This window comes from Lolium rigidum, chromosome 7 (assembly GCF_022539505.1).
Source record: "Lolium rigidum isolate FL_2022 chromosome 7, APGP_CSIRO_Lrig_0.1, whole genome shotgun sequence".
Classification (NCBI taxonomy): Eukaryota; Viridiplantae; Streptophyta; class Magnoliopsida; order Poales; family Poaceae; genus Lolium; species Lolium rigidum.
The window spans coordinates 176,391,402-176,462,304 of NC_061514.1; the positions used below are offsets into that span (position 1 = coordinate 176,391,402).

At 42.8% G+C, this 70,903-nt stretch overlaps 3 protein-coding genes across 4 annotated transcripts; 1 reads left to right on the forward strand and 2 right to left on the reverse strand.

Moving 5' to 3' along the window:
- The first annotated feature begins 26,919 nt into the window (after nt 1-26,919).
- LOC124674976 (sister chromatid cohesion protein SCC2) lies at nt 26,920-42,319 on the forward strand. Of its 2 annotated transcripts, none has more exons than XM_047211030.1 (28): nt 26,920-27,275; nt 27,369-27,493; nt 31,331-31,467; nt 31,556-31,661; nt 31,751-32,001; nt 32,081-32,191; nt 32,272-32,383; nt 32,631-32,730; nt 32,817-33,003; nt 33,090-33,521; nt 33,689-34,215; nt 34,282-34,489; nt 34,558-34,608; nt 34,702-34,860; nt 34,949-35,113; nt 35,604-35,903; nt 35,981-36,133; nt 37,735-37,904; nt 38,937-39,042; nt 39,496-39,657; nt 39,849-39,953; nt 40,028-40,261; nt 40,339-40,472; nt 40,549-40,803; nt 40,882-41,230; nt 41,345-41,437; nt 41,516-41,641; nt 41,738-42,319. In XM_047211030.1, exons 1-28 carry the CDS (start codon nt 27,043-27,045, stop codon nt 42,011-42,013), a joined length of 5,367 nt encoding a protein of 1,788 aa, XP_047066986.1. In that variant the 5' UTR covers nt 26,920-27,042; the 3' UTR covers nt 42,014-42,319. The 2 variants fall into 2 exon arrangements, with proteins under 2 accessions (XP_047066986.1, XP_047066987.1); XM_047211031.1 differs by having other exon boundaries at nt 26,921-27,275; nt 32,637-32,730.
- Nucleotides 42,320-42,870: 551 nt separating this feature from the next.
- Nucleotides 42,871-56,414, reverse strand: LOC124672310 (protein STRICTOSIDINE SYNTHASE-LIKE 10-like). Its single transcript, XM_047208560.1, has 5 exons — nt 55,887-56,414; nt 55,373-55,760; nt 43,199-43,353; nt 43,074-43,115; nt 42,871-42,996 (listed from the first exon to the last, which is right to left on the reverse strand). Exons 1-5 carry the CDS (start codon nt 56,412-56,414, stop codon nt 42,871-42,873), a joined length of 1,239 nt encoding a protein of 412 aa, XP_047064516.1.
- A 1,221-nt stretch (nt 56,415-57,635) lies between these two features.
- Nucleotides 57,636-60,222, reverse strand: LOC124674122 (serine/arginine repetitive matrix protein 2). The gene is made up of 3 exons (XM_047210159.1): nt 60,056-60,222; nt 58,165-59,757; nt 57,636-58,061 (listed from the first exon to the last, which is right to left on the reverse strand). Exons 1-3 carry the CDS (start codon nt 60,089-60,091, stop codon nt 57,996-57,998), a joined length of 1,695 nt encoding a protein of 564 aa, XP_047066115.1. The 5' UTR covers nt 60,092-60,222; the 3' UTR covers nt 57,636-57,995.
- Nucleotides 60,223-70,903: the final 10,681 nt, after the last annotated feature.

The window sequence follows — 70,903 nt, forward strand, 5'->3', positions numbered from 1 at the left end:
TAATACTATGGCAATTATTATCATCATCATTTTCAGAATTAGTTTCCCAGAGATTTTCAATATCAAAAGTAGTGTGCTCTTCTAAATCATAATCACTAATTTAGGTAAAGGGCATAGGAAGATCATTGTACTCAGATTCATTATCATAATAATCATTAGGAGCAACATACTTATGGTTACCTATCGTTATCTCATACACGCGGGGATATGCCATTACCTCTTTCTTTTTATTCCACCTCTTCTTCTTCTTCGTTCCCTTCTTCTTCTTCTTCTTTTCCTTCTCCTCGTTCCCTTCTTTAGGAGGAAGAGGCTTGAGGGGAGGCTTCTCCACATAACCTGTTTTATTTCCAGAAATAATGGAAGAAACTTGGGAGGATTCCTCCTTTTCATTAATAAGTTCAAAACATACAGCGGTCCTATCATATTTTGGCAAAGTGTCATCTTCTAAAATATTTTGTATGTAAGTATTTGTGTAGCAATTATCAATGCAATAAGAAAGACACCCATGCAGGACACTATTAATATCAAGAGCACTCATATCCACCAAAGAAGTTTTTCTCAATAACTCTTCACACACCAAAAATAATGTAAGTTCATCATGCTGATTAGGAGTGATTTCATCATCACAATACAAATTTGCAGCACTCATGGGGTTCGAATTATCATTGGAGGAGCATTGAAAATTAAAATGACCCACTCTATGGCAAAGTTCACAAATAAAAGGATAGAGGGCACATACTTTTTCACCAAGATCATCTAGAGCCCTATACCACTTTCTAGTTTTTTCATTCCTGTGATGGATACAATATTCTTCTTCAGTTTTATTCTTTTCACAAGGTCTATGAACTCCACAAAAATTAACATGCTTATAGGAAATAGCATTTTCGAAGTTTGAACATGTTCATTGCAATCATTAATAACGGTTTCATCCTTCATGCAAGTGTCTTTAAAAGGTTCATGATACTTATCAAAATTCTTCCTAGGCAATTCAAAATGAGAGGCAAAAGCTTTATAAAGATTTGCAACAACTTGAGAGTCAAGACCATAAGTAGCACTCATATTTCGAAATTTATCAGTATCCATAGAAGTTTCAATGCATTCATAATCATAATTTATACACGACTCTATACCTTTGTCGTTCTCCCATCCTTCGAGTATTCTCCTGAATCCGATCAAGAAGGTCCCATTTAAACTCTTCTTTGTTGTGTGTGAATGATCTAGAACAAGCGAGTATCCGAGCAAGGTTTTATCTTGAAAAGAAAGTCTTGCATAGAAATTATCAATGATGATATTACCAGGAAGCTCATGAATGGGGCATTTGAGCATTAAAGACTTCAATCTCCCCCATGCTTGGGCAATACTTTCTCCATCATGAGGCCAGAAATTATATATGCGGTTTCGGTCTTTGTGAAATTCACTTGGAGGATAGAATTTAGAATAAAATAGAGGCACAATATCCTTCCAATCAAGAGAATGCCCATCCTTCAGTAGTTTATACCAATGCGCCGCTTTACCAGACAGCGACATAGAGAATAGTTTCTTCCTAACTTCATCCATTGAAATACCTGCACACTTGAATAACCCGCATAATTCATGTAAAAACAATAAATGATCTCCGGGATGGACAGTTCCATCCCCTTCATAGCGGTTATCCACAACACGTTCAATAATTTTCATAGGTATTTTATATGGAATACTTTCAACAGGTGGATTTAAAATATCGCATATGGGAGATAAAGTATTATCAGAGCAAATTTTCTCCCCTAAAGATGGGAAGCTAAAAAGATCATAAAAACTAGCTTCCCCAAGCTTAGACTTCTCCATAGCATTAGCAGTAATTGCGTTCATACTAATAACATTGCTACTAGCATGCAAATAAGGTTCCATAGGTTTTTTAATTTTCGCATCACATAATTCATGTCCTATTTCAGGAAATAGATTAAAAAGCTCACTGTTGTTTTTCATTATGCCTAACTAGTGAAAAATAAAAACAAGAAACAAAAAGATGCAATTGCAGGATCTAAAGGAAATAGCTTTGAGCACTCACACACCGGCAACAGGGCTAGGAAATAGCTTAGTAGTCGGAGGATGTGAATACCTTTTACCTTACCTCCCCGGCAACGGCGCCAGAAAATAGCTTGATGTCTAAGCACGCTTCTATTCACGTAGACGAGTGTTGAGCCTCCAAGAGCGAGAGGTTTGTAGAACATCAGCAAGTTTCCCTTAAGTGAATCACCCAAGGTTTATCGAACTCAGGGAGGTAGAGGTCAAAGATATCCCTCTCAAGCAACCCTGCAATTACGATACAAGAAGTCTCTTGTGTCCCCAACAAACCTAATACACTTGTCAGATGTATAGGTGCACTAGTTCGGCGAAGAGATAGTAAAATACAAGTAATATAGATGCTTATGAGTGGTAATAACAATCTGAAATAAAAATGGCAGCAAGCGAACATGTACAAGAACTTGTTGGAAACGGTGTTTCAATGCTTAGAAACAAGGCCTAGGGATCATACTTTCACTAGTGAACACTCTCAACAATGATCACATAAATAAATAACTTCTCTTCACTTGTGCTACTTCAAACACTCTCTTGTTGGATAACAAACACCATTCATTGTGTAGGGCTACAAGAGCACCCTCAAGCCGGAGTAAACAAGCTCGACAACTTCATAAAGGAATCACACACGATGCGCACACTGTCACCGTCACACCGTGGAGAGTAATTCCGGAGTTCATATTAAAGTAACTTCTAGAGTGCATAGTAATAGTTAACTTCATAATCTACAAGAGATTACAATCATAACCTACGCCAAGTACTACATGATGCACACACTTGTCAACATTACATCATGGAGGAGGAATAGACTACTTTAATAACATCACTAGAGTAGCACATAAATTAATAGTGATACAAAGCTCATGATCACATAAAGATCACACCATGGGAGAGAGACATGAACCACATAGCTACCGGTAGAGCCCTCAGCCTCGGGGAGAACTACTCCCTCCTCATCAGGGGAGACAGCGATGGCGATGAAGATGGCGGTGGTGTCGATGGAGATGACTCCGGGGCAATTCCCCGTCCTGGCGGCGTGCCGGAACAGAGACTTATGTCCCCCTGATGTCTACGGATGCTTCTACTCTTGTAGACAGTGTTGGGCCTCCAAGAGCAGAGGTTTGTAGAACAGCAGCAAGTTTCCCTTAAGTGGGTCACCCAAGGTTTATCGAACTCAGGGAGGAAGAGGTCAAAGATATCCCTCTCAAGCAACCCTGCGATCACAATGCAAGAAGTCTCTTGTGTCCCCAACACACCTAATGCACTTGTCAGATGTATAGGTGCACTAGTTCGGCGAAGAGATAGTGAGATGCAAGTAATACGGAGATTCGATGCAACATGCGAGTAAACATGCAACAAAACAGTAAACAAACGGAGATTCGATGCTTGGAAGCAAGGCCCAGGGATCCTGCTTTCACTAGTGGACACTCTCAACAATGATCACATAATAGAACCACTCTACACTCTGTTGTTGGATGATGAACACCACTAATTGTGTAGGATTACATGAACCCTCAATGCCGGAGTTAACAAGCTCCACAATATTCGATATTCATGTTTAAATAACCTTAGAGTGCAAGATAGATCAACACAATTACACCGAGAACTAACATAGCATGCACACTCGTCACCATCACACTATGAAGGAGGCATAGATCACATCAATACTATCATAGCAATAGTTAACTTCATAATCTACAAGAGATCACAATTATAACCTACGCCAAGTACTACACGATGCACACACTGTCACCTTTACACCGTGCAGGAGGAATAGAGTACTTTAATAACATCACTAGAGTATCACATAGATAATATTCAACTTGATCACAAAGAGAGAGAGATGAACCACATAGCTACAGCGGAGCCCTCAGCCCCGGGGGTGGATTACTCCCTCCTCATCATGGAGACAGCGATGGCGGTGAAGATGGCGGTGGAGACGGCAGGTGGAGATGACTCCGGGGCAATTCCCCGTCCCGGCGGCGTGCCGAACGGAGACTTCTGTCCCCCGAATTGGAGTTTCGCGATGGCGGCGGCTCTGGAAGGTTTTCTCTGGTTTCGTCGAACGGGGGCGAGGTTTTAGGTCAGGGACGACTAAATAGGCGAAGAGGCGGAGTCGGAGGGGCCACGGGGGACCCACACACTAGGGGCGCCCCCTTGGCCGCGCGCCGCCTGTGGGGTGGGGCCCTCCGGCTCCCCTACGGCCTTTCTCCGGTGCTCCGGAAGCTTCGGGAATTTTAAGATCTTCGGTGTTGATTTCGTCCGATTCCGAAAATATTTCCTTACTAGGATTTCTGAAACCAAAAACAGCAGAAAACAGCAACTGGCCCTTCGGCATCTCGTCAATAGGTTAGTTCCGGAAAACGCATAAAAACGATATAAAGTGTGAACAAAACATGTAGGTATTGTCATAAAACAAGCATGGAACATCAGAAATTATAGATACGTTGGAGACGTATCGGCATCCCCAAGCTTAGTTCCTACTCGTCCTCGAGTAGGTAAACGATAAAAGATAATTTCGAAGTGACATGCTACCAACATAATCTTGATCATACTATTGTAAAGCATATGAGATGAATGCAGCGATTCAAAGCAATGTTAATGCAATGAGTAAACAATTGAATCATATAGCAAAGAATTTTCATGAATAATACTTTCAAGACAAGCATCAATAAGTCTTGCATAAGAGTTAACTCATAAAGCAATAAATTCAAAGTAAAGAAATTGAAGCAACACAATGGAAGATTAAGTTTCAGCGGTTGCTTTCAACTTGTAACATGTATATCTCATGGATAGTTGTCAATGCAAAGCAATATAACAAGTGCAATAAGCAAGTATGTAAGAATCAATGCACAGTTAACACAAGTGTTTGCTTCCAAGATAGAGAGAAATGGGTAAACCGACTCAACATAAAAGTAGAAGAATGGCCCTTCGCGAGAGGGAAGCATTGATTGCTATATTTGTGCTAGAGCTTTGGTTTTGAAAGCAAGAAACAATTTTGTCAACGGTAGTAATAAAGCATATGTATCATGTAAATTATATCCTACAAGTTGCAAGCCTCATGCATTGTATACTAATAGTGCCCGCACCTTGTCCTAATTAGCTCGGATTACCGGGATTATCATCGCAATACATATGTTTTAACCAAGTGTCACAAAGGGGTACCTCTATGCCGCATGTACAAAAGTCTAAGGAGAAAGCTCGCATTGGATTTCTCGCTTTTGATTATTCTCAACTTAGACATCCATACCGGGACAACATAGACAACAGATAATGGACTCCTCTTTAATGCATAAGCATTTAGCAACAATTAATGTTCTCATATGAGATTGAGGATATTTGTCCAAAACTGAAACTTCCACCATGGATCATGGCTTTAGTTAGCGGCCCAATGTTCTTCTCTAACATTATGCATGCTCTAACGATTAAATGAGTGGTAAATCTCCCTTACTTCAGACAAGACGGACATGCATAGCAACTCACATGATATTCAACAAAGAGTAGTTGATGGCGTCCCCATGAACATGGTTATCGCACAACAAGCAACTTAATAAGAGATAAAGTGCATAAGTACATATTCAATACCACAATAGTTTTTAGGCTATTTGTCCCATGAGCTGTATATTGTAAAGGTAGAGGATAGAAATTTAAAGGTAGCACTCAAGCAATTTACTTTGGAATGGCGGAGAAATACCATGTAGTAGGTAGGTATGGTGGACACAAATGGCATAGTGGTTGGCTCAAGGATTTTGGATGCATGAGAAGTATTCCCTCTCGATACAAGGTTTAGGCTAGCAAGGTTGTTTAGAGAAAACACAGTATGAACCGGTACAGCAAAACTCACATAAAAAGACATATTGCAAGCATTATAAGACTCTACACCGTCTTCCTTGTTGTTCAAACCCTTACTAGAAAATATCTAGACCTTAGAGAGACCAATCATGCAAACCAAATTTTAGCAAGCTCTATGTATTTCTTCACTAATAGGTGCAAGGTATATGATGCAAGAGCTTAAACATGAGCACAACAATTGCCAAGTATCACATTATTTAAGACATCATACCAATTACTACATGTAGCATTTCCCGTTTCCAACCATATAACAATTAACGAAGCGGTTTCAACCTTCGCCATGAAAATTAAAAACTAAGAACATATATGTTCATATGAACCAGCGGAGCGTGTCTCTCTCCCACACAAGCATTTATTCAAACAAAAACAAAAAACAAAAACAAACAGACGCTCCAAGTAAAGTACATATGATGTGACCGAATAAAAATATAGTTTCAAGAGAAGGAACCTGATAATTTGTCGATGAAGAAGGGGATGCCTTGGGAATCCCCAAGCTTAGATGCTTGAGTCTTCTTGAAATATGCAGGGGTGAACCACCGGGGCATCCCCAAGCTTAGACTTTTCACTCTTCTTGATCATAGTATATCATCCTCCTCTCTTGACCCTTGAAAACTTCCTCCACACCAAACTCGAAACAAACTCATTAGAGGATTAGTGCATAATCAAAATTCACATGTTCATAGGTGACACAATCATTCTTAACACTTCTGGATATTGCCCAAAGCTACTGGAAGTCAATGGAGCAAAGAAATCCATCCAACATAGCAAAAGAAGCAATGCGAAATAAAAGGCAGAATCTGTCAAAACAGAACAGTCCGTAAAGACGAATTTTATTGAGGCACCGGCTTGCTCAAATGAAAATGCTCAAATTGAATGAAAGTTGCGTACATATCTGAGGATCACTCACGTAAATTGGCATAATTTTCTGAGTTACCTACAGAGAATTAGGCCCAGATTCGTGACAGCAAGAAATCTGTTTCTGCGCAGTAATCCAAATCTAGTATGAACCTTACTATCAAAGACTTTACTTGGCACAACAATGCAACAAAACTAAGATAAGGAGAGGTTCCTACAGTAGTAACAACTTCCAAGACACAAATATAAAACAAAGTACTGTAGTAAAATAAACACATGGGTTATCTCCCAAGAAGTTCTTTCTTTGTAGCCATTAAGATGGGCTCAACAGTTTTAATGATGCACTCGCAAGAAATAGTATTTGAAGCAAAAGAGAGCATCAAGAGGCAAATTCAAAACAAATTTAAGCCTAACATGCTTCCTATGAAAAGGAATCTTGTACACAAATGAATTCATGAAGAACAAAGTGACAAGCATAAGAGGATAAAACACGAGTAACTTCAAGATTCTCAACATAAAGAGGGGAAACTTAATGTTATTAAGATGCATATACCCATGTTTCCCTCTCTCATAATAACTTTCAGTAACATCATTGATGAAATCCACAATATACCCATCACTTAAAACATTCTTATCATGGTTCATATGCATAGAAGTATCATTAATTTTGGCATAAGAAGAATTATTCTCATTAATAGTAATTGGAGCAGGATTATTATCAAGAATTTGAACATGGTAAACAAGTTGCATATTAAGGGAATTGTTTTTGGCAATCCAATCATAACTATGACAAGTTTCATAAGGATAGTTATAACCTATATCATAGCATTCTTTATAATAATCATTAAAGGTCGGAGGCACAGGTGTCATCATAAGAAATAGAATAGTTATCTTTCACAGATCGGTTTATCTGTGACCATACCATCATTGTTATTAGAAGGAGATGTATCAAACACATAATGATCAGTAGAAAAAGGATTTTCAAACACCTCTTCCCCAAGCTTAGAGCTTTCTATATCATTACGGGAGGAAGCATGGATAGCACTGATACTATGGCAATTATTATCATCATCATTTTCAGAATTAGTTTCCCAGAGATTTGCAATATCAAAAGCAGTGTGCTCATTCAAATCATGATCACTAATCTTAACTATTAGATGCCGATCGGTGGTGGTCGTGCGTTAAAAAACCTTGGTACGTCAACAAAAAACGCACGGCCTCGCTTCATACGTACGAAAAAACCGCTCAGAAACTGCTCGGCCTCGACACAAATACGCTAATTACACAGCCTTGTTTGGTACGTAGGAAAAAAAACCGACCGGCCTTGCTTTATACATAAGAAAAAAAACCGGTAACTCAACTTCCGTGCTAAAAAATTGGAACAGATAGACGAGGTGGTACTAAAACATATATGTACGTGTAAACAGATCGCACCAGGCATTGTTGGGCCGATGTCTCGATGGTCGCTGGGGCATCCACTCCACTGGCCCGGCCCAACCAACACCTAACCAGCTCTCGTCCCAAATCGATCAGCACAAATCGGCGATCAACAAAACTGAACCGTGTTCCGCTCAGAGCTTTCAAAAAAAAAATCCCCTGCCACCGGCTCCTGCAGCCCAATCGACGACAGCTCTCACAAGTCACAACCCAACGCATTCTACTTCGCCTTGGCCTGCCTCGTTGCCGTATCCAGCCTCAACGCAGAGACACAACGCCACCTGATTCCACGCCCGTATTCACCATGTAAAGAAAGGCGGCGGCGACGCAGTGAGGATACTACAGGCACAGGAACACGGGCCACCACTTTGTTGAAAGCACATGGGGCGCAGTGAAGATACTGCGGGCACGGGAACACAGGACATGGCGCGGGCGTTGATGCCGTGGGATTTGGCTCTGACGAACTACACGTGGGGAACGACAAGGAACTTGGGGCATGATACCTCGTCGGCAGCCGGACCGTACAAAGTACATGCCCTTTATCCTGTGGTGCATACCTTACCGGAAGGACATAAGGTGGTGTTGCGCAAGGTCGGGCAGCCGACGCCATTTTGGATGAGGAAGCTGGGCGTCGCAACGGCTAAATTAGATGCGTAAAACATAAATTTGTCATTTTATGTGGGCCCAAGCTGTTAGACCGCAAAATATCAAAATCCAAAGTAAGATGTGGAAAAATATTGCAATGTAAAAAAGGCCAAATCATAGAAGAGGAAAGTAAATAGGGCGGGGGGAGGGGCTCGCAACGTGTGTGTAGACATACAATTCCTATGTTGTTTCACTATATATTAATTAGGTTAAGACATTATATTTTTCATATTTTTTCATATTTTTTTAGTCACACCCTATGTTCCTAAAACCTAGAAGTAACATGGGAATTTTTTTGCATCAAGTAACTTACATTGGGTCATTTAGAGTCACATTTAAATAAAAAAATGTGCTAAACTTATCATAATTAATAATTATAATATTCTACTTATTAAAAGGAAATTTTGTACATCTTGTCAGACCAAACCTATAGATGAGCTACGAAAGCGGAAAAACAAATTTGGTGACCCGTAGCAACGCACGGGTATTCAGCTATGTATGTAAAGGGCATAGGAAGATCATTGTATTCAGATTCATTATCATAATAATCATTAGGAGCAACATACTTACGGTTACCTAGCATTATCTCATTCACGCGGGGATATGCCGTTACCTCTTTCTCTTTGTTCTCCTTCTTCTTCTTCTTCTTCTTCTTCTTCTTCTTCTTCTTCGTTCCCTTCTTCTTCTTCTTCTTCTCTTCCTTCTCCTCGTTCCCTTCTTTAGGAGGAAGAGGCTTGAAAGGTGGCTTGTCCGCATAACTCTGATTTACTTTCGAAACAATAGAAGAAACTTGGGAGGATTCCTCCTTTTCATTAATTAGTTCAAAACACACAGCGGTCCTATCATATTTTGGCAAGGTGTCATCTTCTAAAATATTTTGTATGTAAGTATTTGTATGGCTATTATCAATGCAATAAGAAAAACACCCATGAAGGACATCATCAATATCAAGATCACTCATATGTAACAAAGAGATTTTTCTTGATAGCTCTTCACACCATAAAAATAAAGTAAGTTCATCATGCTGATTAGGAGTAATTTCATCATCACAGTACCAATTTGTAGCACTCATGGGGTTCAAATTATCATTGGAGGAGCATTGAAAATTAAAATGACCCACTCCATGGCAAAGTTCACAAATAAAAGGATAGAGGGCACACACTTTTTTACCAAGATCATCTAGAGCCCTAAACCACTTTCTAGTTTTTTCATTAATATGATGGATACAATATTCATCTTTGATTTGATTAATTCCACAAGGCCTATGCATTCGACAAAAATTAACATGCTTATAGGAAATAGCATTCTTAGGAGTTTGAGCATGCTTATTGCAATCATTAACAACAATTTCATTCTTCATGCAAGCCTCTTTAAAAGGTTCATGATACTTATCAAAATTCTTCTTAGGCAATTCAAAATGAGAGGCAAAGGCTTTATAAAGATTTGCAGCAACTTGAGAGTCAAGACCATAAGTAGCACTCATATCTCGAAATTTATCAGTATCCATAAAAGCTTAAATGCATTCATAATCATAATTTATACCTGACTCTTCACCTTTGTTGTTCTCCCATCCTTCAGAGTTCTCCTCAATCCGATCAAGAAGATCCCACCTAGCTTCAACCTCCTTGCTTGTGAAAGATCCCTCCGAATAGGCATCCAGATAGTCCTTGTGTTGTCCTGAAAGCCTCGCATAAAAATTGTTAACAATAACATTACGGGGGAGCTTATGAATGGGACATTTGAGCATTAGTGACTTCAATCTCCCCCACGCTTGAGAAATACTCTCTCCATCACGAGGATAAAAGTTATAAATATAATTCCTATCAATATGCACTTCATGAGGAGGATAAAATTTAGAATAAAAGAGAGGTACAATTTCCTCCCAACCAAGAGAATGACTATTCTTCAACAATTTATACCAATGCACCGCTTTACCAGACAGCGAAAAAGAGAATAGCTTCTTCCTCACTTCATCCATAGAGATACCTGCACACTTGAATAACCCGCATAATTCATGCAAAAAACAGTAAATGATCTCCAGGATGGACAGTTCCATCCCCTTCATAGCGGTTATCAATAACACGTTCAATAATTTTCATGTGTATCTTGAAAGCAGTACTTGCAGTTGGTGGACAAGCATCATTAGAGTTATCGCACATGGGAGATAAAGCATTATCAGAACAAATTTTCTCCCCTAAAGATGGGAAACTAAAAAGATCACAAAAACTAGCTTCCCCAAGCTTAGACTTATCCATAGCATTAGCAGTGATTGCGTTCATACTAATAACATTGCTACTAGCATGCAATTGAGGCTCCATAGGTTCTTTAATTTTCGCATCACACAATTCATGTCTTAACTTAGGAAATAAATTAAAAAGCTCATAGTTGTATTCCATTATGCCTAACTAGTGTAAAACAAGAAACAAAAAGATGCAATTGCAGGATCTAAAGGAAATAGCTTCGAGTACTTACAACGGCGAAAATAGCTTAGTAGCCGAGATCCGGAGTGTGAGTACCTTTTACCTTTCCTCCCCAGCAACGGCGCCGGAAAAGTGCTTGATGTCTACGGATGCTTCTATTCTTGTAGACGGTGTTGGGCCTCCAAGAGCAGAGGTTTGTAGAACAGCAGCAAGTTTCCCTTAAGTGGATCACCCAAGGTTTATCGAACTCGGGGAGGAAGAGGTCAAAGATATCCCTCTCAAGCAACCCCTGCGATCACAATGCAAGAAGTCTCTTGTGTCCCCAACACACCTAATACACTTGTCGGATGTATAGGTGCACTAGTTCGGCGAAGAGATAGTGAGATGCAAGTAATATGGATGAGTATGAGTGGTAATAGCAATCTGAATAAAATATGGCAGCGAGTAAACATGCAACAAAACAAGTAAACAAACGGAGATTCGATGCTTGGAAGCAAGGCCCGGGGATCCTGCTTTCACTAGTGGACACTCTCAACAATGATCACATAATAGAACCACTCTACACTCTGTTGTTGGATGATGAACACCACTAATTGTGTAGGATTACATGAACCCTCAATGCCGGAGTTAACAAGCTCCACAATATTCGATATTCATGTTTAAATAACCTTAGAGTGCAAGATAGATCAACACAATTACACCGAGAACTAACATAGCATGCACACTCGTCACCATCACACTATGAAGGAGGCATAGATCACATCAATACTATCATAGCAATAGTTAACTTCATAATCTACAAGAGATCACAATCATAACCTACGCCAAGTACTACACGATGCACACACTGTCACCTTTACACCGTGCAGGAGGAATAGAGTACTTTAATAACATCACTAGAGTAGCACATAGATAATATTCAACTTGATCACAAAGAGAGAGAGATGAACCACATAGCTACAGCGGAGCCCTCAGCCCCGGGGGTGGATTACTCCCTCCTCATCATGGAGACAGCGATGGCGGTGAAGATGGCGGTGGAGACGGTAGTGGAGATGACTCCGGGGGCAATTCCCCGTCCCGGCGGCGTGCCGGAACAGAGACTTCTGTCCCCCGAATTGGAGTTTCGCGATGGCGGCGGCTCTGGAAGGTTTTCTCTGGTTTCGTCGAACGGGGGCGAGGTTTTAGGTCAGGGACGACTAAATAGGCGAAGAGGCGGAGTCGGAGGGGCCACGAGGGACCCACACACTAGGGGGCCCCCCCTTGGCCGCTCCGCCCTGTGGGGTGGGGCCCCACGGCTCCCTCTCGGCCTTTCTCCGGTGCTCCGGAAGCTCCGGGAATTTTAAGATCTTCGGTGTTGATTTCGTCCGATTCCGAAAATATTTCCTTACTAGGATTTCTGAAACCAAAAACAGCAGAAAACAACAACTGGCCCTTCGACATCTCGTCAATAGGTTAGTTCCGGAAAACGCATAAAAACGATATAAAGTGTGAACAAAACATGTAGGTATTGTCATAAAACAAGCATGGAACATCAGAAATTATAGATACGTTGGAGACGTATCACCCCCGAAACGGAGTTTCGCGATGGCGGCGGCGTCCCTGGAGTCTTTCTGGAGTTTCGTCAATTTGTGTCGGGTTTTTAGGTCACGAGGGACTTTATAGGCGAAGAGGCGGAGTCAGAGGGGCAACAGGGCGCCCTCACCACATGGCAGCGCGGCCAGGGTGGGACCCGCGCCCCCCTATGGTGTGGGTCCCCCTTGGCCCCCCTCCGGCTCTCCTTCGGTGTTCTGGAACATTCCGGGGAAAATAAGGCCTTGAGCTTTTGTTTCGTCGAATTCCGAGAATATTGCCCGAACAACCTTTCTGGAACCAAAAACAGCAGAAAACAGGAACTGGCACTTCGGCATCTTGTTAATATGTTAGTTCCGGAAAATGCATCAAAACGATATAAAGTATGGATAAAACATGTAGATATTGTCATAAAACTAGCATGGAACATAAAAAATTATAGATACGTTTGAGACGTATCATGCACCAACCCAAGAACAAGAACAAGACCCTCCCTCTTGTGTGCAAGATCAAGGACAAGATCAACCAAGTATTCAAGTATTCATGATGGCTCCAATGAGGATCCAATCAATTCTTGTCATTCACCGAATAATGTTCAAGATCAAGCACATAGGGTTGAGCAATCTCAAGAAATTGAGGAAGCTCAAGTTGAAGGTCAAGACGGGGACCCAAATGATCAAGTTGATCAAGTGATACCTCCAAGGCCAAGAAGAACCAAGGAGGAGATCGAGGCCCGTCGTCTAGCAAGAAGAGAAAGTAACCTTGAACTTCGTGGACACACTCATGACAAGGTCCTTGGTGATGTAAGGGCAAAAGTTTCCACAAGAAGGCAATTGGATAACTTTAGCAACCATCATGCTTATATCTCCTTAGTGGAACCCAAGAAAGTATTTGAAGCCCTTGAAGATTCGGATTGGTTGGAAGCTATGCACTAAGAACTCAACAACTTCAAGCGCAACAAAGTATGGACCTTAGTAGAGAAGCCAAAGGGGTGCCGCAATGTTATAGGCACTAAATGGATTTTCAAGAACAAGCAAGATGAGTTTGGAAATGTTGTGAGGAACAAGGCAAGATTGGTGGCTCAAGGGTTCTCTCAAGTTGAGGGAATTGACTTTGGAGAAACCTATGCTCCCGTGGCTCGCCTTGAGTCCATCCGTATCCTTCTTTCTTACGCATCGCATCATAACTTTAAGTTACAACAAATGGATGTGAAAAGTGCATTTCTTAATGGTCTTTTGCATGAAGAGGTTTATGTTAAGCAACCCCCGGGGTTTGAGGATCTCAACTTTCCTAACCATGTCTATAAGCTTGACAAAGCACTTTATGGTCTCAAACAAGCTCCTAGAGCTTGGTACGAGCACCTTAAAGAATTATTGGTAGACCGTGGGTTTGATGTTGGGCTAATCCATCCCACTCTTTTTACTAAGAGGGTCAATGGGGAGCTTTTCGTTTGCCAATTATATGTTGATGATATTATCTTTGGCTCTACTAACAAAGCTTTCAATGATGAATTCTCAAAGCTTATGACCGATAGGTTTGAGATGTCTAAGATGGGAGAGATGAAGTTCTTCCTTGGTTTTGAGATCAAGCAATTGAGGGAAGGAACCTTCATCAACCAAGCAAAATATCTCCAAGACATGCTCAAGAGGTTCAAGATGACCGAGTTGAAGGGTGTAGCCACTCCCATGGTTACTAAATGTCATCTTGCACTTGATCCCAATGGTAAAGAGGTGGATCAAAAGGTATATCGCTCCGTGATTGGATCCTTACTTTACCTTTGTGCATCTAGATCGGACATAGTGTTGAGTGTTGGTGTGTGTGCAAGGTATCAAGCTTCTCCTAAGGAGAGCCACATGATGGCTCTCAAAAGAATCTTTCGGTATTTGGTTGATACCCCAAGATATGGTATTTGGTACCCCAAAGGCTCAAGTTTTATTCTCAATGGATACACCGATGCGGATTGGGCGGGAGACAAGGATGATAGGAAATCAACTTCCGGGGCTTGCCAATTCCTTGGTAGGTCCTTGGTGCGTGATGTCTACGGGTGCTTCTATTCTTGTAGACAGTGTTGGGCCTCCAAGAGCAGAGGTTTGTAGAACAGCAGCAAGTTTCCCTTAAGTGGGTCACCCAAGGTTTATCGAACTCAAGGAGGAAGAGGTCAAAGATATCCCTCTCATGCAACCCTGCAACCACAAAGCAAGAAGTCTCTTGTGTCCCCAACACACCTAATAGGTGCACTAGTTCGGCGAAGAGATAGTGAAATACAGGTGGTATGAATATATATGAGCAGTAGTAACGGCGCCGAGAAAAGTGCTTGTCGGCGTGTGGTTGATGGTGGTAATATTGCGTAGAAGTACAAATGCATAGTAAAACAATAAACAAGCAGCGGTAGCGATATTTAGGAACAAGGCCTAGGGATCATACTTTCACTAGTGGACACTCTCAACATTGATCACATAACAGAATAAATAGATAGATGCTAGACTCTACACTCTCTTGTTGGATGATGAACACCACTAACCGTGTAGGATTACACGAACCCTCAATGCCGGAGTTAACAAGCTCCACAATATTCAATGTTCATATTTAAATAACCTTAGAGTGCATGACAGATCAACATAACCAAACCAAGTACTAACATAGCATGCACACTGTCACCTTCACACTACTAAAGGAGGAATAGATCACATCAATACTATCATAGCAATAGTTAACTTCATAATCTACAAGAGATCACAATCATAGCCTACGCCAAGTACTACACGATGCACACACTGTCACCATTACACCGTGCAGGAGGAATAAACTACTTTAATAACATCACTAGAGTAGCACGCAGATAAATTGTGATACAAAACACCTTGCAATCATAAAGAGATATAAATAAGCACTTCACTATGCCATTCATAACAGTGAATAAGTATTCTTTGAAATATAGCCTAAGAGACCCACACGGTGCACACACTCGTCACCTTTACACACGTGGGACAAGGAGTCTCCGGAGATCACATAAGTAAAACCCACTTGACTAGCATAATGACATCTAGATTACAAGCATCATCATATGAATCTCAATCATGTAAGGCAGCTCATGAGATTATTGTATTGAAGTACATAGGAGAGAGATGAACCACATAGCTACCGGTACAGCCCTTAGCCTCGATGGAGAACTACTCCCTCCTCATGGGAGACAACAGCGTTGATGAAGATGGCGGTGGTGTTGATGGAGAAGCCTTCCGGGGGCACTTCCCCGTCCCGGCGGCGTGCTGGAACAGAGACTCCTGTCCCCCAGATCTTGGCTTCGCGATGGCGGCGGCTCTGGAAGGTTTTTGCGGGTTTCGTCGAACTGGTCAGGGTTTTCGCGACGGTGGCTTTAAATAGGCGGAAGGGCAAGGTCGGTGGGGTGCGGGGCCACCGGACACTAGGGCGGCGCGCCCCCTCCTGGGACGCGCCGCCACCATGTGTGGGCCCCCTGTGGCCCCTCTCCGGCGGTTCTCGGGTGTTCGGAAGCTCCCGGGGATTCTAAGATCTTCGGTGTTGATTTCGTCCGATTCCGAGAATATTTCCTTACTAGGATTTCTGAAACCAAAAACAGCAGAAAACAGGAACTGGCCCTTCGGCATCTCGTCAATAGGTTAGTTCCGAAAAACGCATAATAATGACATAAAGTATGCATAAAACATGTAGATATCATCAATAATGTGGCATGGAACATAAGAAATTATCGATACGTCGGAGACGTATCAGCATCCCCAAGCTTAGTTCCTGCTCGTCCCGAGCGAGTAACGATAACAAAGATAATTTATGGAGTGACATGCCATCATAACCTTGATCATACTATTGTAAGCATATGTAATGAATGCAGCGATCAAAACAATGGTAATGACATGAGTAAACAAATGAATCATAAAGCAAAGACTTTTCATGAATAGTACTTTCAAGACAAGCATCAATAAGTCTTGCATAAGAGTTAACTCATAAAGCAATAAATTCATAGTAAAGGTATTGAAGCAACACAAAGGAAGATTAAGTTTCAGCGGTTGCTCTCAACTTGTAACATGTATATCTCATGGATAATTGTCAACATAGAGTAATATAACAAGTGCAATATGCAAGTATGTAGGAATCAATGCACAATTCACACAAGTGTTTGCTTCTTTAGGTGGAGAGAGATAGGTGAACTGACTCAACATAAAAGTAAAAGAAAGGCCTTCAAAGAGGAAAGCATCGATTGCTATATTTGTGCTAGAGCTTTGGTTTTGAAAACATGAAACAATTTTGTCAACGGTAGTAATAAAGCATATGTATCATGTAAATTATATCTTACAAGTTGCAAGCCTCATGCATAGTGTACTAATAGTGCCCGCACCTTGTCCTAATTAGCTCGGATTCCGGGATCATCGCAATACACATGTTTTAACCAAGTGTCACAAAGGGGTACCTCTATGCCGCCTGTACAAAGGTCTAAGGAGAAATCTCGCATTTGGATTTCTCGCTTTTGATTATTCTCAACTTAGACATCCATACCGGGACAACATAGACAACAGATAATGGACTCCTCTTTAATGCATAAGCATGTAGCAACAATTAATGTTCTCATATGAGATTGAGGATATATGTCCAAAACTGAAACTTCCACCATGATTCATGGCTTTAGTTAGCGGCCCAATGTTCTTCTCTAACAATATGCATGCTCTAACCAATAAAGTGGTAAATCTCCCTTACTTCGGACAAGACGGACATGCATAGCAACTCACATGATATTCAACAAAGAGTAGTTGATGGCGTCCCCGGGAACATGGTTATCGCACAACAAGCAACTTAATAAGAGATAAAGTGCATAAGTACATATTCAATACCACAATAGTTTTTAGGCTATTTGTCCCATGAGCTATATATTGTAAAGGTAAAGAATGGAAATTTTAAAGGTAGCACTCAAGCAATTTACTTTGGAATGGCGGAGAAATGCCATGTAGTAGGTAGGTATGGTGGACACAAATGGCATAGTGGTTGGCTCAAGGATTTTGGATGCATGAGAAGTATTTCCTCTCGATACAAGGTTTAGGCTAGCAAGGTTATTTGAAACAAACACAAGGATGAACCGGTGCAACAAAACTCACATAAAAGATATATTGTAAACATTATAAGACTCTACACCGTCTTCCTTGTTGTTCAAACTCAATACTAGAAATTATCTAGACTTTAGAGAGACCAAATATGCAAACCAAATTTTAGCAAGCTCTATGTATTTCTTCATTAATAGGTGCAAAGTATATGATGCAAGAGCTTAAACATGAGCACAACAATTGCCAAGTATCACATTATCCAAGACATTTTACCAATTACTACATGTAGCATTTTCCGTTTCCAACCATATAACAGTTAACGAAGCAGTTTCAACCTTCGCCATGAAAAATAAAATCTAAGAACACATGTGTTCATATGAACCAGCGGAGCGTGTCTCTCTCCCACACAAGCATTTATTCAAACAAAAACAAAAACAAAAGCACACAGACGCTCCAAGTAAAGTACATAGGATGTGGCCGAATAAAAATATAGTTTCAAGAGAAGGAACTCGATAATTTGTCGATGAAGAAGGGGATGCCTTGGGCATCCCCAAGCTTAGATGCTTGAGTCTTCTTGAAATATGCAGGGGTGAACCACCGGGGCATCCCCAAGCTTAGACTTTTTACTCTTCTTGATCATAGTATATAATCCTCCTCTCTTGACCCTTGAAAACTTCCTCCACACCAAACTCGAAACAAACTCATTAGAGGGTTAGTGCATAATCAAAATTCATATGTTCAGAGGTGACACAATCATTCTTAACACTTCTGGACATTGCATAAAGCTACTGGACATTAATGGAACAAAGAAATTCATCCATCATAGCAAAAGAGGCAATGCGAAATAAAAGGCAGAATCTATCAAAACAGAACAGTCCGTAAAGACGAATTTTAAAATGGCACCAGACTTGCTCAGATGAAAATGCTCAAATTGAATGAAAGTTGCGTACATATCTGAGGATCACTCACGTAAATTTGCATAATTTTCTGAGTTACCTACAGAGAATTAGGCCCAGATTCGTGAGAACAAGAAATCTGTTTCTGCGCAGTAATCCAAATCTAGTATGAACCTTACTATCAAAGACTTTACTTGGCACAACAATGCAATAAAATAAGATAAGGAGAGGTTGCTACAGTAGTAACAACTTCCAAGACACAAATATAAAATAGAGGTACTGTAGCAAAATAAACACATGGGTTATCTCCCAGGAAGTGCTTTCTTTATAGCCATTAAGATGGGCTCAGCAGTTTTAATGATGCACTCGCAAGAAATAGTAGTTGAAGCAAAAGAGAGCATCAATAGGCAAATTCAAAACAAATTTAAGCCTAACATGCTTCCTATGAAAAGGAGTCTTGTAAGTAAACAAGTTCATGAAGAGCAAAGTAACAAGCATAGGAAGATAGAACAAGTGTAGCTTCAAAAATTTCAGCACATAGAGAGGCATTTTAGTAACATGAAAATTTCTACAACCATATTTTCCTCTCTCATAATAACTTTCAGTAGCAACATGAGCAAACTCAACAATATAACTATCACATAAAGCATTCTTATCATGAGTCTCATGCATAAAATTATTACTCTCCACATAAGCATAATCAATTTTATTAGTAATAGTGGGAGCAAATTCAACAAAGTAGCTATCATTATTATTCTCATCATCAAATATAGGAGGCATATTGTAATCATAATCAAATTTATCCTCCATAACTGGCGGTACTAAAAGACCAATATCATTATAATCATCATAAATAGGAGGCAAAGTATCATCAAAGTAAATTTTCTCCTCAATGCTTGGGGGACTAAAAATATCATGCTCATCAAAGCCAGATTCCCCAAGCTTAGAATTTTCCATATCATTAGCAACAATGGTGTTCAAAGCGTTCATACTAATATGTTCCATAGGTTTTTAAATTTTCGCATCAAACCATCCATGTCTTAAATCAGGAAATAGAATAAGAAGCTCATTGTTGTCCATTATGCCTAACTAGTGTAAACAAGAAACAAAAAGATGCAATTGCAGGATCTAAAGGAAATATCTTCGAGCACACACACAACGGCAACAGAAAAGTACTTTACCTGGGACCGGAGTATGAGTGCCTTTTACCTTTCCTCCCCGGCAATGGCGCCAGAAAAGTGCTTGATGTCTACGGGTGCTTCTATTCTTGTAGACAGTGTTGGGCCTCCAAGAGCAGAGGTTTGTAGAACAGCAGCAAGTTTCCCTTAAGTGGATCACCCAAGGTTTATCGAACTCGGGGAGGAAGAGGTCAAAGATATCCCTCTCATGCAACCCCGCAACCACAAAGCAAGAAGTCTCTTGTGTCCCAACACACCTAATAGGTGCACTAGTTCGGCGAAGAGATAGTGAAATACAGGTGGTATGAATATATATGAGCGAGTAGTAACGGCGCCGGAAAAGTGCTTGTCTGGCGTGTGGTTGATGGTGGTAATATTGCAGGAAGTACATATGCGATAAAACAATAAACAAGCAACGGTAGCGATATTTAGGAACAAGGCCTAGGGATCATACTTTCACTAGTGGACACTCTCAACATTGATCACATAACAGAATAAATAGATAGATGCTAGACTCTACACTCTCTTGTTGGATGATGAACACCACTAAGCGTGTAGGATTACACGAACCCTCAATGCCGGAGTTAACAAGCTCCACAATATTCAATGTTCATATTTAAATAACCTTAGAGTGCACGACGGATCAACATAACCAAACCAAGTACTAACATAGCATGCACACTCTGTCACCTTCACACTACGAAAGGAGGAATAGATCACATCAATACTATCATAGCAATAGTTAACTTCATAATCTACAAGAGATCACAATCATAGCCTACGCCAAGTACTACACGATGCACACACTTGTCACCATTACACCGTGCGGGAGGAATAAACTACTTTAATAACATCACTAGAGTAGCACGCAGATAAATTGTGATACAAAACACATTGCAATCATAAAGAGATATAAATAAGCACTTCACTATGCCATTCATAACGGTGAATAAGTATTCCGTGAAATATAGCCTAAGAGACCCACACGGTGCACACACTGTCACCTTTACACACGTGGGACAAGGAGTCTCCGGAGATCACATAAGTAAAACCCACTTGACTAGCATAATGACATCTAGATTACAAGCATCATCATATGAATCTCAATCATGTAAGGCGGCTCATGAGATTATTGTATTGAAGTACATAGGAGAGAGATGAACCACATAGCTACCAGTACAGCCCTTAGCCTCGATGGAGAACTACTCCCTCCTCATGGGAGACAACAGCGTTGATGAACATGGCGGTGGTGTTGATGGAGAAGCCTTCCGGGGGGCACTTCCCCGTCCCGGCGTGCCGGAACGGAGACTCCTGTCCCCCGGATCTTGGCTTCGCGATGGCGGCGGCTCCGGAAGGTTTTCTCCGGTTTCGTCGAACGTGTCGGGGTTTTCGCGACGGAGGCTTTAAATAGGCGGAAGGGCAAGGTCGGAGGGGTGCGGGGCCACCGGACACTAGGGCGGCGCGCCCCCTCCGGGCCGCGCCGCCACCATGTGTGGGCCCCCGTGGCCCCTCTCCGGCGGTTCTCGGGTGTTCGGAAGCTCCCGGGGATTCTAAGATCTTCGGTGTTGATTTCGTCCGATTCCGAGAATATTTCCTTACTAGGATTTCTGAAACCAAAAACAGCAGAAAACAGGAACTAGCCCTTCGGCATCTCGTCAATAGGTTAGTTCCGGAAAACGCATAATAATGACATAAAGTATGCATAAAACATGTAGATATCATCAATAATGTGGCATGGAACATAAGAAATTATCGATACGTCGGAGACGTATCAGTGTGTTGGTCTTCTAAGAAGCAAAATTGTATATCTCTATCCACCGCCGAAGCCGAATATGTTGCCGCCGCAAGTGGATGCACTCAATTGTTATGGATGAGGCAAACTTTAAAGGAATACGGTGTCATTTGTGACAAAGTGCCTCTATTATGTGACAATGAAAGTGCCATCAAGATTGCCTATAATCCGGTGCAACATTCAAGAACGAAGCATATTGAGATCCGGAATCATTTCATTAGGGATCATGTTGCCCGTGGTGATATTGAGCTTATCTATGTTCCTACCAAAGATCAACTTGCCGATATATTCACGAAGCCTCTTGATGAAGCAAGGTTCTCTTATTTGAGGAATGAGCTAAATATCATTGATTCAAGGAGTATAGCTTGACCATCTTGCAAACACACCTTTGTCTCAAAACTTTATTTGGTTTAGATGTGGGCATGGAAATAGGGGGAGTGCGGTTTAAATTATTGAGCTATCCCTCCCCCCATAATGCCAACATTAAGAAATCATTCTCTTTATATCATATGTTGATGGGATTTCTATTTTCGTGCCCTCGGGTCCTTAGTTGTGCTCAGTTTTTCCCAGCTCCTTAGTTTTTCCTCAGTTTTCCCCAAGACCTTGTCTGAAACCCGCAGAAGGAGCTCGGACGGAAGGAATCCGTTAAGTTGGCCGTTCCGTGGCCGACGAGTGGGGTCGTGTCGTTTGTGGGGCCGCGTCGTGTGGGGCTGGTAGGAAAGAACCGCGTGGGACAGGACGAGACCATGTTTGTGTGGCCGTAGCGTGTGGGGCCGTAGCGTGTGGAGCCGTAGCGTGTGGAGCCGTGTGGGTCCGGGACGTGGGCACGAGTGGTTTCGTCTCTTTCGCCCGGATTAGCGGTTTTCAATGTACCTTTTTCCTCTCTCTCGCTCGATCTCATTCATATTTGATAGCCCAAATTGGTAGCAAATCTAGAGCAGCTTCTCCTTCTGTTTTTTAACGACATTCATTTCTTTATGCCTTCATTTTTACCCAATCAGGTAGGAAATCTAGGGCACAAATCCAGAAAAAATATAGGATAAGCTGCATACAACAGCCAACATAGTACCGATAGAACCCTACAACATAAGCTACATTTTACATGAATTTAAGCTGCTCTACGGATAGAGCAGATCACATACGAGAGTGCGATAGGCATGTTCAACGCCTCCGGAGTTGCGCCCGTGACTCGCTCGGAGGTTGCGCGAGTGAATCCCAAGTGCTTTGTGTTTGGCCATGAATGCATGCACGTTCACCGTCGTTCCAACTCTAGCGCCGCATCCGCCAATGGATTTAGCATGGTTCACCGGGCGGTTGAAGTCGGTGGCGCGGAGCTTCTCGTTGCGTAAGGGGTACTTGTAAATGCCTCGAGCAAAGGGGCCATCGTAATGGCCGGACTGCAGCCTCCTGAGGACGTGACGAGTCTTGGTGTGGAAGGACTCGTCGTCGCTGTCGACGTCGCTGCTCTGCACCTGTCACGTAGCACCAAAGATCGTGCAAAAAACACGGAGTCATTGCAACGATGATGGAACAGAGAGTGAACAAAGATCATGCATCATAATATGGGCTCGAAAAAAAGAGGTAGCCTCAGTTACATTGGACACACTTATATCCAGGATTTGAGTGAGTAAACCAAAGATCATGCACAACAAATTTGAACACACCAATTGTTTACTGACCAAACCCTGAATCAATTTGTAACCAAATATTCATCATCATCGGCACAAATCTTAAACAAAAGCAAATCACAAGCACTAATAACGCAAGATCTAACACAAAAGGATTGAACTAGGAACAGACGCACCCTAATAACGCTAGATCTAACACAAATGGATTGAACTAGGAACAGAGGAACCCTAATAACGCTAGATCTAACACAAAAGGACTGAAATGGGATAAGAACAAGGGAGCAAAGGGTTACCTCCGGCTCGTCGTCGACGATGCTGGTGTCGTAGGGGTTCTCCGGCGCGACGTACGGCACTGGTTCGTACGGGCCCCAAGCGACGGGGGCCTGGACGGTGGCGGCGGTCGACGTTGTCTTGCGGATTGCTCCCTCATACTCCACTATGGATGAGCTTCTTCTTCGGTGCAACTTCACATATCCATGAACACATATCAATGGAAAGCTTCAAGCATGTTAGCTCTTCGAGTTGACTCATCTTGATCTTGCACCTCATTTCTTCGTATTGCAACCTTGAAGCCAACTTATGGTTCAAACATTGCCTATGGACAACTCCTACACATATAACTTGATGCAAACATTAGTCCATAGGAATTGTCATTAATTACCAAAACCACACATGGAGGCTCTATGCACTTTCACCTACCTGTGTTTGATAACGACACTAATGACTTTTGTGCACTATGTGTCGTAGGAAGAATTTGCTACTAGGCACAAGACCATGTGAGAACCCTCAAAAAGATGAAAACACAAAGACAATGCTCCGTGGTTCATGGCGGTGAAGTCGTAGGTGTGACTTGTAGTCTTAGGTTTTTAGGTGGTTGGAGAGAGATCTATGAAATCTACATGTTGTTGTTTTGTTGCTAAGGCTGGATTGTCCGGGGTGTCAGGCCGAAATCTCCGGCCCCGACACTCCTAGACATGTTGGTGCGTGGATGCGCTCTGTGTAGACGCTAGGCCGGATATTCGATCAGAGTATACGGACATGCCGGAATCTTTGGTCCCTTAGGCCAGAGTCTCCAGTCCCTCAGTCCAGAATCTCTGGTCCCTCTAGATGGAATCTCCTGTCATGAGGAATCCATCCTCGCGAAGCGCAATTGTGCTAGTTGCGTAGATGCCAGGTCGGAACCTGGCCAAAATCTCCATCCAGGCCAGAATCTATGACCCTTAGGTTTGAAATCTTTGGCCCAGGTATCTTCAAAAACTTGTGTTGTGCAACATCCAAATACCAGGCTAGGAGCTAGCTGGAGATTAGGCCGGAACCTCCAGGTGAGGCCGGAATCTCCGGTACAGTGGGCTAGAATGTCAGGCCTCTCAGGCCAGAATCTCTGGAGTAAGTGACTCCTTGATGACATTGGGACTCCAAGTGGATAGTGTTGTGTCAGCAAACTATTTCCCCCGCAAGGGTGACTCGAGGGTTTATATTGAACTCCCAGTGAATAGGTAAATAAGTATCTCTCCCTCTCTTCTTCTAGCAATCCTACAAAATAAAATAAAGCCTCGTGTCTCCAACTCCACCGTGTGGTTTTCATGCACAAGGTTTCGCATTAGTAATAGTAAAATAAAGTAGTAACAAAAGTAAAGTAAGCTAGACAAATAAAGTAGACTAAGTAAAAGCAGTAAAGGGTTGATTGTTTTGGGATTTTGTGTGCAAATAAGATAACTAAATATTTTTGTATTTTCGGAGTAAAATAGTGCAAGAAATAGAAAGTAAGATAAATGCAATGGAAATGTGTTCCTTATGATGAAAATTGGACCGAGGTTCATGGATTCACTTGACTATTCTCTCTTTTAAGTTGTAGTGGATAATAACAATTCATCAATGAGATATGAAGATTATAACTTCAATATGTGTAAGATACACATTCATATGGACATCACGTGCTAACATAGAGATGATGCAACACATCTCTCTTATACTTCACGAGAAAGGGAAAAATCCATGCAATCTTGTATTAAGAATTAACAGAGCATAGCCATAAGTACTTTGACATAATATTTGAATATCAAATATGCTACCTTGAACAAACACGATCATCACTTTTGTCACGTGACGAACATAGCACATGCATTCACTTTATCTCTAGTGGGATAGCAAAATAAAAGGTAAAGCCATAATAGATCATGAATTTGTTGTCACTATCCAATCACTAAAACCATGCCATTCCATGTAGCACACACATAACCCCACACACGTTCTTGCATACAAGTTGGATCAGAACCAATAATTAAGAATATGGTACATAATATGCATCTATCAATACATCTTACACAAAGTATAGTCAAATCTCATATCACAATATCATATAATAAAGATCCACCACATATGTATTACATATATGACCATAATCATGTTGGACGGCTAATATGGTACTAAGAACTATGTAGAACATGAGAGAAATAGATCAAGCTACTTCCACAAACCCGTATTTCAGAGGTGGACTACCCCCTTGATCATGGTGTTGATGATGAAGATGTTGGAGAAGGTGGAGATCCCTCCGGCGGCGGCTCCGATAGAGTTTCCGGCCCCCTCCAATCTTTTGCTGTCGCAACCTCTGTTTTCTTGTTTCTGTGATTCTGCGGCGCCCTCCTCCAGAGATCCCTCGAGGGTCATATATATAGTGAGTTTTAGGTCAAAATACCCCAGTTCGCGAAAGAATCAAGCGAATTGGATGATCGATGACCGGAAGAGAGGGGGTGGTGCACCCTAGCAGGGTGAGCACGCCACCTGCCCTATTTTGGGCTTCCAAGCCCTCTAGGTCTGGTCCAAAAGCTCGGTGAAAAAAATGACTCCCTAGTAATCCTAGCTCAATTTGAAAGGGAAATATACACAAAACAAAGTTTTCGTGTTCTACAGAGTTATACCAACATGGTTATGGACTTGTGTTTCAGGGAAAGAGGTACGCTGGTGATTTCGTCGGCTTATCAGACAAACAATATGGGGCGGATGTATTGATGGAAGAACACATAATCGCTTGAGTTGCTAGAACAAATCAAGTGTTACATCGATCGTGCTATGAGTTTTAGATACATCACCTGCATTCGCGCCGCCTCTTCTACCTCCAGCGCGGCGTGGAGGGTGGCCTCTGCAAATGGACATGGGCCGTTGGACTACCCGGAGCTCACGCAAACGGACGAAACCGAACATTTTTGGTGTCCATGAAAATGGCATGAACTACCGAAATGACACGTCAGCCCAGCCCATGAGCCCAAAACGAACGTTCTCCTAATAAACATCTCGACGGAAAAAGCATTTTGAATTTTGGGTGAGCCCACCCACCCAACAACCCAAATCCGACCCAAGCAAAGCATTTCTTTTACTGTGCCCATCAAGGCCACCCACTTGTGTTGCTCTAGTTGTGAATGGCTGCCTGCTGCTTCCGTTTCCGTCTCCCACAAGCTTGGTCGTCGGAGCTCTCTCCTCCCTCCGCCCACCACCACCACCTCAGCTTCCCTTCCTAATTCGCACCCCGCCCGCCCGCCCGACTACTAATGCTTAGCTAAGCAACTCCACAAATTCCCTTCCCGTCCTCCAGAGTCCTTGCTCGCCCACTGTCCCTCCACTTCCAAATCGATCTAGGGTTTCGCCCGCCATGGACCCTCCGCCCGGCGCCGGCGCCGGCGACGGGAGGGCCGGCTTCGAGCGCGCCTGCCGCCTGCCCAACACCGTCCATTCCGAGATCGCCGCCACGCTGCCGCTCCCCACCCTCCCCGCCGCGCCCTCCCACGACCGCGACGAGCCCCTCGCCGAGCCCGACCGCCCCGACATGATCATGCAGGCCGCCGCCATCGCACGCATACTCGCCAACACCGACATCTCACACCTGTAACTCGCCCTTCCCTTCCCTTCCATTCTACTACCTCGCTGCTCCCGCCCAGAATTTCGCAACCCCCGGCTGATTTCCATTTTCCAACGCAGGGGATTCACGGTGGCGGATCACGCCGAGGCGGATCCCAGAGACTGCTCCTTGCTCTGGACGGAGGTGCTCAAGCACAACCCCGACGCCTTCAAGTTCAAGCCCCGCGCACCTCCTCCTTCGCAAGGTAAACGCTCTGGAAATTGAGCCTTCCTTACTAGGCCGCTCAACCTAGCTTGCTACCACCATGTATGCCTGCTACGTTTCCGCCCATTGCATTGGACTGGCTACCTGTCTGTCTGGACTCTTCACTTACTACCTTCTATGCTTGACCTCATAGCGACCCTCGAGTGCCTGTATGAACAGTACTTCGCTATCAGTTCACTTGGACTAGTAGACCTATATGCTGCTGCTGTACCATATTTACCATGCTGCCCGTGTGTTGGTGTTACTTCTCATGGTAGCTTGCCTAGCATTTGCTTAATGTTGGAGTTGCTTCTCTGATAGAGGTCACAAATTGCTCTCAACACACGTACTCAGTTTCGTGCCATGTAATTTGGTTGGGAAAAAAAACCCTTCTATGCCCATGCCTTTCCATCATTTGGTAAACCCAGTGTGGTGTGTCATTTTGTTTTTGTTATGTAATACAGCCATACCGCACGCAAGTTAGTCTCGGCACATTCTATTGGTGTAACATTAGCAGTTTCAAATCGCTCCATCAAAGCAGTTTGCCTTCGGAATGGGATTTTCGGATGTCACTGTGCTTGTGTTTAACCTATCGAGGAAGGATGTATGGCTGTTAATTAGGTGATGCGTACTGGATTTGCTGCTTTCGCGCCTTTTGGTTTTGACGTGTATGCACCTCAAATACTTCCAGTGCCATCAACTGGTATGGTACACAGGGCTTTGACCAAATATCGCCCGAGTATATCAGGGATACTCGATTCAGACACGGACCCCGGTATCCAACTTGCAGAGCCCAAAGAAATACTATCTAATTTGCACTATGTTATAAATGAAACATAAATATCTAATTAATGGCTGGCGCATTTGGAATCGCTCCATCAAAGCAGTTTGCCTTCAGGATGGGATTTTCGGATGCAACTGTGCTTGTGCTTAACCTGCCGAGGATGTATGGCTGCTAATTAGGTGATGCGTACTGGATTTGCTGCTTTCGCGCCTTTTGGTTTTGACGTGTATGCACCTCAAATACTTCCAGTTCCATCAACTGGTATGGTACACAGGGCTTTGACCAAATACTGCCCGAGTTATGTCAGGGATACTCGATTCAGACATGGACCCCGGTATCCAACTTGCAGAGCTCAAAGAAATATTATCCAGTTGCCCATCTAGGACGTACCCAGTGCTGAGAGCTCCCGCACTGTGCGGGGTCTGGGGAAGGTGTTAGTGGCAAGCCTTACCCTCACGAACTGCAATGTGAGGAGACCGCGACTCGAACCTGGGACCTCTCGGTCACAGGCGGTGAGGCTCTACCGCTGCACCAGGCCCGCCCTTCATCCAGTTGCCCATCTAATATAAATATTTTCCTTGCTATAAACGCGTTATCTTTTCATGGCTTCAAGAGCCACTTCTAGCTAGCAGACCCTAGGGAGGAAGTAGGAGAAGATGTTTTCTATTAACCATTAACCGGCGGAGTCACGCATTACAAGATGTCTGAAGGTATCTGCCTGCCCCTTATTCATTCCACTTTTGTCTGGTGTGGCTGGAGTTTGACCACGAGACTCCGCGAGTGTAAGATCGGAAGAAGATTGAAAAACTAACAAACAAATTGTCTGCAACTTAAAGTCCCCAGATTAGGGCTCGGTAGACTAAGGTAGCACAAGTGGAAGGGTCAATTTCAGCCCAAGGTTTATGTCGGAAAGACATTCGCTGCCCAGTGCTCACTTCACTCTCGTCATCCTCAAAAATTTCTGCACAAGCATCACACTCATGGCTTCTGTCATCTCACCACGGCACCACCACTAAGTTCCATGCTCCATTTTCTGCTTGCTCCATTTCTGCTCCCCCTTTGCGCTGAAGTTCCGTCCATAACAATTTTCAGCTGTTTTATTGTTTCCTTTTTCATGACTCTTTCCAGTTATTGCTGGGGGATACACGCCCATCTTCACCGATACTATTGTTGTGCTACTCTTCTTATTTGGTCATGCTAACTTGTTTAAATTAAGGTTATAAATTTGGGCTGAAGAAATGCAGCTTTTGATGTATAGTAGGCTCATAAAGAACTGCCTTCTTTTCTAGATTAATTGGTAATGTTGCAATCCTTTTTATCTATTTGAGCATGTTTGTTTGTTGCTCAAACTGGGTATGCGTCATCAGCATTTTGACATGCCATGTTAACGTCCTGTCTACTGGATCCCAAATAGGCAATAATTTACAAATAGAGGGACCACAGCTCAACTACCATGAACCTTTAAGATTTGATGTGCCATATGGTTTATTTTTTTCTTAAAAAAATTAGTCCTATTACGGCACCAACATGTGTAAAGAGATACCATGCCAAGGAACATCTAGATTCTAAGTTCCTGCTTGCCTCTGGAGACTGAGCATTTGCTGCAACAGCACGGCAAACTCAACGTGTAGCAGCTATATGTCTATATGGAACCAACTAGTTATAGGTTAGTAGGTTGTCAGTGCAAATGTCTAGATTTATGCACTACTAAAAATACTTTATGCTCCAACTAAAAATGGCAATGGGTCAGGTTTTGCATGAATCAAACAATACCAAACCCATTCCTATACCCACGAGGATGCCTGTCGCCCGCCACGAATATATCCATGGCTAGGAAATCATGCCGATGCACGTACTGGATTGGTATCCATGGTCGTCGGGTCCACTCATCATGTACAAATTATACCCCCATGAAATAGCAATTAAACTCAACAACTTATTTATACAACAACTGCAACGTATGGCATTAGTTAAGAGTTTATAATTATGTTTCGTCTCAGACAGTCCACGTGTCATATGCAATACATTATTATGTTTCGGGCATGAAATTAACCATACCCGCCATGAACTTATCGGGTTACCGTGCGAAAAATCATACCCATACCCTACCCATGTGGTTCGGTATCCAAATCCTTGTGTAAAATTGCCATTACTAGCTCCAGCTACTTGCCTTTTATTTCAGCAATTCTCCGGGGTGATCCTTTCTTAGGGAATGTGTGAAACACAGACATACAATCTAATTAATTCAGATCCTCAGTTATGTAGGAAAGAATCAAACGTAAGCTAATCATTACCCAGAGTTGAACCCAAGGATTGCGGTGGTTGGAGTGCAGTAGGTGTAGCTCCAAAAACGGTTTCCATCCTGACTGAGCAGTTGGACTCTTTAAAGTACATGGTTGATTCTTATTAACTTTTTAGAATGTTATTTTGCTGATAACATCAACGTTACATGGCTCTACAGAAGGTGATAGATTGGAGGGTGTGCTGTTGCTGTAATCTTTGGTTTAGGCACTTGTATTTGAAGTTTTGAACTGTTCCTGGTCTATTATATGTGAATTACGAATTTCCAAGTCTTTTTATCCTGGTCTATTATACCGGAGAATGACCGGAGGGTCAGATGGTTAGCTCGAGTTGGTGGCTACCCCGCAACCCGGGTTCGAATCTCATCAGATGCGGGTTTGTGGCTCATTTAGCTTCTTCTATAAGAATATGCCCTGGGTGCTAGTGCCCATGGGTCTCGTTTTTTATTTATCCTGGCAATACCATTGCTAATTTACTAGTTTGGCTCTCAGTTTCATCATGTTAACTCGAAGATATTTTTGCATAGTGTGGATGTATAATCTGCTTGTTTTGCCCTAGTCGGTTGTCTTTAAAGATTGCTACTGCAACTTCTGTTCAACCTAACATTGGAGCTCACATTTTATTCTCCATAAAACAAACTCAAGTTGCATATTGTATGGTGTTTCTACTGCTTTCCATATTACATAATTACTTCTGTTATAAGCATTCCTCTCTCACTATGTAATTCCTTGTTACATTGGTCAAGTTTTTCAGGTCCCCTTGTTGGTCAGGAATATCTAAATCAAGGACGCCAGAAGCATTCTGAGCATCTTGCACCTAACCTGAACAAAGCACGGAAGGAGCATGCACTTCCTCCAGATTTCATCAATTCACACCGAGAGGATCATCGTGTATGTTAAATACCAATGGTTTTGCTTCTAACTAGTGTTCAGTTCCTTATGACCATTTTGTGTTTGTGCTAACATGCTTCTCTTTCAGAATGAAGTAACACCAGATTCCGTTGCTTCAAGGAAACCAAAAGTAAGGAAGAAGGAAATCGATAATTCTGCTTCGAGTTCTGGCCCGAGCATTCCTAATAGTCAAGGTTTTTTCTTTTTAATCCGTATATGTCCCATCTTTCTTCCTTTTACTTCAAAACAACCAGCTGATTCATGTTTGAATTATGTATTCTAGAAGTCATTGCCAACTTCCGTGAGCTGGTGGAGGACTTCTGTGGGAAAGCAGAAATCCCTGATAATGCAGATGGCGATGATTGGTTATCAGTTCCACTGACTGATGTTAAGGTTCTTGTAAATGAGATTACATATGTTCGATCAAAGCAGCTGTTGCATGAGACTCCTATGGATACACTTATGAGTCTATTGCATGTGATAGACCGTCAGATCCGGTGTTCTCAAGGATTATCGATAGACGTGAAAGAAAATGTGAGTTGTGGTATCTTTATAATTTGCTCAATAAAAGATTCCGCATATTATAGTCTGACTTGTTCTTGGTTGACTTCAGGCTGATGCCATAGATGCTGAACACTTGGTTTTTTCTGCTCTGGAGTCCATTCATGCTGCGTTAGCAATCATGACCAACCGTGATATGCCAAAGCAGCTTTATCGAGAAGAGGTATGAACATTCTGAAGTCCTTACTTGTAATGAATCATATTTTTGAGGTTTCTGACTAAAATAAACTTTGGTTGTATCAGCTTATTGAACGAATTATTGATTTCTCAAGACATCAGATAATGGATTGTATGGCTGCAAGTAACCCAACCTTCCGAGCTCTCTACAAGCCAGCTGGAAATGTCACAAATGATGGTAGTCTTGAAATACCATCTTTTTAACCTTGTGAAATGAACATTTCTTCACGCTGTTATTTCTATCACCAGCATTTCATGGTTGTGGAGTTACATTTCTGTTTCTGAATTGAATATAGACCTTTGTGTTCTTTGGGGGATTGGTACATATGGTACTATGTCATTCCTTCACAACAAGATAGTTTACGATATTGTGATTAAATTCTTTACATCACAGATTGGCATTTATATAACTCTCTATTGGTCAAATCTAGGAGATGAAGATGAAGAAGACATGGAAAATGGACCAGCTAGCAAAAAGAGGCGTACTGCCTCTAATTTAAGTGCGAGGAAATCTTCTGCAAACAAGTACATGATTAATTTATGCTTAATTTGTTTCCTTCTTGAGTTTTTGTGGGGAACTAATCCAGTTCACTTTTCCTTTTCTTTATCAGAGTTTCTCCATCTATAAAGTCTGCTGTGCAGAAACTATGCTTGATATTGGGCTTTCTTAAAGAACTACTCATAACAGTGCGGTTATCAGATAGTTGTATCCTGCAGTTAGTAAAAACCTGCTTTACTACATTCTTGGTGGACAATATGCAGCTTTTACAATTGAAGGCGATCAGTGTTATTTGCATGGTAGATCTTTGCTTATTGGCTCAACAATTTTCTACCCTTTCAGTTCTCCAAACAATTTCCTTTCTTACCTTTCAACTCTTCTCCAGGTTTTTTCATCATATACGCAACACAGGAGTTACCTGGTTGATGAAACACTTCAGCTGGTCCGTAAGTTGCAGGTCTCGAAAAATGCTATCAGAACTTACCATCTAGCTGATGAGGAACAAAAGCAAATCCAGATGATAACAGCCCTGCTAATTCACTTGGTTCAGTTCAGTGCAAATGTGCCTGATAGCTTAAAGGGACCTGTAAATTGGAGCACAATCATTGATGCCTCGGTTGATGCTAGTTATCCAATTAGCTGCCATGAAGCTGCAACGGAGGCTTGTTGCCTTTTCTGGACCAATGTGCTTCAACGTTTTACTGCTGCTAAAACTCAAGATATGTCAGAGGCCAAAGGGATTATAGAAAATCTTGTGCAGGATTTGCTAACAGTACTAAACTTGCCTGAATATCCAGCTGCTGCCCCTATACTCGAGGTAAATATCACTCAACAGTGGTACACTGCTACTGCTAAAATTGAGATAGTACATGAGCTGCTGTTAGCGTATTTTTGTAATATCTGCTAAAAACATTACTCACAGTTGTAATTCTGTTTGGTGTAGTCAATTTCATAATACCCCCAAGTACTCTTTCTTATGTTTAGGTTCTCTGTGTGTTGCTGCTTCAAAATGCTGGATTGAAATCAAAGGACACCTCTGCTCGCTGCTTTGCTATAGATCTTCTTGGTGGTATTGCATCAAGATTGAAGCGTGATTCTGTTATCTGTAGCAAGGAGAAGCTTTGGATATTGCAAGAACTTACTGATACAGACAATGATAGCTCAAAAATTCTGAAAAATAAATGTTGTGTTTGTCTTGGTGGAAGAGGTATAAATATGGCATGTGACACATGTGGGAGATGTTTCCATGCAGATTGTATGGGGGCTTGTAGTCAGGAAAACTTACAGCCCGATTCTGTCTGCCTCTTATGCTTCTGCAAGCAACAGCTCAGTGTGTTACAGTCGTACTATGAGCTTCAAAATAAAGAAAAAAGCAAAAGAACATCTACCTCACATAAGAAAAAATCTGCTACACCTGATGAGGTGACAGTGGTGGATACTGTTCAACAGATACTTTTGAATTATCTCCAGGAAGCTGGGCCGCAAGATGATGGGAACCTGTTTTCTCGATGGTATGGTAATATCTTTGTTTTTATTGTCCAAGTGTCATTGGAGATTGATTACCATTTTGTGTGCAGGTTCTATCTCTGCATGTGGTACAAAGAAGACCAACATTCTCAGGAGAAGATTATCTATTATCTTTCCAGGTTGAAATCTAAGGAGATTCTGCGAGATTCTGGCACTGGCTCAGTACTATCTAGAGACTGGGCTAAGAAAGTTTGCTTGGCACTTGGCCAGAAGAACTCATTTTCTCGGGGATTCGATAAAATTCTTTCCCTCCTTTTGGTATGTGATTGCTTCCTGATGTTTCATTTAATTATATGTCGTGGTGTTAATGTCCACTGTTTTATCAGGCTAGCTTGAGAGAAAATTCTCCGGTAATAAGAGCAAAGGCCTTACGAGCGGTGAGTGCATGTTGATTTTGTAAAGCTATATATGATGTGTATCATTCTCATTTGGACACTAGCCATCGCTACTTAGCCTTGATACCTCTACAGGTCAGCAGTATTGTTGAAGCTGATCCTGAGGTATTGGGTGACAAGCGTGTCCAATCTGCTGTTGAAGGAAGGTTTTGTGACTCCGCTATTTCTGTTCGTGAAGCTGCACTCGAGCTTGTTGGAAGGCATATTGCTTCACACCCTGATGTGGGCTTGAAGGTTGGTAGACGTATCCAGTTATCGATGAGTTATGACAGTTTCTTGGGTGTTGTGTTTATGTGAATAACTTTACATGTTTCCATCACAGTATATTGAAAAAGTCGCTGAACGGATAAAGGACACTGGAGTAAGTGTTCGCAAACGTGCAATCAAAATTATCCGTGATCTCTGTGCTTCAAATCCCAATGCAGATACAACTAATGCGTTTGTGGAGATTATTTCGCGTGTTAATGATGATGAATCAAGTGTACAGGTGAGTTTATAGAAAAAAGCCATTGACTGGTGCTCATGAGAAATGGCTTTACATTTATGATAGCAGATTCTGGACTTGGTATTATACTGGAATGTTTCGTTTCCTTTTGTTGTTTTCTTGCTTCAGTGACATAGTAATAAGTTAGTATATGAGCTTCAGCAATTGGTATTGACAGTTAATTAGTCCATCTTACATGTGAAGCTGCCTTGAATTTTGCTTAATCAGTATCATCCTCAACACGAAAATTGTATATATTACAGAAGTAAATGCTTGATAGTGTGAAATTCGTCACATCTTCATTATCTTTTTTGTGTCTTGCATAATATTTTTTTATTCTGTCCTTAATGACGCCTTTCAAAAGAAATATGAAAATGGAGGCTAAGGACATTGCAAAAACAAAAGCTATGCACCATCTTTGGATGGAAGGTTTTAGTTCCTTTTGATTGTCCATGTTAGTTAATTTTGAACCTATATTCATTTTCTTTTGTAGGATCTTGTATGCAAAACATTTTATGAGCTATGGTTTGATGAACCTTCTGGGAGTGATAAACACTTGGTTGCTGATGGTAGTTCAGTTCCTATGGAGATCGCAAAAAAGACTGAGCAAATTGTTGACATGTTGAGAAAGATGCCAAGTCATCAACCCCTCGTTACCATCATAAAACGCAGTTTGACTCTTGATTTCCTCCCACCGTCAAGTAAGGCCACGGGCATTAGCTCATCCATGATGGCCTCACTTCGTAAGCGTTGTGAATTGATATGCAAACGCTTATTAGAAAGGATATTGCAGGTATTCTCTGACCAAATTTAGACACTAGCTACATTTTTCATATTTGAGATTGGTTCTTAATCATGTTTGATATCAAGGTTGAGGAGGGAGCTGATAATGAGACAAAAATCCGCACGCTTCCTTATGTTCTTGTTTTGCAAGCATTTTGTATTGTGGATCCTACGCTCTGCACTCCAGTAACCGACCCTTCTCAGTTTGTGGTGACACTTCAACCATACCTTAAGAATCAGGTGAGCACGGCTTTCCTTCTCTTGAACTTTGTGCCATTTCCTGTAAAAATAACTTGTGCTTATCCCATGATCCTCTTCTGTAGTAATGAGTAACCATTATAGGAGCAATGAGAACGAGCGTTTAGCTAGTGTTAGGAAGAACATATAGTTGGCATTTCTTATATTCCACACAGAGAAGGGCTGAGTGGTGACTGCTGAAGGGGGATGGGTTTTAAATTTGAAAGATATGATTATAGGCTGGGATATTGAAATCTGGATGGAAGGGATATTGAAATCTGGATGGAAGAAATGCTAATCAGTCTTTTGTTACTACCACTTTTAATTTGAAAGATATGATTATAGCTTGCGGGTCCTCTTTTAATTATAGAGGTTTAGCCTCTTACTTCTTATATCTAAGAAGGAAGAACCTAATCTAAACAATCAGGTAGCTTGTAAGTATCATGACCAAACTACTCGCTGCCCTCTCTTGCACCATCAGGTTATATGATTTACATTTTGCTGATTCTTGCATATCTGCCTACTATTTGTTCTTTGAGGTTCTGTATTTAAAGCCAACGATATTTTTTTACCATAGCTTTTGACCTAAAAACCATGTCACCAATATATCGTTCGTTATATACTACTCCCTCTGATCGAATTAAATCGACGCAGTGGCAGCGATGACATCAACTATGCATGTACGTGGTGTCGCGTCGATTAAAACCGACTGGAGGTAGTACCTCAAAGTCAAACCATGCAAAGCTTGACCAAGTTTTTACAAAAAATCGTTAACATTCAAAATACAAAACCAATATCATTAGATACATCATGACATATATATTCATATTGTATCGATAAAATATCATATATGTTGATAGATCTTTCTAAAAGTTTAGTCAAACTTTACTTGGCTTGACTTTTCAAAAAAATATAATCCTTATTCATTGGAACGGAGGGAGTACCACTTAATAGGGCATCTTCCTGGTAGGTGATGATTATGGTATATCAGGTTGATGACCAAAACCAACCCACCAATTTATTGGCCATGACCAATTTTTTGCTCTTTCTTGCATGTTTACTGAATTATTGGCATCTCCATGCTATGTAATTCAGCTCCTCGCGTGCTATTTTATTTCGTGGGCTATTCCTGCTCTTTCTTTCTGCCAGCTAGAGTTCACCCATGCCGTGTGGATATATACCTGTAACATGTGCTCCGCACCAGTGCACATACCTTCCCTATCATACTATTGTTTCACGCTCCCATGCTAGTTGTGCTGCAGACATGAGCAATTTAGCAGTTGAGCATATGTCTATGTTGGCAAATTGTATTGTCACGTGTAATAAGTACAGAATTGTATAGAAAATGTCAGATCCTGGTTTTGATTATATACTCCCTCTGTCCCATGAAAGTTGTCTTAGATTTGTCTAAATTTGGATGCATCTAGACACTAAAATCAAGAACATTATTGTGTTTATCATTTTCTTATGTGATGAAATTGCTGAGATATATCCATTTTGGAAGTGAATGCAAGGGTGTTTGTCGCTATGTGAACAAATTACGGCCTTCCTTTATTTTCACTACCGCTATATTTGGCACTCACTTCTGATCTCTGTATCTGCAGGCTGACAGTAAATCAACTGCCCAGTTACTTGAAAGTATAATTTTTGTGATTGATGCTGTTATTCCACTCATTCGAAAGCCACCACAAACTGTGGTAGAAGAACTTGAGCAGGACCTGAAGCAGATGATAGTTCGCCACTCTTTTTTGACGGTTGTACATGCCTGTATCAAGTAATTTTATTTCTTCCCTTACTTTTAGTTTTCTGATTTTTCAATGGTCTTTTCTGTACCATCTTTCACATCAGTACCAGTAAAATTCATCAGTTTTAGCTAAAAAGGACAGAAATGGATCGGTGCCATGCCGATCATTATAAAACCCTAGCTAGGTCCCACTTTAAAACAAAACGTGTTTCATATTTTTTACAGCCATGGAACATCAGATAAGGTTTAGGTAAACTTGTATAAATTTTGCTAAAGCAAATAAGGACGCAGATCAAGTTCTGAACATAAATATTACTCCCACCGTTCCATATTAGTTGTCGCTGATTTACCGGAGGGAGTACAGAATAAAAAATAAATCATTATGGACGTGGGGGCCTGGGCCTGGGCCTGGGCCTGAGGCCTGGCAGTAAGTGTAATATGATGATTGAATAGGGGACAAATCAAATAAAGATTAATGCTATCCGGTTGGAAAGAGTTTGTTTAGTTTTCCACTAAAGAAAAGAAAAAGCTTCTGTTAGGAAAAAAGCTTCCGTTAGGAAATTAGAGATAGAGCTCAAGTCTCGTGGAGCAAGTCAGTTGTCCTAAATATAAAGATCTAGTGCGTAATTTAATGATCAAGCAATGAGAATTTATAAGTCAAACTGAACCTTAGACTTGCTAGGCCCGTGCCCTATCCTGAGGCTTCAGGCACCCTTAACCTACTCAAGCTATCCTGTTGTGAATCTACATATGTTAATAACATAATACTTATCTCTCTTGGCATGGTTAAGCACTATTTAGAAGTGCATTATAGATGACCTTTTTCATGCACGGACAATCCCGCTCATGATATCTAGAAGGGTAGTAATCCAGACATTTTTTCATGCATGTATCACCACTATTTGCATCTTGGGAATTATCTGTGCAAATCTAAAATTGGATGCAGTACTTCAAATCTCATTTGATTCTTGCATGAGTTATTGAGCTTTGTTAGCTTTGTGGGATCATGTTGCTTGAAATATTATTGTTTATTTATCTCTATATGCTCATTTTCATGAACAGATGTCTTTCTGCCCTTAGCAACGCAGCAGGCAGAGGCCCGAGGTTGTTGGAGTACCTTGTTAACATTTTCTACAAGCATCTGTCTAGTTCTAGCTCTGATAGTCAGGTATTGCTACTACTTGTTTTATTGGCTGAATAACATTTTCTACAAGCTATGTTACCTATGAATCTTATTTTCTTCTCTTCATTTACTTTATATCTAGTGACCCTGTATGTCTCAGAAGTCAAATCAAATTCACACCACAACATGACACCGCATAAACTTCTTTTAATGTGAACTGTACTTTCTTTAATTTCCACCAGTGTTTGTGAGATTGCATAAATATTTAATTCAGGCATAGTTTATGATTTTTTTGGTCTTTTGGGCCAGTTGGCATAGTTGCATGGTATTGTGAGGCATATAATGTGTTGAATATGTACATTTTTATATGTACAGTCATCCATCATTTTTTGTTTTCATGTACTACTATCTTTTACTTAATATCATTGTGGTTAGTTGTTTCTTAGAATTACCATGCACCTTTATGATTAGCTGACCGTTTGCCTTATTAAAACTCAGCTGCTGGGTCGATCATTGTTTTGTCTTGGCCTGCTCCTTAGATATGGTTATAAACTGTTGGTGGCATCAGAGAACCAACTTGATTTCCCAAAGATTCTTGATTTGCTTAAAAGAAGATATCTTTACAAGGAAGATTTCAGCTTAAAGGTTCGAGCTTTGCAGGTATGTGTGCCCATCATTAATGCACTTAATATTAGTGACACTGGTGACCAGAAACATGGAATGCCTACAAGAGAGGATATAAAGCCTCCTTTCTAGTTCACTTTATGTTGCTTTATAACTGTTTAGGGTCCTTGGATGAATTTTATACGAAGTTTTACTCATTAAATGCCAATTTTTATGTGTGTATGCAGACTTTGGGATACATACTTATTGCAAAGCCTGAATTTATGCTACAGACAGATATTTTGAATCTAATAGAGGCATCATTATCTTCTGGTGTCGATTATAGGATGAAGGTATAGACATTCTTCCTATTATGCATTTTATTCTGCATAGCCTTTTGTATATATGATTGGAGCTACTTGTCCAGATTCAAGGATTGCAAAACCTTTATGAGTATCTCCGTGACGCGGAAAGCCAACTCACAGCTGATAGTACCGGCAAGCCTAATGTACCCTATGCAACTAATGGTGGAAGTGAAGTGCCTGTTGCTGCTGGTGCGGGAGACACCAATATATGCGGTGGTATTATCCAGCTGTATTGGAATTCTATTCTTGAAAGGTCCCTGGATACAAACGATCAAGTTCGACAGGCTGCACTAAAGGTGAATTACTTTAACAGATTTCCTCACTTCATTTTTTTAATTTTAAATAAAAGCGATTATTGTTGTTTTTCTTGTAGATTGTTGAAATTGTTCTTCGCCAGGGTTTAGTTCACCCCATTACTTGTGTTCCACACCTTATAGCACTTGAAACTGACCCGGTGGAGGGGAACTCAAAATTAGCTCATCATCTGCTGATGAATATGAATGAAAAGTATGATGATCCAACTTCTCATGTTTTTTCCTTTTTTATGGAATAACATGGTCTGACCTATTGGCGTTATTTGCAGGTATCCTTCATTTTTTGAAAGCCGCCTAGGTGATGGCTTGCAAATGTCATTTAGGTTTTTCGAGGCCATAGTCAGCAACCATAACATGGTGGCAACCAACATGAAAGCAAATCCAATTGCATTTGTTAAACCTGGCATATCTAGAATATACCGTCTTATCCGAGCAAATAGAAATTCTAGAAACAAATTTGTACACTCAATAGTGCGCAAATTTGTATCGGACAACCGGAGTTACCCCACAATCGGCTTTCTTGTGTAAGTTTTTGAAAGTAAGTTTGTGCCTGTTGATCTCCTGTTCTATTATCTGGTATTTAACTCCAGTAAATGCTGCAGATACTGTGTTGAAGTTCTTGCGTCACTCCCCTTCACATCTCCTGACGAACCGCTTTACCTGGTCTATGATATAAATCGACTTATTCAAATTAGAGCTGGAGCAATCGAGTCTAATTTGAAGAATTGGACTACCATGGATCAGCAGCAAGATGTGGTGGGTATCCCGAGATACATTGGTGATGTTATGCATGAGCCTGGCGACACTGGTGATGTTATGCATGAGCCTGGGGACACTAGTGATGTTATGCATGAGCCTGTGGGCTACTCTGATCAGAACCTGGCAGATATTCCTCAAACGATGCTTAACAATTCGTGCAGCACGTCAGGTGTGGACATGGTCAAACTTCAGGTGGGTTTTTAAGTTTTTGGTCCAAGGATATTGGTAGAATCAACTGCTGCACAATGGTTGCAAATCTTACATGTGTGTCTCATCATTTTCCACTAAACTGCCCTTTATTTTCAGGAAGATTGCCATAATGCGATAGCTCTCCAGCTCCTTCTCAAACTGAAGAGACATTTGAAAATTGTCTACAGTTTAACTGATGCTCGCTGTCAGGTATGCACTTTCCCATTGAGACTAGCTCTCCAAAGACACTGTTGCATGACACAAGATCTGTTTCCATTTTAAATACAGGCATTTTCTCTGAAGGATCAAGCAAAATCTGTTGAAGTAATCTCCAAGCAGAATATCCCACTTAACATTAACAACACCAACACCAGTTTGCCGAGCTCCCTCCAGGATGCAGCGCGTGTATACCAGGTGGCACATCTGAAAATAGCTGCATCTTGCATGGTCCATGGCCTTGGATTCATGACCTATAACTCTTTAACATTCGATGGGAATTGTGACTCACAGGATTTCAAGACATTGCTGCGAGAAGATTCCATGGACTATGTAATGTATACTGCGGAGACGGTCCAGAAGAAGCGGCCAACTCCAAGAAGTGCGTCAAAAGTTAGGAGGCCGGTGGCTCCTGTGGCTGTTAGAAGAGGCCGTGGTGGTCGTGGTCGTGGTGGTGACGACGATGACGACACTGACGATGATGACTGGACTGGTGGGCCGAGGGTGCTAGAGTTTGGCGCTCAGGCAGTGACAGGTGGCCGAGTAACGAGGCAAAGGGTCCAAGTATGACTGGTACTGATTGGCCCTCTGTACATTGTAGGAAAGATTATAGGTGACTGCCAGGGGATTTAGGTCGTTGTGTAGGGCTCATTACCATTACCAGTGGTAGTACTAGTATAGTACATAGAAGCAGAAAGGGAAGATAGCCTTACCAATTTAGATGCCACTAATTTGGAGCACTCCTTTCTAGCTGTGTGCCCATTTCATTTTGTTTGTAATTTTGCCGGGCTTTGGCAAATACTACTACGAACAGGTTGTGCTCCGCTCTCTGATTCATTGGAAAAAAAGATAGAAAGAAAGGGTTTCATTGCTTTCCTTCCTGGTTGGTGCACGTACATTATATCTCTTGCATGATTGAATGATTGATGATGCTGCTGTGGCATTTCGAAAAGGAAAATATACACTTAGTTGCGTTCTTGTAATGATGATGTCGGGCTTGTATGGTGATTGCGTGCACAGCTACTTCTGGTTGACAGATGAATATAGCGGCTTCGAGCGATCTGGGGGGAAATTGCAGAGGGCGTTGTTTGCCAAGGCGTCAATACCTACCGTGCAATCACAGGAACAAGACGCAATAACGCACAAGCATTGTTACAAGCGAACTTATGAAACCATCATTCATCAGAGATTACGTTCTTATATATCTGTTAAGAACAGATCTATCTCAAGCTAACAGGACATAACAATTTAACTGTGCACAGCCCATCAACATTAATAATACTACCTCTATTCATAGATAGATGTTTGAGCTTTGTCGAAAGAGATGTCTTAGATTTGTCTAAATCTAGAAAGATAAATCTAAATAGGAGGGAGTATGATCACATTATTTGGTCTAGAGGAAGTGCCAAGGGGTGTCATCTTTCACTTCAGGCCCCATCTAAAGCCAACCACAGCTGCCGCATTTCTTCGGTTTCAACAAGAGGTTCTCTGACCAGAAAGGGGCCCGGATGGGGGCCCTTGAACTTTTCAAAAAAGCTTGCATCCTCATAGGCCTACATACGAGCAAAGAAATTAATCAATCAATAAACACACATCCGGGTTACAGTTACAGCACGAGGTGTGCCCTTACCGTGAGCTCGGCTCTTAACCTAGCCTCCTCAGCGCGATGCAGCTATAAATGGCACGCAGTTAGCAACAAACATTGAACACAATTGTTAAACACTAGCTCGATAGGAAATAAATCATCATACGTACTTCATCCTCGTCGCCTACAGGGTATTCCATGGGGGGCAATCCAGGTGCCGGCAAAAAACATGTGTCCCTCACATGACCACCCGTGTACTCAGAAGCATCCTTGGGGTGCTTCATATGCTCGCCACTTCCATTATTTTCACAACCATGGCACGTACCTTGCAATAGAAAGAGAACAGAATAAGAAGCACAGATGCATAGTAGTAATAACTATTAATTAGAGGTAATAAAACATGCGTGCATGAACCAGTTTGAGATACTACAATTGTAGGTAGGTTCATGTTAGTGCGATGCACAAACTAGAACAAAATTCATTCAAGGCAAGTGCATGTACAAACCATTATCAGAAGGCTCAAGCATTCGTAAACAGCTGGGAACCAATTCCTCAAGTTCTCCTTTCGTAGATATGACTTCAGTAAAAAATAGATTGGTGGTGATGCCATGGTCGACTCCTTTAGCCGTTGTAGTGAAATTCATATGAGTGTACCACTTAAACACATCACCCTCAAAAATTGCTTCGATGCACACAACTTCTTTGACTTGATGTGCACGATCCTAAATTAACAAGCATGGATCCGATCAATAAGTAATATTGTGAGATGGATGAATAAGACAGTACAGCATAGTGTTAGCACGACAGAGTGTGGCGGCAGACGGGAAGGACAGAGAGGAAACCTCCGTAAGATGGTGCTCCTCATTATACTCATCCATCAAAGCTTGAGCCAACTGGTACGTCCAATTACGGATTACATCTTGATGAGATCTTGAAGGCGTCTTCCTACTGCCATCAGGCCAGTAAAGAGTACATTTTACACCCCTCTCCGCATACGAAAGCCCATCCATGAACCTAGTTTAGATCAAAGCATTTCATATGATTAGTATATCTTATTTTTCTCAAAGGTGGAGTAAAATCTGGTACTAAGCACTCGGTAAATGTTATCAGCCAAGAATTTTGTCGAAGGTTTGTATGTTAGGAATCAAACAGCTCGCAAGTTATTACCTCTTAACATAGCTAATGAGCTGTAGTCGACAAAAACAGAACACAATTGAAACGTGCACATGTCGGTAAGTTGTCAATTGTCAATGCATAGTAAAAAAGGGGGGGAAAGGTACCCATCATTCATTTTCAGATCCCCAAATCCAGTATGCTCTTAACACTGTTTTCCCCAGTTAACTGAACTTGCTGGTCTCGCCTTAGCATTATTTAGTATACGTGGAAGAAACTGAGCTGAGCATGTTCCTAGCAAAGATACACTGCCACATATACATAATGGCAGGGATATATCATGAATTATATATACTTTGTTATTTTCAGCTACGCTTACTACTATGTACTATTCCAACAACTCAACTGTCCATCTAAGTTTAAGTGGACTGAAACAAGAATTTTGAAATTCATGTCCGCTTCAATATATAGACTTTGTTATTTTCAGCTATTCTTACAACTATGTACTATTTCAACAACTCAAGTGTCCATCTAAGTTCAAGTGGACCAAAACAAGAATTTTGAAATTCACGTGGGCTGTGTTTTTGCCTGTAATCTTGACAGCCTTTTTTAGTCCAACCATAGGGGAATTCTTTTTATTGATTACTGCTGAAAATTAGATTATTTTTTGTGTGTTGCCTACATCATAGAAAAACATGTTGGCTATGTATACCGAAAACAACATACGGAGGCCGAGCTACATCTAGCCCTTTATTTTCAAAAATTCAAAATCATAGTTTTAAGTTTTAAAAAAGTCTGAAAAAAATCCTGAATGTAGACAAACATGCAAAATCTCAATGTGAAATTATTGTATTGTAGCCTACACAAAAATGATAAAATATGACAGGTTTTATAGTTTTGAAATATGCACTATTCACTATTCTCAGATCCACACATTTATCATTTTTGTGTAGCCTAAAGTACTAAGAATTTCACATTGAGATTTTGCATGTTTGTAGATTCCATCATTGGCTACATTTCAGATTTTTTTTTCAGAATTTTTTGAAACTTCAAAATATGATTTCCGATTTAAAAAAAATAAAGAGCTACATGTAGCTCGGCCTCCATTTGTCCACTCTCCTATGTATACTTGCTAGGAGTAATCAAATGCAAGTATGCACAAAGAATAAATCTAGAGCGCAAGTGGAGAGCTTTACATTGCTGGGTCCCGGCGGCCATGAAGAAAGGTATCAATAGCCTTTTGAGCTTCCTGTAGACTCTTGAATGGCCCACCCACATGAGGATATGTGTGTAAAGAGCCCCCACGATCGGTCCTGATGTAAAATGAAATACCCCAGTCATTGCAATTCACCCCCAATATGGGTGGTGGTGGTGGAACCTTAATAGTGCCACGATCTCCCTCCAATGTTGTAGTTTCGAGCGACTCCTCCAAGAAAGAGATATCCAATACTTGAAGCGTTTCTGGAGATCCAGGACCAGCCACATGCTCCTCCACCACCTCATACCTAAAGGAATAGACAGGCTCGGTGAGTAGAACAATAATCTATTTATCTTAAGAGATCTAATAAAAAATAATAGTATTATGTAAAATTGATTCATTTTTTTGTGGAAACCAGTTCATAGATGCCGTAAATCTGACCCAAACATAAAAATGAAGCAAACGGTTGCTCAAAAAAAGGTTGCTAAAAAATGAAGCGAATGACAAACCAACGTGATCATGTGGTTGTGCTATCCGATTCCTGCCTGATCCAAACCGTTTGATAGAAAATGAACGTCAGACGATGTATTAGCTGAAACATTCTCATATGCACCCTTTGAGTTTAGCCGAAATCAACTCGCACGCCTATCCAGAGCCCAATGCATTGGAGGATGTTTTGTGTGGGTTAATTATAGTAGAGTACAAGGTTCTATCTCCAGAAGCTATGAGATAAAATCTAACCATGGTGGATTTCGGGTTGATTGCAAGTAGGCTATAATATGCAATAATGCAAATATGCTTGCACATAAGTCATACGACCGTCTTCTCAACCATCGGGGTCTTATTTCACGTACTAGAACCATCCATTACAATATGTGTGGATTGCCAAGCCTTTTCACCTGCTCAATTTTTGATTGTGTCGGCTAGTGCACAAAACATTATTAAAACACGACACCATCCACCTGCATATTTCTTCTTTTCCTTTTTTTGCGTACTTTATGGGCCACTTGGCTCAAGCATCCGCAAAAAGTACCGAGCTTTTTAAGAAAAGAAATTAGTAATTCTTACAAATCAACGGTAGACTATTTTAATAATAATATACTTACTGAAAAACACCTCTGGTGTTTAGAGATACCATGATTTGTGAAACTATGCCATATATTCACTTCAATCTAGGGGTAACACTACAATTAGAGCGGGTGATAGGGAGTATAAATAATGGTCGACGTAGGAGCTCTCCCACTCATCCGTCCGGGTCTTTCCTAGACCTCAGCTTGTCCCTTGAACTATGCCAGATATTCTAAGAGCCTGACGATAACCATCCTAATCAACTATATGAACCATATTCATAAATTTCTATTACTAACAGATGAATATAATATCCATCATGCTGGACAAAGAGGATTAAGGGCGACTCCTTAAAAAAGGGAGAGAATTGAGGATCGCGAACGATCAGGGAGATGCACTTACATATCTTGATTCTCCATACTAGCTAGTCGGCCGGGGAACTCGATCGGGGTCGTTTCGAACGGACGGCTGATGTGTCCTGCTTCCCGTTTGCCTTTGGACAACATCACGCGCACATATATGATGTGTGTATATATGGGGAGAGATACAACGATCGCCGTAGCGAATTAACCTGCAGAACATGAGATCTACTCGGATACAACTAGAAGTAATAGTCGGTTAATTCTCAGGTGTACGACCACCAAACCGAAGGCGAGTCACGTAAAGGTTTCGATTTTGGAAGTAAAATTACTAGCCGTACGCCGGGAATAATTTGGAGCGTCCGATTGCTTGAGCAACAGAACATGCAGCCTGTTGTTAGCTCCGTAACAATAACTACTTACATTTTGTAGTGAAAAATTAGGTAAGCTGTACTCTCTTTCTATCAAGCAAATAAAGAGATCTGCTACATTTTTTAGATTCATTTTTTCGCCATTGGAAACATCATTTTATGGATGGAATGGAAGCATCTTCGCTGAAGTGATTGAGATATAATCTACAACCTTTGCCGGCGAGTCCAGTCCAAGCTTGTATAATTAAAATAGTCGTGCACACGGAAATCAAGCACATATGTACAAAACAAATTGACACAGAAAAATAGGTGGAGTAGATCTTTATTATCAACGGGTGTTCCTTCAAGACACTACATGTGGTATATATAGGGATAGTGTTAGACAACTGTTGGTGTATCTGTTGGGCTGTCTTCTTGTTCTCTGTTGTGGCCCATTTGGCCCAGCCCAGTCCTGACCTATATAAGGTGCTTCTATCTCTGTAACCCTAAGAAGAGAGAGTTCCTCCCTGCAGCCTCCTACCTCAGGTTAGGCCCTCACCTCTGTCCACATGGTATCGAGCAAGGGGCGGTGAGGGCAACGACGGGAAGGACCGCCGATCCGGAAGCCTAGTCTCGTTGTGGCAGCTAGGAGGAAGAGGAAGAGGAAGGGAGTAGGCTGCCTGCGGTGGCTGGGAGGAAGAGGAAGGGAGCAGGCTGCTGCGGCGGCAAGGAGGGGAAGGCAGTGGCAAGTAAGGAGACGAAGAGGCATCCTGCGGGTAAGTCCTTTGGTGGTTCTGAGAGGTTAGTTTGGTGTCAAGCATGGGGGACAACGGGATTTGGCCAAGGCTCTGGAGAAGCTGGCAGTAACTTATCACTACCAAAGGAGATGGAGGAGGATCTCGCTGGAGGGGGAGCAATCGTTCCCCATACCATCATCGGTCGAAACTTGAGCTGCCGGCGAATGAAATCAAGTTGGAAGGAGTGGCCAACTATCTCCGGTGGTCAAGGAGGGCGCCGTTGATTTTGAACTCGAAAGGGCTGGATGAACGTGTGAGTGGTGAAGCCGCAGAACCAGCAGACAAGACCAGTCCGGAATGGAAACAGATGGAATGCCATAAATTCTCTGATTGTGGCATGGTTGCTTAACTCTTTGGTTCCTAACATTGCTGCTTCCGTAGAGGCACTCACAAAAGCTTCAGAGGTATGGGACACCCTATCAAATCTTTATTCTGGAAAGGGGAACATTATGTTGATTGCTGAGATTGAGGATAAAGTGCATGACTTGCAACAAGGAAACAAAACTGTGATGGCATATGTGGCTGAGTTGCAGCATCTTTGGGGAGATTTAGATCATGTTGATCCTCTGGAACTTGCCCATGGGGAATGTGTGAGTGCTCGCTGCAAGCTGGATTGAACGTCGGCGAGTCATGAAGTTCTTGAAGGGTCTTAATCAAGATTTTGAGGGGAGAAGGGCTGCTTTACCGCATCAAACCACTACCCCTTCTCTCAAAGAAGCCATTGCAGCTATGTCCAGAGAGGAAGTGCGTCCGAATATGACAAAGGGAAGCGATTCTGTCCCTCATCCAACCTTCTACACTAATGAGAGACAAGAGATGAGAGACTCGCTATACTTGTGGGCGTAAGGGACACTTGAAGCATCGGTGTACCTCCTTTGCTACATCCGAGTAGGGGGAGAGGAGGATACACACATGGCGAGAGGAAGCTACGAGAGGAAGAGGTGATGGCAGAGGTAGTGGACAGCCCTATGGACAACACCATGGAAGAGGTGGTGGACAGCACTATGGCAGAGGTAGTGGACAGCCATATGGATATCAGTATGGCAGGGGTGGAGGACAGCAGCACGCTATATCACCCAAGGCACATATGGCAGCAGCTTCGGAGTCAACTACCAGGTACCTCTCAGGGACAGTCAATGGAAGAAGGAGAAAATGAGGCAACCTTTGGGAACTTTGCTCATTATGTCTACAAGGATGAAGGTAATATTGATAGAGTTTCTATAGCCACTCATAATGCTAATTCAGATTGGATTCTTGATTCTGGAGCATCCAAACATGTTACTTGGAAATATTAGTGAGTTTGACTCTTATACTCAGTATCCTCCCACACATAGAGGCACTATCCAAACAGCAGATGGCACAGCACAATCTATAAAAGGGGAGGGGTCGGTGCAATGTACACCCAACATAAAATTGTCATCAGTTCTACATGTTCCTGCTTTTCCAGTAAATCTGCTATCTCTAAGTGCCTTGATTGATCAGCAGGACTACCGTATAATAGTTGATAGATATATGTGTTTAATTCAAGAAAGGGAGAGCGAGCAAGAAGATTGGGACCGCAACCAGGCATAGAGGTCTTTGGCACATAGATCGTGACAAGATGGGGCATGATGCTAGTTCCGTGCTTGCTGCGATTGTTGGAGGAAAGGAGAGTATGGCACTAGTTCATCATTGTCGAATGGGTCACATGGCGTTTGATAAAATGTTTCGAGTTTTTCCCGATGTAATGAATGGAGTGGACAAAACCAAATTATGTTGTGATGCACTGCGAATATGCTAAGCATACGAGAACCTCTTATGTTAGTAGAGGGATCGAAGTGTATCCCCATTTGTGTTAGTGCACTCGATGTATGGACGTGTCCTGTTGTGTCGATAAGTGGCATGAAGTACTTTGTGACTTTTATTGACTTGCTATTCCGGAATGACTTGGATCTATCTTATGCGTCACAAAGATGAAGTGTTCACTTGTTTCCGCAGTTTTTGTGCCTATGTGAAAAACCAATTCAATGTTCGGGTGCAAGTGATCGGAACCGATAATGGTACTGAATATATCAACAAACCTTTTGTTGCTTTCTTATCTTCGCAAGGTATACCGCACCGGACTTCATGTCCCGACACTCCTCCCCGGAATGGAGTTGCTTGAGCGGAAGAATAGGCACATTCTTGAAGTGGCTCGATCTCTTATGTTTACCATGAATGTTCCAAAATTCTTATGGAGTGAGGCGATTATGACTGCTACATATTTGATCAACGAGAATGCCTTCAAAGATTCTAGGTATGCAGTCTCCTTGCCAACTCCTTCTAAATAACAATGACTTTGTTGTACCACCCAAACTCTTTGGCTGTACATGTTTTGTAAGGGATCACAGGCCATCTGTTGGCAAGCTAGATCATCGGGCTATCAAATGTATCTTTATTGGCTATTCCTCCAGACAGTAAGGGTTACAAGTGTTGGAGTCCCACCGACGGGAGGACATTTGTAAGCATGGATGTTACGTTTCGCGAGTCGGAACCATTTTATGACGGTGAGAGTGATCTTAGTGGCTTGTTCCGGGGGATTGACCATCTTGGTGATGCTCAAGAGGGGGAGCAACGGCAAGGTGCTCGATCAAGAACAGCAAGATGGTGACCAACAACAACATCAACAATTTCCTATTGTTGCGGAGATTCCTGCAATTCCTGGTACACCTACACCACCTAGACCTGTACCACCACAAAGATGGCTGCAGAATCCACTTGTGTACTCTAGAAGACAAGTACAAAGGGAACAAGGAGATGCACCGGAGGAGCAACAAGACCGAGGGCGGGGGAGCAACCCATTGGACCGAGAAAATCAAGGAAGTACAAGTGTAGATTCTGCAGAGGAGAATCAATCTCGGACTGAGTCCAATAATAGCCTAGACTTGCCAATTGCAATAAGGAAAGGGATAAGAAATGTTGGGCCCCCAAAGCGACTGAGTTATGATAACTATGACATAGGAAATTATATTTCTTACGAGGCATTGTCACCCACTTTTCGGGCTTTTGTTGCTTCACTGCAAACCGTATCTGTTCCTAAGGATTGGAAGGCAGCCGGGTTGGACCCGAGATGGTGCAATGCTATGATGGAAGAGTTAGAGGCCTTGAAGAAAAATAAAACATGGGAGTTAACGAGATCTCCCTAAAGGAAAGAATACGATGAGGCTCGTAAGTGGATCTATTACGTAAAACAAAATGCGGAAGGAAAAGTGGAGAGATATAAGGCAAGACTTGTGGCAAGAGGATATAGTCGGACTTATGGCATTGACTATGATGAGACATTTGCACCGATGGCAAAAATGAGCACTCGTCGGAATTTTGATCTCTTGTGCAGCAAATTTCGGATGGCCCTTGCATCAACTTGATGTCAAAAATGCATTTACGCATGGTGATCTTCAAGAGGAGGTGTATATGGAGATGCCACCAGGATTTGTCGGACCTCGAAACTAAAGGGAAGGTATGTAGGCCGAAGAAATCTCTATATGGCCTCAAACAATCTCCACGGGCCTGGTTTGACGAGGTTCGGACAAGTGGTGTGTGGCATGGGTTATGGTCAATGCAATGGAGACCATACCTTATTTTACAGACACTCGGAGCAGAAAATCACTATCCTTGCTGTGTATGTTGATGATATTATCATCACGGGAGATGATGTTGTGGAAATCGCGAAACTGAAAGGATGCTTGAGCCAGGCCTTTGAGGTGAAAGATTTGGGAAAACTTAGATACTTCCTTGGAATAGAAGTTGCAAGATCGTCAAAAGGGATATCACTATCTCAAAGAAAGTATACATTGGATCTCTTAGATGATATGGGCATGCCGGGGTGCCGAGTGGCTTCAACACCTATTGACCAGAACACTAAAATCACAGCAGAGTCTGGAGAACCCATAAACAAGGAGAAATATCAAAGACTTGTTGGGAGACTAATATACTTATGCCACACGAGACCAGATATATCATTTGCGAGTAAGTGTAGTGAGTCGCTATATGCATGATCCGAGGGATGGACACTGGAAGCAGCTCAAAGAATCTTGAGATATTTGAAGGGCACTCCGGGAAAAGGAGTGTTGTTTAAAAGTAATGGACACCTAAATGTAGATGGATATTGTGATGCGGATTGGGCTAGCCGCTTAGATGATCGAAGATCCACCTCGGGGTATTGTGTTTTTGTTGGAGGAAATTTGGTGTCATGGAGAAGTAAGAAACAATCTGTTGTCTCGAAATCAACGAACTGAAGCTGAGTACGGAACTATGTCACAGGGCCTCGGGTGAAATGTTGTGGGTACGAAACCTTCTAAGAGAGCTGAAAATTTTAAGGCAAGGAAGCTTGAAAGTGTGGTGTGATAATATGTCTGCCATAAACATAGCAAATAACCCTGTCCAGCATGAGCGAACTAAACATGTGGAGATAGACAGATTCTTTATTAAAGAAAAGATTGATGCAGGGATTATCTCATTGGCTTATGTGAGATCGGGACAACAAGTGGCGATTGTTTAACAAAGGGACTCGGGCTCAAAGGAGTGTAATCTTGCCTGTGCCAAGATGGGGATGATTGACATTTATCACCCATCTTGAGGGGGAGTGTTAGACAACTCGTTGGTGTATCCGTTGGGCTGTCTTCTTGTTCTCTCGTTGTGGCCCATTTGGCCCAGCCCAGTCCTGACCTATATAAGGTGCTTCTATCTCTGTAACCCTAAGAAGAGAGAGTTCCTCCCTGCAGCCTCCTACCTCAGGTTAGGCCCTCACCTCTGTCCACAGATAGTGGTAGGTGGATGAGGCCAAATCAAGGGGAAATCTTCCGCCATAAGAAAATGCGGGTTCTCGCCTGAGAAAGGGGGCCACGATTTCCTAACGGCTCCTTTGGCCTACATGACACCTTGTTAATGCCTCAAAAACTTCAGAAAAAATAGTCAGAAAAGTATATAGAAAAGGCACATAGACATAGTGTATGCCTCCCTCGTTGCATGGTGTGCCTCCTAACAAACATTATTGAGAGAAACCTCAAGAAAACTCATTGAAGGAGAAACGAGTATAATGCACTCCCCCAGGATCAAGACTTACAGATTTGTATGTGCAGATTCTCCATGTGAACCTTGCATCTCAGTCTCATCATATTGATTTCACGAACGCGCCACTCAAAAGATGATGTTCATCATGGGCGGAGCTACACCCCGGCCCCCGGGCAATGGCTCGGGGCGAAGTTTTGTTTTCACCTATATAGGGTTTTGGTTTAAGATTTAGACTAATTACAACAAATAACACAATGTTGGCCTTAGGTTTTTGGGATCCTGGCTTTGCCCCTGATGTTGGTAATGATCAAATGAACAAATATGCGAGATTTTCACATGAATTAGTGAGTAAGATTGTCACCTGGTTCAGCTTCAATAGTTTATGTGAATAAAAAGCCTCGAGATTGATATGTTTTGTGAAAATTACTCTTCACACCTAACCCGACTAAACATGTGCAACACCAGCATCATTATCTTCATAGACAATGGTGGGGTTTATACAGTGTTTAGACCACACATTTGATGAATGCAGTCAATCATCGTGAAGCATACCCGCTCTCGTGAGGCTTTATACAGTGTTATAATTTTCGGGTGGTTTGTCGAATTTGATACTCCAAGTGCTCAACTTTTCATAAATATGGATCTATAACTAAAATAAGTCTATATACTTATGTATTTGGAAAAAGTTGAGTATGTTATTTTGGTAATGAGGGAGTACAGCACTTTGCCTGGGAGATGTCACCACAAAAACCCCATCAATAACAGGTCTTGATTCATCATATAAAACAATTCCATGTAAGCTCAAAATTGTACGTAGCAAGTAATGATGGCAAACGCGATGTCCTACCTGTGTATAATTCATGATACCGGGATAAAAAAATCCTTCCACGATGCATCAGAACCGTGGCAAATTTCTGCTAGATATCAAAAGCTTATCACACAAATTACTGGGTATGTCACTCCATCCACAAATAAGTGAAATTTTAGGTGTTGTGCTAAGGTGAGTTTTTTAAAGTTTGACAAACTTTATAGAAATAGCAATAATTACAACATCAAATTAGTATCACTAGATTCATCTTAGAATTAGATTCATAATATACTAATTTCATGTCATAAATATTGCTACAATTTTATATATAGTTAGCCAAGTTTTAAAAAGTTCAACTTAAAACAAAACCGAAGAGTGCACTTGTTTGTGGATGAAGAGAGTATGCAGGAACACGTACAGTACATTTTGTTTTACGGTGACTTACAGTACGTTTGATTGTGCATTTTGTGCATAACTATGCAGGAACACTTGTGGTACGCTTGGCTGTGTATTTGAGGAAAGACCTGAAATTAACATAAGGCGGCGAGCGAGCGCGCATGAAGGAACGGTATTTAGTTACTCTGCTAAGCTAAGAAATCTGCATCGATGCAATCTGAGCGATGTGCAGCAGGTATCTTACGTCTAACTAGTTTCTGAAAGTGGCCTATATATCTTCACTGCCATCTCCACTTAAATTAAGGATCAACACAATTATTTTGGAGTGTTATTAATTATTTTCAACAGTAGCAGCATCACTTTTACTATAGAGGTGAAGATATCTCTAAGCCTATAACTACTTAATTACTACTTAGATCGATTAACTGTGAAAGTTTGTGGTTCAATGGAAACAAAAGAAAAGGCCAGATACATAGTGCTAGTATTTACATGTCTCTGAAGTTAACAAATCACAATAGCGCTAGTTTAGTGCTTGATGAAGGACCAGTCGAGACAAAGTACGGAATTAATGCAGCATTGTCGTTCAATTGAAAATTACAACTAGAAAATAATCAAAAATAAAATAAAAATCATAAGAATAACATTGAAAACAAAGAGCATGTACATTGAATAAAGATTACGCTGAGATACAAGATCATTGTTCCATAAAGAATTCATCTAGCAAACTAGCAAAGTACACTCACAAAATAGTCAAAATCATAGCATAATATTTAAGAAAACTTAGAGCCGATAGATTAAACAAAAATACTACTACTTAAATTATTCATCCTAATTAATTGATCCCTATTTGCGTTTGACTTTAAGGTCTGGCCTTAATTGGTTGTGCCTGGCAATGACCTTGGTGGAGGCATTGTTTTGAGAGCGGGGACTATCTTCAGGGTGAAAACCTAAGATCTTTGATCGGGCGACGATGGTGTTTGGGCACTGTTTCCTTCCTGGAGGCGTCGTTTTTGGAGAGTCTGTAATTCAGGTGTTGTCTTGGCGGTGGATGTATTGCTGTTGTTAGGCCCGAGATACTGTAGCGGGACTTTTATTTCTTAGTTTTCTTTTCTTGTTTTTTGGCTGTGTGCATCCGTAGTGCCATTAGGGTGATGCGTTGTTGCAGAGGCTAGGTGTAATTGGTATCTTCTTGATATTAATATATTCTCTTTATCGATTTTTTTTTGCGTTTGACAACGGCCACGTAAGGAAGCTCGACGGATCCCATGAACAGTCTGCCGCCTTTCCTCTCCACCACCTCGGTCGGCCTCACGCTCTTGGGTCCTCTCATCTCCTCGACTATCTCCCCATCGATGTTGATCCTCAATGCTAGTAGGTGACTATCGACACCAAAGGGGAGTTCCGTCTTCTCACGGTGCAGTGCCACCCAATATCCTCCTCTCTTGTCGGGCCTCACATTATCGGGATAGCTAGGAAGATCAGTGAATAGCTCGATCGTGCCTGCCTTGAGACCCTTGACCCAGTACCTCAGCAACTTGCATGGCCCGGTCGATGAGATCACGAGATGTGTCCGATCAGCGCTTATGGCGAGGCCGTTGGGGTAAGTGATGCCGGCCTGGAGCACTACTGTGTTTCCCGTCCGTGGGTCGTACCTCATTAGACGGCCTGTCGAGTCCCCGGTTCTGGTAACCATCTCGTGCTGCGACCTCTGGTAATTCATGGAGCTGTCGGTGAAGTAGACCTCGCCGGTCACCTGGTCGACGTCCACCCCGTTGGTGAACCGTAGAGGTGCGCCATCAACCTCCGTGACTAGAACCGTCGCCTCGCCGCCGCCCGGCGCGACCCGCATAAGGCCCTTGTAGGCGTCGGCCACGTATAGGTACCCGGACTTGAGGTGGAACCGGAGGCCGAGCGGGCGGCCGCACTGGCTCTCGGTGGCGGTCTCCGGGCGAAGGATGGATGCCGTGCACGCCTCGCTGCTGTACCCGGGGCTGTAGGTGTACGTCGTCCATCCGACCTTGTCGCCGTTCCACCTGAGGACACGCCCGTCGGAGACACCACTGTAAGGGCCTTGGCCTTTCGCGTCGAAGGCGACGCTTTCGGGACCACGCAGCAGTCCGCGCGGCAGCGGCAGGTGTCGAGTCCGTGTCGCGTCGATGCTGGGGACGACGGTGCCGGCGGCGGACGCGCCGCCGGGCATGAACAGCAGCAGCATCAAGACGACGAGCGAGGCCATCGCTGCGGCGAGAACCCTTGCGCTGCTCGCCATGTTGATCGTTAGCTACTATTCGACGATTTGGTGTTTCGCTCGCTGGAGAGAGAAGTCGGCAGGTGCCTCTGCTTTTGTAGTACCCATGGGTCTGACTCCCTGCAAGATTCGGCCGTCCTCTTCAGTCTCAAAACGGACGTACGCTGAGAGTCGGAGTCGGAGTTCTTGTTGATCGTGGAAATAGTTACGATTTCGTGTGTGTCATGAATTCTAGGACGACACTAATTATTGTTATATTCAGAAAGAAGGAAAAAAAGGAATCAGTGATCAACAATCAGATCAAGGATAATAGAGGAAGCAAAGAACTGGAGAGACGCCGGCAGGTCAAAGGCCAGCGGGCAGCGACCTGCTGCAAAGACGAGTAATGCTACAATACGTCTAGGATTTCCGTGCAAAGACCCAGGGAACCACACTGAACCAGTCTGAACTTCCGTTTCTCTGCTAGCCTGAAGCTGATGCTGTTTTGTAACTCTAGTTTTTTCTTCGCTTGTTTCGTTTTAGTTCCTGTAGCTACAGTACTCCCTTCGGTCTTTTTTAATTGATGAATTTAGTTCAAAGTTGTACTAAATTCAAGTCAATTAAAAGAGACCGAAGGAAGTACATCTTTGTACTCTCCTTGTAAATGCAATGAAAAAGCAGGCCAGCCTGCCGTTACGAAAAAAAGAGTGACCAAGATCAAAGGATAATGCTATCGCAGGATAATGCATGTACATGACTTTAACCACGCCATAACACTTATTATTTTTCCATGGAAAACCTGAGGTTTTATTAAGTGCCTGGTAAAGTACAATCTGAGTTCATCGCATATCTGACAGAAACTGTTGTAGCCAAACTTCAGTCGACATTGTACTCTACCTCTTGGGCTAACACATGACTAACAACATTACATTCTCTGTTACCTTTCAGCTCTTGAACTCTCGCTCCCTAAGATACTCGCTAATGACATTAATTCTCATGGCATAACCACGCCATAACATATCATTCACCAAAAGTAACCGCCGGCCGATGATCCCGTAAGGCCATAACAATTTTAGGATACAGATAAACAGCTCTGGTATCAACGCAAAAATCAATAGGATTGTCATTACAAGTGCAATTCCGTGATTAATCTTGAAACCGGCCGACATGATTCAGCCGTCCACCACCATTAAAAACTAAAAATAACACATAAAAAGACACATCCCTAATAGTTCCCTGCAATACCCTGCCGCTCAACAACAATTCAAGCAACCAGTAGACTGAATCACAGTATACAAGAGCAAACTTACTGGTTACAAGAATCCTAGTGCATGTAATCGACTGATGTGCTACAGAGATTGCTTGCTGCTCAGAAAGTTGATTTGGGCAAAGCACAGCCATTTATCGCAGCTGAACAACAATTGTAGTATCGTGTTTAAACTACCAGAGCTCTGTGTGAGTTTACTATCAAGAAGTACTTAGTAGTCTCAATGTGGACATCATTTCTATTAGTCATGGCTATCACCGATTCACACTAGAACAAAATAGAATTTATCCAGCTACGTAGCTGCACCCCAAAAAGCAGGATTGACAACAACTATATGGTAGTCCATCTTGACGCCTTCAGCGCTGCAGCTTCCTCCTTGCAAGACGCGGGCTCGTTGTTGGTATGTAGACTTTGTAACTGACCTAAAAAATGTAAGAAAGCCAGTTAAGACCCAATGCATATGATTCACATCCACCCATGACGATTTGAACATTTGAAAGAGCAACAATGAAGTTTCTCGCTTACCTGCACCGTCTCTCCATCATGCATCCTAGAGAAAGTTCGCTTCTCAAACTGAGACCCATCTTTGTCCTCGGTCCCAGCCTGGCTCTTGCCCTCATCAGTTGACAAAACTGAGCTCTCAGGAGCTGAAGCTTCACCAGTCTTTCTATCATCCCCATTGGTTCCTTCAAGATTGTTGTTTATCTCAACAGGAGGGTGCCTGACTTCACTACTGCTTTCAACAGGGACATGATTCTCAACAGCCGAAGGGGTCATCGCAATTTCACTGCCAAGCCCTTCCCTAGCGGGTATGCTCACAACTGATCTAACCCTGCGTGTTGCTTGCACAGGAATCACCCCGGTGCTGCTGCCTAACCTTTGTTTTACAGTAGAAGAACTCGCCGGATTGTTTCCCAACCTTTGCATCACACTACTACCATTCCTACCATCCTGTGACATGATACGAGAAGATGCGCGAATCAATTCTAGTCTGCTTCCCTGCTGTTGAGTTGGGGGACTAGTATCACCAGAATCGAGTATTCCAGGTGATTTATCACCACGACTCATTTCCTGGTTCCAAGGACTTGTACTGTTCCCAAAATCTTCTATTTCAGGTGATCCAGCAGAGTGACCAACTCCAAAACTGTTTCCATGCATCTGAGAAGGGGTGACAGCAGACCGTGCTTCAGCAATTTTTGTAGATGTATTCTCTAGCCTATCTGTTAATACTCCCTTTCCTGTACCATTGCTATCTGTGTTGCCTGGCTTGACTGATGCTTCCTTAAACTTCCTGAAGTTAGCAAGAGCTTTCTGCCTGAGAATGAGCTCCAGATCCTCCTCAACGTCCGGGCTTCCACCACCATTAGGTAAGATCTCGTCCTCTGCATTCACATCCTTGGGAGATAAGATCTCACCCATTTCTTTAGAATCCTCGGAAGGTGACCTCTCCCTCCTCTCCAACACCACATTCTTCTCAAAATCATCGATCCCCTTCGTGGCAACAGCAACCGCTTCCTCATCCCAATCAACATTCTTCATAGAGTTCCTCTCAGTCCAGGAAGCATCGTAATTATCATAATCTTGTACAGTCCGGTCTCTGGTTGCATCATCCTGTGTGCCCCCTGCCCTCCACTTCCTACTCTTACTCTTGCTCCTACTCCTACTCTGGCTGCTGCCACTACTAGCTGGACTGCTCGAGTAGCTCCTTGATCTCCGTGCCCGTCTCCTCTTTCGATCTTTGTCTCTGTCCCTCCCCCTCGCCTTCCCCTTCCTCGTATCTTTGGGGTGGCTCCTGGGCAGTGGGCTCACAGACCTCTCAGATGCACTAATGCTGCTATGGCGGCTGCGGCGGGAGTGGCTCCTGGACCTGGACACCGTGGAAGGGCTACTGCTGGGGCTAGTGCTCGGGCTCGGGCTACGGTGGCGCCGACGCCTGGTGCTGCTACGCTTGTTTTTCTTGCTCTTCTTGTCAACAACCTTCTTGGTGGGTTTCTTGGAGCGCTTGCGGGGCGGGGAATCGGAGCCAGAGCCAGAGCTGGAGGGGGAGCGGCTGCGGCTGTGGCGCTCACGTCGGCGCTTGCTGCGCGAGGATCGGATCTTCTTGGACTTGGCCTCATCCTGACAAGATAACAAAGATAAAAGCTTCAGTTAGTGGGGATTCCTCCCGAAGAACAGTCGAAAAGGATTGGGCATCGCATCATCCAAAGTCTTAAGTCTGAAATCTAAGCAACCGGGATGGTGAAGTCCCCAAATCCTAGTCCAAAATATAGCAATCGGCGTCCATCCTAAACGGCTGCAAGATCCTAAACAAGAACCGGAAATCTGGAAGCCGGCCGGGAAAGGCCTCCTAATCCGCTAACCCTAGGTGAGAGAAAAAAAAAGCGATGAAAGTGGGAGCGGAGACCGGGACACGTACCTCGTCGACGGGCTTCTTGGCCGCTTTGCTCTTCATCGGGCGGCGGCTTTACCTGCTCCACCGGAAGAAACCGCAAAGGAGGAATTAAGGGGGCGGGGGAGGGCGTGTTCTCTAGTGCTGTTGGGCCTGGATTTGGGTTCGCCTCTGTTCCAGTCTCTGTCTCACCCTTTTCTGTGTGTCCACCTTTGGATAGGATTCTACTCCGCTTCTTTTTGCTATCGAGTACAGAAAAGCCTAGCTTCGTGTTAGATTCTGTGACCAACAAGTTTTTGTTTTTCCCATAACCCCGCTTCGTTTCCAGGTCAAAAAAGGACCAGCTTCGTTTTCGATTTGTGACGGTTAGAGCACCTCTAGCTCCTATTTCTCGGAACCGAATAAAGTGAGTTCAGTCTCCCGAAAAACAAATTGCTAGGAGATTTAGTGATGGCGCAGAACAGAAATCGAAAGCGTGAACCGAACTCGCTGAAATCAAACGTCGCGGGAAATCGAAACTCGCGATTGCACTCGATTTCATCGGATCAAGCTGAATTCGTTCATAATTTACAATACTAGAGGCAAAATACATGCATCTTGGACCTACATTGGATACTACGGGCCTAATTTAGACTTGATTTAGTCCCCGGAGTGACTATACTGTCATCGGGGCGCTTAATGTCGCCGACGGAGGGTTTTTGGTCGCCGGCTCTTCCTAGGCGACGACGACCACCGCCACCTCGATGGCCGCCGCCTCGGAGGTGCTCCCGCAGGCTAGAGGCGGCCCGGCGGCGGCATCGTCGTCGTCGCGCGGGGGCAGCGCCGACAGCGGCGGGCGCCTCCGCTTCTCCTTCCGCAGCCTCCTCCGCGCGCGCTTCCAGGTACGCCATCAACTCCGGCCACTTCCGGCCGGCCCGCTTCCACGCGCCGTCGGAGCGCCTCCGCCTGGCGCGCTCTAGCGACGCCCGTACACCCGGCGGACGCCAAGTTGATCTTCCGCCGCCAGATCGGCCTCCTCCCCTACCCACGCATCTTGCACGCGCCATTCCGGGCGGAGGGGTGCTGGCCGAAGCGGCGGAGCAGCGTCGGAGGGGCCGAAATCTCTCGTCGGAGCGGAGGCAGGCGCGGCGGGAGAGGAGCGGCGGAGGGGAGTAGGGTTTACGAACCAAACTCTCCTCCGCGAACCCTTTTAATAGGGGTCATGCGGGGAGTTTCTCGGACCCCTCAACTCCGTATTCGGGCCGGCCCATGTATTCAGCGTTGTTCTGTGCGTTTCGACCCGAACCCGTAAATCCGCCGGAAAAGTTCAGTTCCGGCAGGATTTATGGGTTCTGTTAGAGATGCTCTTAGAACATCAACAATGGTTTGATATGTTGGTCCTTGAGAAGGTTTTGGGACAGCCTTTTGTCACTTCATCTTCGGTAAGCTTCTTTTAGATGTTACCTATTTTCAATGAATCTTGTGTTCGGGGTTAGTTCTGGGGAGCCTTTTTAGTCGGGTTCATGTCGATGTCAATCAAGATATATACTTCCTCTAGCTCAAATTAATTAACAAAACCATATAATGTGTCCAACATAAGTGTATTTCTAAGTTGTGCCAATTAATTTAGGCCAAAGGGATTAATATTATTAGTAATGCTGGTAAAGACTTGGAAAAAGACATTTTAGCGACCCCCTCCCTCCCGCGTCGCCCCCACATGGCGACCGGGAGGAAACCGTAGATCATGCAGCCGACGGGCCGTCCCTTCCCCTCCTCCCTCGCCGCTACCTGAGGGCGCGGCCGGGCAAAGCCCAATCGGCGTCGGCGCTGGCGAGGCCCTCTCGTCCTCTGGCTCGGGTGGATGGGCGCGGGAAGCTTCCTCCGGGATGGGGCATGGCGTGGCCGTCGGGTGCCATGGCGCTCGGGCCTGGCATGCTGAAGCGACGTGACGGGCGTCAGGATGGTGGTAGCGTGTCCCAGATACTGGGGGCGCCGGTGTCTCCGGACGGCGCCGGCCGTGGGCGGCAAGGGTTATGGTCGGCCACCACTATAGTAGTGGGTGTAGGTGGCGCCGCGGTGGTGGGTGCTCGGCCGACCTCTGCAGAGGAAGGAGGGGAGGCTTGTCGGCGGGTTGTTCTGTGTGGGGGCCGGTAGCGCATGATACGTCTCAAACGTATCTATCATACTCACATGTTTTATACACACTTCATGTCATTATTATGCATTTTCCGGCACTAACCTATTGACGAGATGCCGAAGAGCCAGTTGCTGTTTTCTGCTGTTTTTGGTTTCAGAAATCCTACAAAGGAAATATTCTCGGAATTGGACGAAATCAACGCCCAGGGTCTTATTTTTCCACGAAGCTTCCAGAAGACCGAAAGGGTTACGAAGTGGGGCGACGAGGCGCCGCCACCATAGGGCCGTGCGGCCTGGGAGGGGCCCGCGCCGCCCTATGGTGTGGGCCCCTCGTCAGCCCTCCGACTCCGCCCTTCCGCCTACTTAAAGCCTTCGTCGCGAAAACCCCGCATCGAGAGCCACGATACGGAAAACCTTCCGGAGACGCCGCCGCCGCCAATCCCATCTCGGGGATTCAGGAGATCGCCTCCGGCACCCTGCCGGAGAGGGGAATCATCTCCCGGAGGTCTCTTCATCACCATGATCGCCTCCGGATCGATGTGTGAGTTGTTCACCCCTGGACTATGGGTCCATAGCAGTAGCTAGATGGTTGTCTTCTCCTCATTGTGCCATAATGTTAGATCTTGTGAGCTGCCTATCATGATCAAGATCATCTATTTCTAATGCTACATGTTGTGTTTGTTGGGATCCGATGAATATGGAATACTATGTCAAGTTGATTATCAATCTATCATATGTGTTGTTTATGTTCTTGCATGCTCTCCGTTGCTAGTAGAGGCTCTGGCCAAGTTGATACTTGTAACTCCAAGAGGAAGTATTTATGCTCGATAGTGGGTTCATGCCTCCATTGAATTTGGGACAGTGACAGAAAGTTCTAAGGTTGTGGATGTTCTGTTGCCAGTAGGGATAAAACATCAATGCTTTGTCTAAGGATATTTGTGTTGATTACATTACGCACCATACTTAATGCAATTGTCTGTTGTTTACAACTTAATACTGGAAGGGGTTCGGATGATAACCTGAAGGTGGACTTTTTAAGCATAGATGCATGCTGGATAGCGGTCTATGTACTTTGTCGTAATGCCCTGATTAAATCTCATAGTACTCGTCGTGATATATGTATGTGCATTGTTATGTCTTCTTTATTTGTCAATTGCCCAACTGTAATTTGTTCACCCAACATGCCATTTATCTTATGGGAGAGACACCACTAGTGAACTGTGGATCCCGGTCCATTCTTTACATCTGAAATACAATCTACTGCAATACTGTTCTTCGCAAACAAACATCATCTTTCACACTATACATCTAATCCTTTGTTTACAGCAAGCCGGTGAGATTGACAACCTCACTGTCACGTTGGGGCAAAGTACTTTGATTGTGTTGTGCAGGTTCCACGTTGGCGCCGGAATCTCTGGTGTTGCGCCGCACTACACTCCGTCACCAATGACCTTCACGTGATCCTTGACTCCTACTTGTTCGATAACCTTGGTTTCTTACTGAGGGAAAACTTGCTGCTGTACGCATCACACCTTCCTCTTGGGGTTCCCAACGGACGTGTGCTTTACGCGTATCAAGCTCTTTTTCTGGCGCCGTTGCTGGGGAGATCAAGACACGCTGCAAGGGGAGTCTCCCACATCCAATCTCTTTACTTTGTTTTTGTCTTGCTTTGTTTTACTTTATTTATTTTCTTGCTTGCGTTCTCTATTTTAAAAATACAAAAAATTAGTTACTTGCATTTACTTTATTTTGTTATCATGACTAGTCCTGTAGTTGATACTCTGTCACCTGAGGAATTGATCTTTACTTTTAAACAAGGGGGTGAGGAGAGTTTTAAAGAAGCTTGGTCTAGAATTTTTGATTCTTATAGTAAAACTGAACCTAAAATGACTCTAAGTTTTCTTCTTAGTAACTTTTATTTTGGGCTCATTCTTCGCTATAGATATGCCTTAGATGCTGTAGTGGGAGGAGATTTCCTTCACTGTGATGGGGATCAAGCTTATAATGCCATAAAAAAATTGGTTGCATCATCTAGCTCCGCTAATAATTTTGATTCATCTCTTGCTAGCATTCATAATAGATTAAACACTCTCGAAACGAATATATCTTGTTTAAAAGAAGGGTACAACCAGATTCTTGAGTATTATGATTATGTTCCAGTAAGCTTTGAACCTTCAATGTGGGTGCCTACTATTAAAGTTGCTATTTGTGGTGAAACTTTTCATGCCCGTTGTGATATTATGTCTGAGTTTTGCCTTATGCCTAAAAGAATTTATGAATCTTTGACACTTTGGGAACTTACCAAAGGAGGAGAAGGAATAACTCTTACTGATAACTCTGTTATAATTCCTAAGGGTATAGCTGAAGGTGTGTTCACAACCTTTCTTGGAAGAACGGTATCCACTGATTATCTCGTTGTTGAATGTGTAGGGACAATACAAATCACACTTGGAAGGTCCCTGCTAAAACTCGTGGGAGCAATCATAGATGTGGGGAAAGGCACTCTAAATTTTACCTCTACGCCCGGATGCGGTCATATATTCCCTAAACCAAAGAGTAAGAATAAGAGTAAGAAGGGTAGGCGCAAGACCCCTGGTAAGAATGCTAATGCTTCATCTCTCGATAATACTTGATTCACACTTTCTGCGCCTAGCTGAAAGGCGTTAAAGAAAAGCGCTTATGGGAGACAACCCATTATTTCACTTCTGCACTTTTGTTCTATATTTGAGTCTTGGAAGTTGTTACTACTGTAGCAACCTCTCCTTATCTTTATTTTATTGCATTGTTGTGCCAAGTAAGTCTTTGATAGTAAAATCAATACTAGATTTGGATTACTGCGCAAAAACAGATTTCTTACTGTCACAAAATTGAGCAGCCCCTTTCTGTAGGTAATTTAGAAAAATCTGCCAATTTACGTGCGTGATCCTCAGATATGTACGCAACTTTCATTCAATTTGAGCATTTTCATCTGAGCAAGTTAAGTGCCCCAGAAAAATTCGTCTTTACGGATCGTTCGTTTTGACAGATTCTGCCTTTTATTTCGCATTGCCTGTTTTGCTATGTTTGATGGATTTCTTTGTTCCATTAACTTTCAGTAGCTTTGTGCAATGTCCAGAAGTGTTAAGAATGATTATGACACCTCTGAATATATGAATTTTCAATTATGCACTAACCCTCTAATGAGTTTGTTTTGAGTTTGGTGTGGAGGAAGTTTTCAAGGGTCAAGAGAGGAGGATGATACAATATGATCAAGAAGATTGAAAAGTCTAAGCTTGGGGATGCCCCCGTGGTTCATCCCTGCATATTTTAAGAAGACTCAAGCATCTAAGCTTGGGGATGCCCAAGGCATCCCTTCTTCATCGACAACTTATCAGGTCACCTCTAGTGAAACTATATTTTTATTCCGTCACATCTTATGTGCTTTACTTGGAGCGTCTGTTTGTTTTTGTTTGAATAAAATCATATCCTAGCATTCTTTGTATGGGAGAGAGACACGCTCGGCTGTTTTGTATGAACACATATGTTCTTAGCTATACTTTTAATGTTCATGGCGAAGGTTGAAACTGCTTCATTCATTGTTATATGGTTGGAAACAGAAAATGCTGCATGTGGTAAATGGTATAATGTCTTGAATAACTTGATACTTGGCAATTGTTGTGCTCATATAGATCATGTTTAAGCTCTTGCATCATGTACTTTGCACCTATTAATGAAGAACTACATAGAGCTTGTTAAAATTTGGTTTGCATGATTGGACTCTAGAGTCTAGATATTTTCTGGTTAAGGTGTTTGAACAACAAGGAGACAGCGTAAAGTCTTATAATGCTTGCAATATGTTCATATGTAAGTTTTGCTGTACCATTTTATACTTGTGTTTGCTTCAAACAACCTTGCTAGCCTAGCCTTGTATTGAGAGGAATTCTTCTCGTGCATCCAAATCCTTGAGCCAAAAATTATGCCATTTGTGTCCACCATACCTGCCTACTACATGGTATTTCTCTGCCATTCCAAAGTAAATTACTTGAGTGCTACGTTTAAAAATTCTATCCTTTGTCTTTGCAATATATAGCTCATGGGAAAATAGCCTTAAAAACTATTGTGGTGAAGAATATGTAGCTATGTATCTTATTTCTTATAAGTTGCTTGTTGAGCGGTAACCATGTTTCGGGGACGCCATCAACTATTCACCTTTGTTGAATATCATGTGAGTTGCTATGCATGTTTGTCTTGTCCGAAGTAAGGGCGATTTTCATGATCAAATGGTTTGAGTATGCATATTGTTAGAGAAGAACATTGGGCCGCTAACTAAAGCCATGAATCATGGTGGAAGTTTCAGTTTGGACAATTAATCCTCAATCTCTTATGAGAATATTATCTGTTGTTGAATGCTTATGCATTAAAGAGGAGTCCATTATCTGTTGTCTATGTTGTCCCGGTATGGATGTCTAAGTTGAGAATAATCAAAAACGAGAAATCAAATGTGATCTTTCTCCTTAGACCTTTGTACAGGCGGCATAGAGGTACCCCTTTGTGACACTTGGTTGAAACATATGTTATGCAATGATAATCCGTGTTAATCCAAGCTAATTAGGACAAGGTGCGGGCACTATTGGTAATCTATGCATGAGGCTTGCAACTTATAAGATGTCTTATACATAACACATATGATTTATTACTACCGTTGACAAAATTGTTTCTATGTTTTCAAAATGAAAAGCTCTAGCACAAAAATAGTAATCCATGCTTCCCTCTGCGAAGGGCCATTCTTTTACTTTATTGTTGAGTCAGTTTACCTACTTCTTTCTATCTTAGAAGCAAACACTTGTGTGAACTGTGTGCATTGATTCTTACATGTTTACCTATTGCACTTGTTATATTACTTTGTGTTGACAATTATCCATGAGATATACATGTTGAAGTTGAAAGCAACTGCTGAAACTTATATCTTCCTTTGTGTTGTTTCAAAGCTTTCTACTAAGAATTTATTGCTTTATGAGTTAACTCTTATGCAAGTCTTATTGATGCTTATCTTGAAAGTACTATTCATGAAAAGTCTTTGCTATATGATTCAGTTGTTTACTCATTGTCTTCACCATTGCTTCGAATCGCTGCATTCATCTCATATGCTTTACAATAGTATTGATCAAAATTATGATAGCATGTCACTTCAGAAATTCTCCTTGTTATCGTTTACCTACTCGAGGGCGAGTAGGAACTAAGCTTGGGGATGCTTGATACGTCTCAAACGTATCTATAATTTCTTATGTTCCATGCTACTTTTATGATGATACTCACATGTTTTATACACACTTTATGTCATTATTATGCATTTTCCGGCACTAACCTATTGACGAGATGCCGAAGAGCCGCTTGTTGTTTTCTGCTGTTTTTGGTTTCAGAAATCCTACAAAGGAAATATTCTCGGAATTGGACGAAATCAACGCCCAGGGTCTTATTTTTCCACGAAGCTTCCAGAAGACCGAAAGGGTTACGAAGTGGGGCGACGAGGCGCCGCCACCATAGGGCCGCGCGGCCTGGGAGGGGCCCGCGCCTCCCTATGGTGTGGGCCCCTCGTCAGCCCTCCGACTACGCCCTTCCGCCTACTTAAAGCCTTCGTCGCGAAAACCCCAGTACCAAGAGCCACGATACGGAAAACCTTCCAGAGACGCCGCCACCGCCAATCCCATCTCGGGGGATTCAGGAGATCACCTCCGGCACCCTGCCGGAGAGGGGAATCATCTCCCGGAGGTCTCTTCATCACCATGATCGCCTCCGGATCGATGTGTGAGTAGTTCACCCCTGGACTATGGGTCCAAAGCAGTAGCTAGATGGTTGTCTTCTCCTCATTGTGCCATCATGTTAGATCTTGTGAGCTGCCTATCATGATCAAGATCATCTATTTGTAATGCTACATGTTGTGTTTGTTGGGATCCGATGAATATGGAATACTATGTCAAGTTGATTATCAATCTATCATATGTGTTGTTTATGTTCTTGCATGCTCTTCGTTGCTAGTAGATGCTCTGGCCAAGTTGATACTTGTAACTCCAAGAGGGAGTATTTATGCTCGATAGTGGGTTCATGCCTCCATTGAATGCGGGACGGTGACGGAAAGTTCTAAGGTTGTGGATGTGTTGTTGCCACTAGGGATAAAACATCAATGCTTTGTCTAAGGATATTTGTGTTGATTACATTACGCACCATACTTAATGCAATTGTCTGTTGTTTGCAACTTAATACTTGGAAGGGGTTCGGATGATAACATGAAGGTGGACATTTTAGGCATAGATGCATGCTTGGATAGCGGTCTATGTACTTTGTCGTAATGCCCCGATTAAATCTCATAGTACTCATCATGATATATGTATGTGCATTGTTATGCCTTCTTTATTTGTCAATTGCCCAACTGTAATTTGTTCACCCAACATGCCATTTATCTTATGGGAGAGACACCACTAGTGAACTGTGGATCTCGGTCCATTCTTTACATCTGAAATACAATCTACTGCAATACTGTTCTTCGCAAACAAACATCATCTTCCACACTATACATCTAATCCTTTGTTTACAGCAAGCCGGTGAGATTGACAACCTCACTGTCAGGTTGGGGCAAAGTACTTTGATTGTGTTGTGCAGGTTCCACGTTGGCGCCGGAATCCCTGGTGTTGCGCCGCACTACACTCCGTCACCAATGACCTTCACGTGATCCTTGACTCCTACTGGTTCGATAACCTTGGTTTCTTACTGAGGGAAAACTTGTTGTTGTACGCATCACACCTTCCTCTTGGGGTTCCCAACGGACGTGTGCTTTACGCGTATCAGGTCCCGATAATCGTCCCCACGAATGGGTAGAGTGCTCAATCCAGAACCGATAACAGAACTCGGGTCATAGGGGGACATTAGCGAGACAAAGATCACGATGCTATCGGAAGAGGCTCACGGATGCCACTTCGCTTACAATTTTAGTTGTTAACAATTAAGTAGGGCATGATTATCTCCGATAATGCGATGTAGTATGTGATAACCTCCCAACAAACCCAACAAATATAAAGATAACAACGAGATCTCTAAGCATGCGCTACGACTCTCTAGGCATACCCAGATAAGCCAAACAGAGCTGTAGGGGGGAGGTGGGAGTGATAACGCGTAAGAACACGCCCGTTGGGAACCCCAAGTGGAAGGTGTGATGCATACACAGCAGCAAGTTTTCCCTCGATAAAGAAACCAAGGTTTGTCGAACAGTAGGAGTCGAGAAGCACGTTGAAGGTTGTTGGTGGCGGAGTGTAGTGCGGCGCAACACCGGGATTCGGCGCCAACGTGGAACCTGCACAACACAATCAAAGTACTTTGCCCCAACGTAACGGTGAGGTTGTCCAATCTCACCGCTTGTCTGTAAACAAAGGAGTAAATGTATAGTGTGGATGATGATGATTGTTTGCGGAGAACAAGTAAAGAACTAATTGCACGATAGATTGTATTTCGATATGTAAAGAATAGGACCGGGGTCCACGAGTTCACTAGTGGTGTCTCTCCCATAAGATAAACAGCATGTTGGGTGAACAAATTACGGTTGGGCAATTGACAAATAAAGAAGGCATAACAATGCACATACATATGTCATGATGAGTACTATGAGATTTAATCGTGGCATTACGACAAAGTACATAGACCGCTATCCAGCATGCATCTATGCCTAAAAAGTCCACCTTCGAGTTATCATCCGAACCCCTTCCGGTGAGTTAAGTTGTAAACAACGGTACAATTGCATTAAGTATGGTGCGTAATGTAATCAACACACAATATCCTAGACAACGCATCGATGTTTTATCCCTAGTGGCAACAACACATCCACAACCTTAGAACTTTCGTCACTCGTCCCGCATTTAATGGAGGCATGAACCCACTATCGAGCATAAATACTCCTCTTGGAGTCATAAGTATCAACTTGGCCGAAGCCTCTACTTAGCAAACGGAGAGCATGCAAGAACATAAACAGCATATATGATAGATTGATAATCAACTTGACATAGTATTCAATATTCATCGGATCCCAACAAACACAACATGTAGCATTACAAATAGATGATCTTGATCATGATAGGCAGCTCACTAAGATCTAACATGATAGCTACAATGAGGAGAAGACACACCATCTAGCTACTGCTATGGACCCATAGTCCGAGGGTGAACTACTCACGCATCGATCCGGAGGCGATCATGGCGGTGAAGAGACCTCCGGGAGATGACTCCCCCTCCGGCAGGTGCCGGAGGCGAACTCCCGAATCTCCCGAGATGGGATTGGCGGCGGCGGCGTGTCCGGCAAGGTTTTCCGTATCGTGGCTCTCGGTATCGGGGTTTTGCAACGAAGACTTTAGGTAGGCGGAAGCACAGGCTCAAGGGCGTCACGAGGGGCCCACACACAGGTCGGCGCGGCCAGGGCTCGGGCCGCCGCCTCGGCGTGTGGCCACCTCGTGGCCCCACTGTGATTCTCTTCGATCTTCGGAAGCTTCGTGGAAAAATAGGACCCTGCGTGATTTGTCAATTCGAAGTATTTCCTTACTCAGGTTTTGATACTCCAATTTGCATCACTATTTTGTATCATAATTTGCTGTTATTCATTGATATATTTCATATTGGGACACAATACTTATGTTATTTCATCTATTTTGCATGTTTCATGATTATTTGGAGATCGCGCACCGGAGCCGGGATTACTGCTGGAAAAAGCACCGTCGGGATGCAATATTTCGGAAGATCAAC

What these genes read in the sequence shown, in the direction of transcription:
- LOC124674976 (XM_047211030.1), top strand. Translation starts at nt 27,043, where the DNA reads ATGGACCCTCCGCCCGGCGCCGGCGCCGGCGACGGGAGGGCCGGCTTC. An exon ending in TGGAAATGTCACAAATGATG is followed by an intron (nt 32,384 to 32,630) that starts GTAGTCTTGAAA and finishes TCTATTGGTCAA; the next exon opens with ATCTAGGAGATGAAGATGAA. An exon ending in TAAAGGTTCGAGCTTTGCAG is followed by an intron (nt 39,658 to 39,848) that starts GTATGTGTGCCC and finishes GTGTGTATGCAG; the next exon opens with ACTTTGGGATACATACTTAT.
- LOC124672310 (XM_047208560.1), bottom strand. Translation starts at nt 56,414, where the DNA reads ATGGCGAGCAGCGCAAGGGTTCTCGCCGCAGCGATGGCCTCGCTCGTC. An exon ending in TTACGTGGCCGTTGTCAAAC is followed by an intron (nt 43,354 to 55,372) that starts GCAAAAAAAAAT and finishes TTCTATTGCAAG; the next exon opens with GTACGTGCCATGGTTGTGAA. An exon ending in CTGTAGGCGACGAGGATGAA is followed by an intron (nt 43,116 to 43,198) that starts GTACGTATGATG and finishes TGCCATTTATAG; the next exon opens with CTGCATCGCGCTGAGGAGGC.
- LOC124674122 (XM_047210159.1), bottom strand. Translation starts at nt 60,091, where the DNA reads ATGAAGAGCAAAGCGGCCAAGAAGCCCGTCGACGAG. An exon ending in CCAAGAAGCCCGTCGACGAG is followed by an intron (nt 59,758 to 60,055) that starts GTACGTGTCCCG and finishes TTATCTTGTCAG; the next exon opens with GATGAGGCCAAGTCCAAGAA. An exon ending in ATGATGGAGAGACGGTGCAG is followed by an intron (nt 58,062 to 58,164) that starts GTAAGCGAGAAA and finishes TACATTTTTTAG; the next exon opens with GTCAGTTACAAAGTCTACAT.